We start from the raw sequence: 72,089 nt of genomic DNA on the forward strand, positions 1-72,089 counted from the left end.
CAGAATATTCTTAGACAACCCGTCGTTCAAAAAAGAATGGTCTCTAATCACGTGGCGATGTACATGCGATTGGTTAATTCTTATAATAAATACTGCCAAACGTCTGTCTGAAGCAATTCTGGTAAAATTAAAACAAGCGAAGATGCTTTAATGGCTGAAATTAAGATCACCCTATATAAAAAGAAATTAGAGGAGGTCAATAAAGAAATTGCAGAGCATAAAGATTTCTTGATGCAAAGTAAGGTGAACAAACTACAGAAAGACCTTAAAAAATATGCCCATGAAAAGGTATATCCGTATATACGAGATGATTATAAAGGTCAGGAAAATACTGAATCCGGCTCCTCCTATCAAGGAGACTCAAGCAATTCTGAGTCTGAGCCTGAAGATTGGTCTAGTGATGGTTCCGCTAAAAGTTGGAAGGGAAAACAGAGAAGACCGAGAAGAGGCAATTTTAATCAAGGGTTTCAACCACCTCCAATGTACCCTTGGCCAAGTCCATTTGGCCCAGTACAGTTTCACGGACCTCCTCCATTTCATGGGCCCCCTCCCTATCATTCTGCGCCCTTTTTTCAACCAAATTACAATCCAACCCGTTTTTTAGGGCAGGGCGGAAGAAGAGGGAGGCGAGGCAGGAGAACCAATATAAACAAACAGGTCCAATGGGAAGACAACAATACTCCAATGAACACGCGGAGCATGACAAAGGGACCACAAGGAGGAATGAACAACAGCAAGGACTCATGGTAAACCTTTCAGATTACACTTTAAATTCAGAAGAAATAGCAGTCCTAAATAAAGGCCTGGGCTTCATTCCCACAACATATTTGGACAAATTGCAATTACGTTGCGAACTAAGCGAATTCTTCAGAAAAATACGTGTTAAAACCTTTTTTTATGGGAAAAGAAACACCAGCGATGGACAATTCTCATACAACACTGCGTCCAAAATCTAACTTTTTCCCTCCAACATCACTCATGCCTCCAGAAGTGATTGCCTTTGAAGAAAGTGTCACGAAAGACATTGATGAACTATACGATACCTACGACAACCTCAGTACAAGAGAAAGAAATGCAGTGAAAACCTTAAGTATGAATAACAATAGCATCATAAAACCCGCGGATAAAGGCGGAGCAACCGTGATCCAGAACGTCACTGCGTACAGAACATCATGTCTTAATCTTCTGACAGATACAAAATTCTACAGGAAGATTAACAAAGATCCCACAGCACGTTTGCAAAAAACAATCAGTACAATCACTGCAGAGGCTTTGAATCGGGGTTGGATTAACAAAAAGGAACATGAGTTTCTAAACCCTGACGACCCACGAATTCCGGTATTTTATACAATACCAAAGATACATAAAAACAAAGTACCACCACCCGGAATACCTATCGTATCTGGCGTAGGGTCCCAGTTGGAGCCCCTCTCCCAGTATACGGATTGGTTTCTCCGCCCACTGGTAAAATGTATCAAGTCATATGTCCAAGACACCAAGCATCTACTAAAATTAATATCGGAAATCACATACGACCCTACGAATAATATATTGTATGCTTGGATGTAGAGGCACTATATACAAGCATTCCACAAAAGGAAACCATTGAGATGATTGAAAACCGGCTTAAGCAAGATGAATGGACCTGGGATGCCCCAATCAATTGGATTGTCACATTGATGCGCCTAGCACTAATGGAAAACTTTTTTCGCTTTGAAGATCAGCTCTATCTTCAAGTCCATGGCACTTCGATGGGCAGCACCTTTGCTCCTAGCATAGCGTGTCTGTATGTTGACCAGATAAAAGAACAACACATCTGGTCAACCAACCCCTATTCCAATAAGATCTTTAAATGGTGGCGTTACATCGATGATGTCCTGCTGATATGGAAGGGAGATATTGAGACACTCACTAATTTCTACGTGTGGGTCAATCAACTTGATCCCCATGTAAAATTTACTATGACATACCATCATAATGAAGTCTCCTTCCTTGATGTCAAAATCAGAGCAAACGATGAAGGCCTTTCAAGCTCTTTATACACAAAACCTACGGATAAAAACAGTCTACTACATTTCGAAAGTGCACATCCACGTTCCCTACAGGAAAACCTTCCTGTAGGTCAGTTTATATGCATTCGTAGAAACTGTGAAAATCTGGATGACTAGAAAGGTCGAAGCTGAGGCACTGGTAAAAAAACTGCAAGAAAGAGCCTATCTCAAGCGCATCATTGACAGAGCCAAGAAAAGGTCTCGCAATTCACCCAGAGCTGCCCTTCTGGAAACAAATGAAAAATAATCTAAAGACACTATCATCTGTGTCACTACATACAATGCATCATCTAATACTGTCAAAAAGATCATTAAGAAGAAATGGCAGATTCTCACATCAAATAAATTACATTTTGATAAACCGATGTTCTCATTCAAGAGGAAAAAAAGTCTAAGAGACAGTTTGATACATACAGACGTGAGGATGAGTACTTCCAAACAACTCACACTGTGGCAACAACCATCGGTCAGCGGTCACTATCCATGAGGAACATGTGTGGTATGTCCCTTTACCAAACACACAAAAGAGATTGAGTTGGGCATGCACCATGCATGGGAGCAAAGAACCCATACAAATTGCAACAGCGACAAAGTCATCTATATGATCAAATGCCCATGCCAACTAATGTACATCGGCATGACGGGAAGAAAAGTGAAGGTTCGCATCAGCGAACATAGAAGCAGCATCAGGAGAGCCATAATGGCCACCAGATTAACATCTCACTACGTCGAAATGCAGCACACAGACCGTTATTGAGAAAATCAGAGGAGAAGGAGATCTGACAAAGAAACTACTTGAAAGAGAACAACGGTGCGTGTATCGTCTAAAAACACATATCCATGGACTCAACGATTCCATTCCTTGGAATCATATAAATAAAAAGAGCTAAAGTATCAACATATTACGATATACGTTGTTTCATAACATTCGACCAAAAGAGAATGTATACATATTTTTTTTACCCCTCAAAAACATTGTGGTATCAAAGTAGATGCACCCACATTGAATGACTCTGCACATAAAATCATCCAGTTCCATGACAAAAATTCCCCAAAACACTCCTCCCTCCCCCCCACTTTCTTCACACTGTATACATTATATACAATGCATGTCCATAATTGAAGAAACCTACACCTGTAGTTCTGTTTACATCATACCTCGTTGTATGATAGGTAAAGTTTACCATGCACTTCTGAGTACTGAGGTTAAAAATAATATGTTTCCACAATTGCAAGTGGTACATATGAGACAATTTCTCTCTATTGCTTTTAGTGGAATGGACTACATGTCCCACAATCCCTTTTAAATGGAAGCCATGCGTATTCCACTTCTACTTCTAACGATAGCGGTGGGGCGACATTCTAGACATCTTAAAACATCACGGAACCTCTCCGTACAGCTCCACCATTATATTATAAGGAACCAAAATAAATCCCTCAGATATACATTCACTTTTGGCAGTGCGTGGGAGTCTCATCGCCCAAGCCGATGGACTCCGCGCCACATAGGTCTTTGGAGGGGTGAGACCGGTAAAACCGTGAGACCCCTTAAAAAGCCTTGACGCAAACGTTACGATCACTGCATACTTTAAATAGAAAGACAGCAGTTACAGTATGCAGCCTAAAACAGGTCTTCTGTGATTCTTTTGTTTGTTTTGTTTTCACGTTTGTCTACGTGTTTATAAACAACCCACAAAAAATGCTACAAATGTATTGCTGGACCTATATGCATTGTGGTTTGTAAATTATCGGAACCAGGGATACGCCTGTTAAGGCGAGAGTCCGCGCGGACCATTAGCATCCTTTGAACGAGGTAAGATCATTTCACCAGAGTTTTTTTACAAAAACTTTATTGTTCTAAAAAGCAATCTATACAAAGACGAGTGAGTGTGTCATGTACGATCTTAGCACTTGTTGTTGTTTTCGTCACTGGGGCTGTGGGCACACTGTATTATGGCAAGTTTCAAAAGATGAAAGAAAGTCAATGCTCTTGATAAAACTCAATTTTTAATTGACATAATATTCACAAGAGCATAGCCTGAGACAACATGAGGGAATCTCTTAAACTATGGTGTTGTTCATTGTTAAAAGACTATTGCTCGCCAATACATACCCCTTTTGTTCTTTTTCTCTTTTGTTATGTTTATTTCTCCTTTCAGATGGAGTAACGTAACTTCCAAAAATATTGATGCTACACAAAGGAGCAGCTATCTGCCCTTTATTTAAATAGGATAGGGTAATTCCCAGCTCCAGTTCATACCAGGGAACGACACAGCCCTGAAGAAAGTCCAAGCACCAAAATCTTTGGGCACACGAGGACTGGAACATGTTGGCTCTAGAGTCTTAAGACCATAATTCTCCATACGACCCTACCGTCTTTAATTTTAATATTCCTGTTGTACCCAAGAATAAAGGGAAACTGGGGTCCAACAGTGAATTTTTAATCTTATCCCCAGGCCTGTTATTTGATTTAAGTGCTCCCTGGAATATTGGTTGAGCCCACCGCGACTTATTGGGGTCGCGGTGTCCCGATGATGAAGCATGACACCACTAGGATGTGTGAGGGAAAATAAATAAAAACAAGGTTTTTCCCCATTCCACTTCACTAGTGATAGCTTCACATAGGGATTTTCCAAAATACCTGTCCCTTATTCCCTCTCTTTCTTATAATAAATATCATGATAAGAATAATAGTGGAGTACTGCAAAGTGTAAAAGGGGTGAGTATATGCCTTGTCGCACAGCTTTATTAGACATGCATGTTACAGTACCTTAGCCTGCTGCCCCTTTTACTGGTTGTAAGTCAGCCAAACCCATGGATCCGTTTTGTAAGATGCATATGCACAGGGGTCTATTGATGCCTGATTATGCCCCTTTCATCTGGGAGATGTGAATCAGTTATGTTCTGGCAAGTGACCGTAGTGCCATGCTCATGTGATCACCAGAAATCACAGAAACATGTGCATGGAGGTAACCTTCTGAAGTAATGTAAATACCCAACATACACCTGCACATTGACCAATGTATGACCTGTTCTCAGTGTGGTTTCCACAAATGTGTGAGGCATGTTGTTATTGGAGCAAACAAGTGTGAAAAGGCCATGCTATACATCCCTCCAGCAGCTAACATCAAGATTGAAGCCTTGGTGAGTTTTGCTTGCTCATTGTGCGAATGTTAGGTCCTAGCCATGCTGCTCAGTGTTATAAAATGTATCCCATGGGCCAATTACAAGTATGGTAACTTGGGTCATCTGTCACACTGGCCTGTAACATGATTGTGTGGAAGATTCCATTCTCTTCATTCAAAGGAGAGAGTCATGAAAAGCATGAAGATTTTAAAACTTGGATCACGTTGGAAAAAGAATAAAATAAACATGGGAGAGAAAAAACTTTGTGGCATTTGTCATATGCAACTTAAAGTATGCTGTGCATATGGATTGGTATGGCGATCCACTCCAGGTTTTTTGGGACTTTTAGAATGTCGGCATTTTCACGTCTTAGCCACCTGGTGCCTGAAGCATGTTTCTGGGTCACATTACAGGGTATTGTTGACAGTTAGGCTTTGTGTATTACTCCTAGAGAAGCACCCACAATTAGAGCATAGGTGTGACTGGATGGCCCAACTCTGGCAAGATGGGAGGGATGAACTGGCCCACTCCTACTCACACTTGATTAGGCCGTGTCCTGTCTCCACACAGAGGGCTGCATACCCCTTTAGTTAGTCTGGAGCCAGGGCCAATAAGGCAGGGTATGCCTCTGGAAGCGTCCCACCACTTCAAATGCACAACTGGTTATTCATACTGGACCTCAGACATCAATTCTTCAGTACCCTTCTGGACCTGTGAATATTCTGCCAGGAAGAAGGGCTGCTGCGCTGCTGAAAGGACTGCCATTCTGCTGGACTGGTGCTGTGATGGGCTGCTACCCAGGTGTTCCGACCTGCTGCCTGCTGCCCTCTTGCCTGGGTGAGAAGGACTTGACCTGCATCTCTTGAATCCAGAAACCAGAGTGATTCCAAAGGCTATTTGGCAGGGTCCCTGATCCAAAGTTTCAGGGACCCAACAGGCTTCCAATAACCTTGCACCTGCACCTGGACTCTGTCATCTGTGAGTCTCCCCTTCCAAGTTGTGCCACCCCAGTTCTGGACCCTTGGAATTGGCCTTAAGGTGCTCTGCCAGTCCCTATGGATATAACAAAACTGATGAATCTCCTTTGTTGCACAATGCAAACCCGAGCATCCTCAATGCTGAGTGGATTCAACATGTCGCAAAAACCTGAATCACCTTTGCAGTCACCTCAGAATCTCGGCTGCGAGATGCATTCTTTTTTTTTTTTTTTTTTTTTTTTTTTGGGAAACCTTTATTACAAGGTTCAAGAGATATACAAGTATGGGCCTACAACCTTCAGGCCGGCCGCTAGTAGACAGTGAGACCATGAAACACATTCATAAACACAAGCAGCAAGCAGTAAAAAGTCCCACAGATCAAAAATATCATTTGCGGCCACATTGCCCAAACATCCCAAATGGCGGTTTCATTTTAAATGAAAAACGAAAAACAAACCCACAAGGCGGCAAAAGTCTAGGCAACAGTATGTGCTCCCCTCGGGAGGGCTCTACCAACCTACAAGAATAGGAGGGGGGGGAAGGGCAGGGGCAGAAACAAAGTGGTCACGATAACACAGAATCAAGAGAATGTGCAGACTAGGGAGACAGGGCCGCCGCCAAGTCGGGCGTCAGTGGCGGGGTACAGATCCCGCCGTGATAGGAGTTCCAGGGGCCCCACACCTTTACCCATTTCCCAGGCTTACCTCTCGCCACATACACAACCTTTTCTCGGAACATACACCAATCCATATTTTCCTTCCATACCGAAATCGTGGGTGACCTCTGGGAGCCCCACAATTGTGCTATGTCACGCTTGGCCACCATATATCCCAATGTCACCCACCACGTTTGCGTCACCGTGTAATCAGTCGGCTCCCACACATTCAACAGACACCTCCTAGCCTCGGGGAACAGCGCAACATGCGTGACCGCTTGCAACACCGCATGCACACCACGCCAGAATTGAGTCACCTCCGGACATTCCCACAAAATGTGGAGGAAGGTCCCTAACATGCCACACCCACGCTTACACATCCCATCCACCGCATATCCCATACGCATCAGGCCCGGTCCCGTAACGTAAACCCTGTGGAGTATTTTGAGCTGGACGAAACGAAGGCGGGCCGGTATGGCCACCTCTTTCGGGGAGGCCACCGCAGATACCCAATCCTCGTTGTCCAGCTCCAATCCATCAGTGACCCATGCCACACGGAGGGCGGCCAGCAGTCCCGAGCGATCGTTGATGAGCTTTTTATAGATCAATGAGATAGTGCCATCCGGTACATGCCCGTCTAGCACTCTATCATCCAAAGGGGAGCACTCCGGGATGGACGCGACCTCCAGGAACACGGAAGACAACGCGTGGCGAACCTGTACATACCGGAAGTACTCCCTGTCATGCAACTGGTATTCCGCTTTCAGCACATCAAACGTTTTAAATCCCCCCTTCGTCCAAAGATCGCCCACCCTGCTAATGCCAATCATGTCCCACTTCTCGAAGCCTTTCGTCGTCCACAAACAACCCAGTCGCTCAGAGGCATACAGTGGCGTCGCCCGGGTCAACCGATCTTTCCACCCCATCGCCGAGTTTGCCGCATGCCACACCCGTACCGCGACCCGTGTCGGACCCGTCAAACGTGCGTCGAGCGATCTAGAGTAGAGCGCACGATTGTAGTCGCCACCCGGCAACAACAATTTGTCCATTGCAAAAGCCGGATTAAGGGCGGGCCCATAAAGCCCGTGGTTTATCGCAGCCAGCTGGGAGGCCCAGTAATAACGTTTGATGTCGGGGAGGGCGACTCCCCCATCGTACCACGGGAGCGTCAGCTTCGCGAGGGCGATCCGCGGCCTCCCATCCCAAAACAGTTGGCGTTGCAGACCCTCCACCTCCCGAAAGTAACTAGCCGGAACGACATCCATCGTGTTTTGTAAGGCATATAAAAACCGTGGCAACGACATCATCTTAAACAGCGCCGCCCGGCCGAGCGGCGAGAGCGGCAAGCGCCTCCAACGCGCCACATCCGCCTTCAAACGTTGGAGGGGGGGAGTAGGTTCTGCGTGTATCGGGCCGCAGAGTCCAGGGTAATAAAAATACCCAGATACTTAAATCCCTGTTGAGCAACCTGGATAGGACAACCCCGCGGGAGGATAGGAGCCTCCCCTGAGAGGACATATACACAGGACTTAGCCCAGTTGATGACTAGGCCTGAGTTCCGGCCAAAGGAATACAGCACATCCACTAACACAATCAACGATTCACGCGGGGAAGCAAGATACAAAAGAATATCGTCCGCGTAGAGAGAGACTCGATCCTCATACTCAGGAGTCCATCGGAGACCACGAATCGAAGGGTGCCACCGCAGCCACTCCGCCAGGGGCTCCAAGGCGAGCGCAAAGAGGAGAGGCGACAGCGGGCAACCCTGTCGAGTGCCCCTACCCAATTCAAAAGGAGCCGACACTCTACCATTCACCACCACCTGGGCTAGCGGTCCGGAATACAACAATTTCACCCAGCCAATGAATCCCGGGCCAAACCCAAACTTCTCCAGCGTCGCCCAGATATATGGCCACTCAAGCGTGTCGAATGCCATAGTGGCGTCCAGGGACGCCAAAATGGCTGGCTCACGTATGAACGGAACCCTCGAGAGCACCCCATGCAGACGCCGCAGGTTAAGCGCGGTGTTGCGATGAGGGATAAAAACCGGACTGGTCCTGATGGATCAGATCGCACACCACGCTGACCAGCCGATTAGCCAGCACCTTGGCCAGAATTTTCGGTTCCGCATTCAAAAGCGAAATGGGCCTGTAAGAAGTGACCCGATCACGCGGCCTCCCCTCCTTGTGAATAACCACAATAGTGGCTAGACGCTGGTCCAGCGGGAGGGAACCCGCCGCCCGGGCCGCGAGGAACATATCACGAAGATGCGGCGCCAATGTATCCGGCCGCAATTTGTACAATTCAATGGGAAGGCCATTAGGACCCATGGCCTTGCCAGAGGCGACTGAACGTATGGCCAGGGCGATCTCCTCAGACGTCGGAGTCGCGTCCATCAACGATTTATCCTCCTCCGAAAGGGAAGGCAACGCAATATCTTTAAGCAGGTCGCGGGAATCCTCTTCCGAGCGAGAAGATACCGGGGAATACACCCCGCGAAAATACTCTGCGAAGCAATCAACAATTTCACCCGGATCAGTAACATACACACCCTCCACTCTCTCAACCAGCGGAACAACTCGACTCACTCTCTCCTTTTTATCCAGCCACGCGATCAGTTTTCCAGCTTTATCACCCATATCATACAGTCGCCCCTGCTGCTCCCTACTCAGGCCCCTGGCCGCTTCGGTGACTAGGGCCTTGTAGTCCGCTTGTTTGATCCTGAGAGCATGCAGTTTGTCGTCCGTGACACCACAATCCAGGTCACCCTCCAACTCAGTTATCTCAGACTCGATACGGGTCACCTCCTCCCGCTCACACCTCTTGGAATGGGAAATGAGGGACAGGGCTTCCCCCCGGAGTACCGTTTTGAACGCCTCCCACAGAGAAACAGCAGACGACACTGATCCCACATTATCTCCAAAATATTGCTCAAGGGATTTAATCAAATCTGCGCGAATTGCGGGATTACGCAGGTACCAGGGGTTGATCGGGACCACCCTCCCCTCCATCCCCGGGACAATATCAAAGTGCAACAAGAGCGGGGAGTGGTCTGAAATACCCCGAGCAAGATGCCGCACCTCCCCGACCCTCCCCGCCTGTGCCGCTGGCATCAGAACATAATCAAGTCTCGAAAGACTACCATGAGCCCCGGAATGAAAGGTGTATTGTACCTGCGCAGGATGTTTTAGCCGCCAACAATCCACCAGACCCAGGGTATCTAAGAGGCCAGACAACCAAGTTTGGGCCCGGGGGAGATCCCTGGGTGGGTGACGATCCTCAGTTCCGGAGACCACAGCATTAAAATCCCCACCAACCACTAGGATCCCCTCCGGCAGCCCAAGAAGAAGGCGCCCCAAATCAGCAAAAGTAGTCGTCTGCAACCCCGGCGGGACATAAACAGAAACCAAAACAACTACTTTACCCTCCCATCTACCCACCAGAGCCGTATATCGCCCCCTGTCATCATGGAGCACCTCGTCAACCTCCAACGGGAGCGAGGTTTTAACCATAATGCCCACACCCCTCGAACCAGAGGTGAAGCCCGAATGGGCCACAAGGCGATAGCCCCGCCTATTCATAGCACAGAAGGAATTACCTTGCAAGAACACAATATCAGGTGAAATCCGTTTTAAAAACTGCAGGACCACCCCCCGTTTTATCCTGTCCCCCAGTCCGTTAACATTCCAGGAAAGAAGTCTCAGTCCCCTACCCCCCATCACAGCCAATACCAATCAGTCCCCTCCCAGAGAGCACCTTGAATAGAACACAACAATATGTCTGCCTTGTGGTACAAACAAACAATACCCAACCCCAACCCAACATTCCAAACAAAACTCCCCCCCCTCCCTGCACCCCTGCATGAGCCCAAACAGCCCCCCCAACTTGCAGTGTGCCTGTCGCCCCTGCATGAACTAAACTACAAAGACCCCCTAGAGGAGGAAAGAGAACCCCCTCGAGACACACCACAACCTCCACGGGAGGGGGAGCAAAGCACGACAGTCAAGAAACCCTGAGCACAGCCAAAAAGTGGCATCATCAGGAATTAGCCCCAGTGTCAATACCGCTGGCCCGGTCCAGTGGGCACTCTCCTCCCGCGGCCCCCACACCCTCTCGATCATGTCCCCTAGGCAAAGTGTCCAACCAGTCCCCGGCCGTCTCCGGACGGTCAAAGAAATGAGAGCGACCCTCGGACTCCACACGCAGCCTGGCCGGGAAAAGCATGGCGTATTTTAAGTTCATATCTCGGAGCCGCCGCTTGACGCCCATGAAACCCAGCCTCTGCTTCTGGACCGCTTGCGTAAAGTCAGGATAGAAGTTCACCTCCACGTTCTCCAGCTTAAGCGGCCCCTGCACTCTAGAAGCTTGTAAAATCGCATCCCTGTCCCGAAAGTTGAAGATACGGGCAATAAGAGGCCGCGGGGGAGCTCCGACCTTCGGCTTGCCACCAGGAACTCTATGGGCCCTCTCCACCGCAAAGAATTTACTCAAACCTCGAGGCTGCAGACGATTAGAAATCAGATCCTCCACAAAGAGATCCACCGCCGAATCCTCCAGTCCCTCTGGCACCCCGATAATGCGAACGTTGTTCCTCCGGGCCCGACTCTCGGAATCCTCCAGTCGCCGATCCGTGAGCGCACTGGTCTGCCGGAGCCGACGTACCTCCGTCTGGAGGGCCGCCACCTCAGTCGTGAGGCCCGACGCGGTGTGGGCCAAAGAATCCACCCTGTCATTTGTCTTGGAAAGATCTGCCCTAACAAGGTTAACATCGATGAGAACCGCGTCGAGTTTGTGCGCCAGGGTATCAAATTGTTGACCCACCGAGGTCTTCATCTCCGCGATGGCGCCCATGACGTCCTGCAAAGTCAGATCCGTCGGCAAATCCGGGGCATCCGCGGGGCACTCAGGAGACTTATGCGACCCGCCGGGAGAACTCTTCGGTAGGGTGTAGCGATCCATAATGTTGGCTTCAGTTGCAGCGCCACGCCGGGTCGATTTGGCCTTCGGCCTCTCTCCATCCTGCTTCGTCGCCATCGTCCTGTATCCCGTACACCCACGAGTCCTACCGCGGAGAGCGAACAATCGAGGCCAAGGACCCCAGAGGTCGCCTCAGAAAGGCGGAGCAGGTCCCCGCAGGGCAGGCAGGGTCCCCCAGCGAGGCAACCACCACACACAGAAGGGCCGTGATCCCACTCGCGACAATGGCAAGAGGGCTCAAAAGCGAAAGTGAAAGTGTGGGGTATGCGTCTCGCCAGGCTCGTCCCGCCGTTGTTATTCACTTCTCCACTGGATCACCCCCCAACTCAAGTCCGGGGTCAGGAGAGGAGCAGGCCGCAAACTTCAATCGATGCCCATCACGGCACACGGGGTCCGATTGAAATACGGAAAACGGGTACCACCTCGGCTCAGGTTCACCAACACAGTCCCTTCAACCGAATCAGGATGAAGACAGGATAAATGTAGGAGGTCGCGGAGGTCCTCGGGAGCCTCGCACCTACGCGGCCATCTTGGTTACGCGCTAGGCTCCTCCCCCGAGATGCATTCTTGGTTCAGTCCTTTGCATCTCTAATCTACGCCAGCCTCGACGATGATGGACTCCACATGGTAGCCTCACAGCTCCTCAGAACTGATGATTTGCCCTGACTGTGTGCCGTATCATTGACGCTGAACTTTGCATTGGAAGCCCCATTGGCGGGATCCTCAATGATGACGCAGCCCCTCGAATTGCAGCCTTTCTGTATCGCGGAACGGGTGCATCGCTTCAGCTGCACGACGAATTTGTGATGCGGATCCTTGCAGCACTACACAAACCAGGATTTACAGAACTCTGCTCAGCAGACCTAACTGGGTCCGGGGAGGCCAGCCCATGCACCATCATGGTCCACCTGATCTTTTGACTTTGTTCCGGTCTGTCGTGACCAGATGTTTACAGTTTGCGCTTTATGCCTTTTGGTGTTATTATCTCTAAAATCTTTACAATTTCATATCTCCGGTTCTACTGGTTGAGTTTTTGTCATTTGGTATCATTTTATTTATTAAAAGAAAATTCAATTTTTCAAACTTTATGTGGAATCTTCTTTGTGTGATGTTTTCACTTTATTACTGTTTGAAGTATTGTGCAAATACTATAGACATTGCCTCTAAGTTAGATCTTACTGCTCCGTGCCAATTTATCAGAGGGTTAAGTACAGGTTAATGGCATAGATTGTGATTTAATAAATAGTTTGAGACCAAAAGGCCAAAAATGTAATCAGTAGAACTGAAGATGTTGAATTTCAAAGGCATAGCTAAAAATAGCTCCAAAAAGCCCAAAGCACCCATAGAGCGTGTCTGGTTGTGCTGGACCAGAACAAAGTCGAAAGTTCAGGCCGATGGAAGTAAAATGACACAAGTGGTCCAAACAGAAAAGAACAATTCCCCAGCAGAAACTACTGAACGACTTTGTTAAGACTTTTTTAAAACCAAGCAAAAAAACAGAATTAAATTTCAATTTTATTCCTTTTATATTTGAACAATTTGGTATTCAGTTGATACATTAATTACGTGTTAACAGTGAATATAATTAAAGAAGAATTTGAGCAGTTGCTCCAAGGTTGGTGCAAGAGTAAAGGTGGTGGATGAAGTGCTTGTGAATTAGATAAAGAAGAATGAGCGGAACAATTAGAAACATTTAGAAACAATTCTCTAGATTTATCTAAATCTAGAACTGTCTGAGAATTATAAACACAATTCATATAATCCAAATTAGGTTATAGACTTCACATTGTTGTCTACACATGGGATATGTTTCCAGTACAGATGAGTATGGTAGATGTGTCGACATTTCGACCCCGAGTGTAGTGTAAAGGCCAAATCCTCCTTAGAAAAGGGTCTTCTTCAGGATGGAAATGGGAGCAACCTAGGAGACAATTAAAGAGAACAATGAAGTGTCTACTAGTTAGTGTGAAAAGCTTGGTGTGAAAGAGATACACACAAAGATTTATTTTACTCAAATGTTTGTCCTCATATGAGAACAACAGGTAAAATATATATGGGCCAATAAAAGAAAATAAAGACTTACATGCGGTGAATCTGTTAAGAGTATCACAATCCTATAAAAGGGAAATTTCAGTAGAGTAACATTAATATTACTATTTGAAAGGCATACAGAGTTAGCAATCCGAAGTAGAAATTTAATAAAAAACTAATCTTTTCATACACTATACGAAAATACTGAATGAGTAGGTGTGGTACTATATTAATGTGAGGTGACTCTGATATTCACTGCTGTTGCTTTTCTCATGATGCCCCTTCACCTATCTAGTCCAATAACAACATAAAACCTTAGTGAACCCAATAAGTAGCCAAATTATATTGAATACTGGTTCCCCACTTGAACAGCTAACCAATTACATAGGCAGATTCTTAAGGCCAAAAGCAGGCATTCTAGTTTGCATGTGAAAGACACAATCAAATGTGCTTGATGTGATGTTGTGCTCACTTAGTAGTAAATCTGACCCATGATCTATTATTTTGTAATGTGCAATATCGTAGCACTGGACTGTGTTAACATTTTGTTACATTGTATTGTAAAAAGGTTGCATTTAAATGGACCACACCTTTTAGAAGATTGGTATCTAGTTGCCAGAGGTGTGGACCCTGTGCAAGTAAGGACCACAATCCTAGTCAGGGTAAGTCAGATACAGAACCTAAATTAATCTGTGCTTGCCACAGAGCGGTCAGGCTTAACTTAAGAGGCAATATGTAAAGTTTTGTCCTCACTTTAAATACAGTTGCAAAAACAACAGTTGATGGACAGAATGCAGAACAATGTCATACATTCACCCCAGTACAGAGATCTGGGCCTAAATCCATAGTTTATTTGCTCACCATGCCATTCCAGTTTGAACCCAGCCATATGCAAATCAGTCTTGACTCTGTGCCTCATGGGTACAGTCCAGCCCGAACTGCCAAGCCAGGTCCTCCCTGGACTGGAAACAAGCATCCTAGGACCGATTTCGGGGTTTCACCCCTCTTCAGCCAGGATAGCTTGATTCCAGCAGCGTGGACAGCACGGAACCCACGTCTGGACATACCCTTCCCACTCAGGGTGACAAATGCAAAAAACAACAGTTGATGGACAGAATGCAGAACAATGTCATACATTCACCCCAGTACAGAGATCTGGGCCTAAATCCATCGATTTTTTGCTCACCATGCCGTTCCAGTTTGAACCCAGCCATATGCAAATCAGTCTTGACCCTGTGCATCATGGGTACAGTCCAGCCCGAACTGCCAAGCCAGGTCCTCCCAGGACTGGAAACAAGCATCCTAGGACCGGTTTCGACGTTTCACCCCTCTTCAGCCAGGATAGCTTAATTCCAGTGGCATGGAGAGCACGGGACCCACGTCTGGGCATTCCCTTCCCACTCGGGTTGAGAAATGCAAAAACAACAGTTGATAAACAGAATGCATAACAATGTCATACATTCACCCCAGTACAGAGATCTGGGCCTAAATCAATCGTTTTTTTGCTCACCATGCTGTTCCAGTTTGAACCCAGCCATATGCAAATCAGTCTTGACCCTGTGCATCATGGGTACAGTCCAGCCCGAACTGCGAAGCCAGGTCCTCCCTGGACTGTAAACAAGCATCCTAGGACCAGTTTCGGGGTTTCACCCCTCTTCAACCAGGATAGCTTGATTCCAGTGGCATGGAGAGCACGGGACCCACGTAGGGGCATACCTTCCCACTTGGGGTGACAAATGCAAAACCAACAGTTGATGGACAGAATGCAGAACAATGTGATACATTCACCCCAGTACAGAGATCTGGGCCTAAATCCATCATTTTTTTGCTCACTATACCGTTCCAGTTTGAACACAGCCATATGCAAATCAGTCTTGACCCTGTGCCTCATGGGTACAGTCCAGCCCGAACTGCCAAGCCAGGTTCTCCCTGGACTGGAAACAAGCATCCTAGGACAGGTTTCGGGGTTCCACCCCTCTTCAGCCAGGATAGCTTGATTCCAGTGGCATAGAGAGCACGGGACCAACATCTGGGCACACCCTTCCCACTCGGAGTGACAAATGCAAAAACAACTGTTGATGGACAGAATGCAGAACAATGTCATGCATTCACCCCAGTACAGAGATCTGGGCCTAAATCCATCGTTGTTTTGCTCACCATGCCGTTCCAGTTTGAACCCAGCCATATACTGATTTGCATATGGCCAGGTCTAAACTGGGGTGGCACGGTGAGCAAAAGAATGATGGATTTAACCCAGATCTCTTGATTGGGGGTGAATGTTTAGATTTTTTCTGCATTCCGTCCATCAATTGTATGTCTTTTGCTTTCTCGCCCTAAGTGTGCCAGGTATGCCCAGACGTGGGTCCTGAGTTCACTGTGCCACTGGAATCAAGCTATCCTGGCTGAAGACAGGTGAAACCCCGAAACTGGTCCTAGGATGCTTGTTTCCGGTCCAGGGAGGATCTGGCTTGGCAGTTTGGGCTGGACTGTTCCCATTAGGCACAGGGTCAAGACTGATTTGCATATGGCCAGGTCTAAACTGGGGTGGCATGGTGAGCAAAAGTATGATGGATTTAACCCAGATCTCTTGACTGGGGGTGAATGTTTTGATTTGTTCTGCATTCCGTCCATCAATTGTGTGTCTTTTGCTTTCTCACTTTAATTACAGTAACACAGTGAAAACACCACAAAAAGATTCCACACCAGTTTAGAACAATAGAGAATATTTATCTGAGTGAAAAAAGACCGGACCCCAGACTTACTACAGGGGAGGTATGCAACCCTTTGTGTGGGGACAGGCACAGCCCTATTAAGGTAAGGGTGTCAGCTCCTCCCACCCACCCTGCCTCAGGATGACCCATCAACATGGAGATGGCTGCTCGTTCACACCTTTGTGTGCAGCTGTCTATAGGGAAAGCGGAAAGTCACCTGTCAGCCACCCCAGAAGTGTATTCCAGGGATAGGCAGAAGGCGCCAAATGGTTTAAGTAAGTAAGTGTCAGCTTTCTAAAAGTGACATTTTCAGAACTGCAATTTAAAAGACCAACTTCACAATAAGTTATGTTTGTAAATTGTGAGCCCAGAGACACCAAATTTGATTTTCCTCTCTTGTCCCAATGAGAAACCACACTTATAAAATGTTATAAGGCGGTCCCAATGTTAACCTATGGGAGAGCTGCACCCTGCAGTGGTGAAAAACGAATTTAAGAGTATTTCACTACCAGGACATGTAAAAATTGAAAGTACATGTCTAACTTCTTAAATACACTGTACCCTGCCCTTGGGGCAACCTATGGCCTACCTTATGGGGTGACATATGTATTAAAAAGAAGGGTTTTGGCCTGGCAAGAGGGTTAACTTTTTGGGTCGAAATGGCAGTTTAAACTATACAAACAAGCTCTGCAGTGGCAGTCCTGAGCCATGCTTAAAGGATACTGAATATAGTGTCACAATCAATGCTGCAGGCCCACTAGTAGAATTTCATTTATAGGCCCTGGGCACATAAAGTGCTTTTAGGGACTTATATGTAAATTAAATAAGCTAATTGCGGATAAGCAAATGTTACCGTGCTCAGAATACAAAGTTGGTTAGCAGCAGTGGCAAAGTGCCCAGAATCCTAAAGCTAGCAAAAATGAAGTTAGCAACACAGAGGAAACTACACCAAGGATGCCAGGTCTAACAGGCTATATTGGTTAAAGTGAGCCAGTGATTGTATATTGTCACCTTGACAAATCCTACGGAGGTGGCATGTGAGTGATTGCTATGACTCACTTTTATATTTTTGCACATGAATACTTGCACTTTCTGAGATGACCTTTCAAAAAATAAATGCGTTTTCTAGTTTTGATTCCTATCTGCAACAACCTGTGATTTTGATAGACAATTATTTCTTTAAATGTGTTCGCTTTCCTTGGCTAAATGTCTTTCCTTCACATCAAATGTACTTTGATTGAGGCCAGGCCAGCTACCTACTTATACAGGTCAGTGCAATTAGTATAGATTAACAACTTGATAGGCAGACTTATACTTGCATTGATTAGAACAGAACATTTCTCCTTCACAAAGATTTGAGATGTTAATTAACATGCTTTGATGGCAGAAATATCTTCATAAGTTATTCTGAAGATTAAATAGTAATAATGAAGAGTGTGTAAAATAGGTCTAGGAAATGAAAAAAAGTATACCAATGTCGCCCACGTGACATCAGTATTAAAAATGTTAACTACATGGGTGCATGTATCACAATTGAAGGTAATAGGTTTGCAATAGCAATATATCTAATAAAAAGCTCCTGTCAACAAAATGTACTAGATAACATGATAAGCCACTTGCGGAGTTTTAAAGTAAATATATCAGAAGGGTGGGATAGAAGGAAGTGAAATGGTTCTTAAGAAGTTAATTATAAAATAAGAAAACGAAATGTCGCTAGTAGATTGGGGGCGTTAGATTGAGAACACAATGGAAAAAGTTGAAGCAAGGGATCATAAGATAAACAGAGAAAGTCCAACATTTCCAAACTGGTTAATTCATCACATAAAATAACTTTCATGCAAGCCAACTGAATAAAGTTCAGGCAACATTACACATTATATTGAGATGAGTGAGATAAAGAATGAAATAGGATTATAGCTAATTGAGCTATAATAAGATGCGCTCATTTGAAATGAGCAGACATTAAAGTGACAATTAGAGGTTTCTGCGCTGTGCAATGTCAGTAAGTAAGGTCTGTAAGGAAAATATAATTAAATTATTTTCAGAAAAAACAAAAGACTATTTCTTTGTAGAAATTACATCTTAGGTCCATATACTCTGAATAAACAGGGACTTGAAGGGCAGTAAAATAAACTATTGGGGAGAAATGTAGATGGCTATGCACTTTGAGAACAAGGATATATCATTGTTGGTGCCATCATACAAAGAAAACGTCCAAGCGTGTGGAACAGAGAAGAGAACCAGAGAAAATTGAAGATTAAACAAATACTGAAATCAGAATCATAAGCATTTGGGTTTTTACCCAGGAATTGCGATTCCATTTCTTAAGCAAACAATTCACTTACATTCCAGGAACCTAAACAGAGTTTCAAAATAAGGGAATGCAACCATAATAAAAAGCAAAGGAAAGCAAGCTGAAGCAGATAACAACGGGAAAAGCCTATGTGACATACCTACTCACATATGAAATAAAATAGGAACATTCAAACTGTAGAATGTAAACAAAAATATAAACTGGGTAGAAATGAGAAAATACAATATGTGTAATGGGCAAAGCCTTGATATGGTTATCTTAATGCAAAATGCTTTTAAAAAGAAAACATCTACGGACATTATGTGTACCTGTAAACAAATGTACCTGTGAAAAACAAAAGGAACAATGTATTAAATATACATGCAAAGAAATGATCGCAATGGAGAATAAATCATAATATTTCTCTCTAGATGTTAAGACACAAATGGAAATTCATTAAGAAAACATTGTGGGAGTTTAATAAAATATATAAATATATATTATTTATCTTATAAACAAAACTGTGATTTCTAGTGTTGTTTTGGGTGGTACTCTCAGCAGATCTTGGGAGCAGGGAGGACGGAGGGATGTAGTCTACAGAGAAGTAACCAACAGAAGGTGTGAAGTCCGTGGAGAACAGATTGGTCAACCAATAAATGCTATGAGAAAGTGCATGAGATCCTACAGGTAGTCTGGACACCACCTGACAGGAGGTGAGAGTCCATCAGCCCACCCTTACTGGCGGAGCATCGTCATTTGGAACTCTAAGGAATCACGGTCTGAGCCCACAATCGCGGATCGCCAGGGGCTCTGCTAGGTGCACAGGCCAGTGATTCCTGAAAGAGAACACTCCTGCCAGGGTTTATACCTCAGACCCGGGGACTCAAGGAATGTGCAGTGCTCATGTGTGATGTGAGGTTAAAAATGAATACTTGGTCAAAAAATTTGTTTATTAGGAATTAACCAAGTTTCATATCTAAAAGAGCCTATAGTCTTTTCAAAAAAATATATAGACTAATCTCTGGCTCAGTTATGGTGTGGTCGACATGTTTCAGCCGAAATGGTCGAATCGACCCGGCTTTCTTCAGGACCAAAAAATATATTCTAAGATGCTACCGCTCCAAAAACACGTGATTTGTGAAAAGCAAAAAACATGCATTCAAAATGTGAACATTGGATAAGATAGTGGCAATAGCCACCCTACCAACGAGCCGTCTGGGAGGTTTGACCTCCCAGACGGCTCGTTGGCAAGCCTGAGGTATCGACGGACAGAGCGGTGCCTCCTTCTCTGAGCAGTCAGCCGGGTGAGGTGAGGCAGTTCTCCCACATAAGGCTGGGAAAGGAGACATTGTTCTTGTGCTCAAACACGAGACTGTATGTCTGGTAGGGTGGCTATTGCCACTATCTTATCCAATGTTCACATTTTGATTGCATGTTTTTTGCTTTTCACAAATCACGTGTTTTTGGAGCGGTAGCATCTTAGAATATATTTTCTGGTCCTGAAGAAAGCCGGGTCGATTCGACCATTTCGGCTGAAACATGTCGACCACACCATAACTGAGCCAGAGATTAGTCTATATATTTTTTTGAAAAGACTATAGGCTCTTTTAGATATGAAACTTGGTTAATTCCTAATAAACACATTTTTTGACCAAGTATTAATTTTTAACCTCACATCACACATGAGCACTGCACATTCCTTGAGTCCCCGGGTCTGAGGTACAAACCCTGGCAGGAGTGTTCTCTTTCAGGAATCACTGGCCTGTGCACCTAGCAGAGCCCCTGGCGATCCGCGATTGTGGGCTCAGACCGTGATTCATTAGAGTTCCAAATGACGATGCTCCGCCAGTAAGGGTGGGCTGATGGACTCTCACCTCCTGTCAGGTGGTGTCCCGACTACCTGTAGGATCTCATGCACTTTCTCATAGCATTTATTGGTTGACCATTCTGTTCTCCACGGACTTCACACCTTCTGTTGGTTATTTGTAGTATTCTGATGGGATTGGAGGTGTTTTAGTCCTTAAACTAAGTATCCCTGTTTCGACCCCTTTATAAAGTGAGTTTTTTTGTCTACAGAGAAGTGCCTACGTTATTTTCTGAAATTCATTAGAAGAAAAGCAAATCTTATAGAGGGGCGAAGGGCCCCTAGCTGGAGACTCTCGTAGGAAAAATAATGTTTTCAATCATTGTTTTGTACAGCAGACCGTACAGCCTCATGTAAATTGGCTTTCAGTGGAGACAGGTCGCCCTACCTAAAGTTGTTAATTGTGTCTCCAAGGTAGGTAGGGATTTTTGGTGGCGAGGGCATTGAAAATAATGCAGTGTTCCCAGTAGGCTGGTTTGCAGTGTCAGCCACTGGAGTGGACCACATTGGGAGTGATGTACTTAAAGGTGCTTGTAAAGAGTCAGACTTCCTTGTTGAGGCGAAACAGTGAGTTTACTAAATGCTAATGGCAAGCATCACTGCCATAGGTCTAATAGGTGATGAGGGCCTGTACTGTGTGCTGAATGTTTGAAGTTGTAAGGAGGGTTTGTTCTCCAGAGCATTGGTCTTTGGACCCAGGATGCCTGCACAGTGCTTTAAAGAGGTATTGTAGCCTTTTCTATGTGAGCTTTGCCATGTTTCACAAGAGCATGAAGAATAGTCATATCAATCATTGTGTCTGGCACACATTGTTGATCTTTTATAGTATTAACTAACACTGTGGCACCGAATTAACTACAGGTAGATACAGGGTGTTAAACTGGCCAGCCTTAGGGTGGTCTTTCCCCATATGTTTTGCCTTTACCCCTCCTATTTTTGCTGATCTCATTTTTGTTGGCCTTTGGACTCTGTGCACATTGCCACTGATAACCAGTGATAAAGTGCTTGTGCTCACTCTTCCAAACATGGTTAAATTGGCTTTCACCCAATTAACATATTGAATTTACTTGTAATTCCCTAGTAAAGTGATACTGTATGTGCCCAGGGCTTGTAAATTAAATGCTACTAGTGGGACTGCAGCACGTATTGTGTCACCCACTTAAGTAACCCTTTTAAACATGTCTCAGGTTTGGCATTGCAGCCTGTGTGTGGGCAGTTTTAAACTGCCATTTCAGCCTGGAAAAATAAACATTTTGTGATGCTTAAACCTTCTTTTTAAATACATGTAGGCCACCCCTGGGATAGGCCCTGAACAGACCATAGGGCAGTGACCAGTGGTTTTTTAAAAGTTGGACATGTTCGTTTACATTTTAAATGTCCTGTTAGTGAAAAACTCCCAAATGTGTTTTTCACTAATGTAAAGCCTACCCCCCTTATAGGATAACATTGGGTTACCTTATTACATTTAATCAACAAATTGAGTTTGTTGATAAAAGAATTGTAATTGAAAGCTCATTTTACTGGTAATTTCGAATTTTTAGTCATGATTCTCAAAATGCCACTTTTAGAAAATTGACATTTTCTTGTCTCAACCATTTGGTGCCTTTAGACTGTTTCCTGGGTTACATGATTAGGTGTAGCTGGCAGTTAGTGTTTGTGTATTGTTCCCAGGCAGTGAGAGAAAAGGAAGCTAGGTGTTGGCAAGATGGGCCCCTCTGATTTAACGAGGGGAATGTGCTGCCACCTGCCACACTTACGCATCACAAAGGCCCTGCCTGACCACTCTCAAAAAGTGTTTGACACTGGTCTTTTGTGGCCTTAGACAAGCTGGGGCCAGGACAGGGAGGCAGGAAATTCCAATCACCCTTGAGGGTTGGAATGCCTCTAGGAGCATCTTCTACTTCAAAGTGGACACCAGGTATAAATATTGGACATTATACCCCTGTTCATCGGTACTTTGGATCTCTGGAAGAATCAGAAGGGCTGCTGTGCTGCTCTGCTGCAGGAAGTACCACCACTCAGCTACCTTCTGTGCTGTCCTGCTGCCCTCCTGCCTAAGTGAGAAGGACTGGGCCTGCATCTTGAACGCAGGAACACCAGAGTGACTCCAAGGGCTAGTTGGCTGGTCTACTAATCAGAAGCCTCAGGGGCAGAACAGGCTTCCTCCATCTTAAACCCAGCACCAGCTGTGAATCCTGCCCTCCCAAGTGGCACCACCCCAGTCCTGGACCCTTGGAATTGGGCCTGAAGGAGCTCTGCTATCCTTACTGGAGACCCAGCAGAACCGACACATTGATAGACATCGCCTCCCAAAAACTCTGCACCGAAGCCGCTGCACGATGTATTACCTTGCCAAACTGTGAATCAGGGCAGCGGCATAACACACATTCCCAGCACAGAAGTTCACTTTGCTGCCCGCAGCCTCCCAGGAACTGCTGCTGCACAAGGCATTCGTGACACGGGTCTTTGTATCGCAAGTCCCCTCACCAATGGCATCCTAGATGCTGATGCAAACAGTCGGTGTGTGAGGCATCTTTGACGCAGGATTTCGCATCTCAAGCCCCTTGTTGACAGCATCCTCGACATCCCAAGACCTCATATTGCAACCTAGCAGCTTCTAGGAACCGCCGCTGTGCAACGCATCCTTAACATGAGACTACTCATCGCTTCCCAACCAGGATTTAAGGTCCTCTCATTCAGCAGGCCTAACTCAGTCCCTGTAGCCTGCCCACGTGGAGAAGTGTGGCTCAATGATTAGAGCGGCAGACCCTGATGCAGAGGTCTAGCCCAGGACCAGGGTTCAATTCCCCGCCTCGGTGGGTCTTGGGCTCAAAAATTCCACGGACCTGATAATTCTCGCCTTGGTGCCTATTCCAATCATGGAGTCCCACTCTGCAACTCTGGGCAATAGCTTGCTTAATCTCCACAACGGCCCCCACAACGCTAAAGGATGCCTGGCCTCCACCTTGGGGGTGCCCAGGAGTGGACGCCTCACAGGGAAAGCCAGGATGGGTTCCACAGCGGTATTCGTACAAGCGCCTTGAGACCCTTGCGGGTGAGTAGTGCGCTATACAAGTATCAAATTTACATTTACATTTACAATTTACACTCCATCATGGTTGGCCTAAACTTGTTACTTCATCCCAGTCTAGTGCAACCAGATAACCACAGTTGGCACTTTGTGCTTTTCGGCACTATTTTTACTTATATCTTTAATATATTATACTCCAGTTCTGGTGATTGGATTTTTGTCCTTTTGGTATCAAATTATTTATTATATGTTACTCTATTTTCTTAAATTGGTGTGGGTTTTTTCTTAAGCTGTGTTTTCAATTTATTTCTATTTGAAGTGCTGCACATATACTTTACAAATTTCCTCGAAGTTAAGCCTGACTGCTTTTGTGCCAAGCTACCAGAGAGTTAAGCACAAGTTAATTTGGAGTTTGCTTGTGTTCACCCTGACAGATATTGCGGTTGCTGCTTGAGTAGGGTTTCACCCTGCTCAACCAGTAACCCAATTTATTACACAGGATCAAATGATTGACAGATTTAGGACGATTAAAAAAAATACCTTAGGTTGCACACAGATGCTCACTCTCTGAGCACTGTTAAATAGTTCATGGGTAGACCCTCCAGGAGACCCCTGTCCCAATGCCGTGGGTGCAGGAGCCCTTGCAGAGGCCAATGCTCCGGACACCAACCCTGCCAAGACAGACCTATCAACAAGGGGCATCAGCATCACTGAGGTCTGCACCAAGAGTGGCCCAGCTGACCTGTTTGCACCCCATCATCAGGTCAACCCCAGGAAGTAAGATCCTCCAACGCAAGCGACCCGCTGGATAAACACCTTTGCACCGAAGCCCCACAGCCCGAGTCCAAGCCAACCGATGCTGTCTTATTACTCCAGAAACCCTCAAGAGCCAAGCCCCATTTTGGGTTCTGCCGGACTTGTACCCAAGTCCCCACTTTCAGCCTTTTTCTTTTTATGGGTATCTTAATCAACTTTACTGTGTGCTGCATGAGCCTACCACTGCGACTAGCACCTCTGCACCTGTACGCACCAGGGCAGGTAAAACCAAACTGCCGATGGTTCTATGGACCTTGGCCCCTTAGCACCTCAAGTCCAAGTGATCAACCCTAACAACCATTTGCAAGTGTATGCTTCTCTCATAGGATAACATTACATCGTTCAAGATTCATGCCTTAAATAAGACAGCTTTTGCTATTCTACTGCTTTTCTGTTAGAACAATAACTCCAAAAGTACTCATCTGATTCCAATGATCTTTGTATCTAAATTAATATTAAAATCTATGTTATTTTTCCAAATTGGTTTTGAATTTCTTCTTGAAAGTGTGTCTCATTTACTGACTCTGTGGGTACAACAAATGCTCAACTCTCCCCTCTGATAGCCCAGATTTGCCAACCACACAACCACAAAATAGAGCGCTTTGGGATTGTTAAAGAAAGCCCCTGTAAACCAATAAGGGACACCTGGACTTTCTGAACAGTGTACCTCATTTTAGTACACTATATAGAAAGTCAACTTCCTGCATGTGGGTGCTGAGATAGCCCTGTTAGACATACAGACAAGAATCAAAATACTGACAAGATACTGTTGCAAAGACATACAGTGTGGTTTTGGTGTGGGAGAGGACTCAGACGTGGTTTGCCTTCTTTCTGTCTGGCCGACATACTCAAGTAAAAAGCGACAATGTAAGATCATCATCATAGCCAACAGTGTATGGGGTCCCTGACGATCCTATGTCCCTCCATGTTATTTAATGTTTATTGTCAATGTCTAAAGGCATTTGCTCCATGAGCTGGGTGTCACTCTGCACCTCTATGGATGGCACGCAGATCATCTCTCCATTTCGACCTGGGCAAAATCAATAAAGTGTAGCACACTGCCCTACGGTGTATGGTTGAGAATTTACGCAGACAAGACGGACTTTTTCTAGTTATGTTCTGACCATGTGCTGCAGAGGGCCTGGCAAGTTTATAAGACCATTAAATTGTTGATATACCTGCCCCAATAAACAATACATTTAAGACCTTGTAAATAGTTGTTGATGAATTGACGCCTATGGATAGCCAGGCCGTCTCAGTAGTCGCTACTTCAGCCTGAAACTGTTGCGGCGTGTCTGACGACTACTAGACAATGAGAGCTGTGGGAAAACTGCGAGAGCAAATATTGGGCTAAAACTAGTTTATTCTAATGTTCTCCTGATTAATACTTCAGGGAGAACCCATTGCTATTAAAAACTTACACTAGAACCGGTGACCTAGATTGCCCTAAGAGAGCATATATCTCATGCCGTGAGTGCCATGAGTTTGCTAGCAGCCATACAGGGTGAACTTTGTAAACCAACAAGGCTGTATATGGTCAGACTCCCAACTATCTGAGATGATCCAGCACTATACAGCCATGTCAAGGAATTTAGATCACATGATGGACAACTTGGAGCCCCACTAAAGGTGAGCTGTGCAAGGTCAAAAGGAAGATCATTTCCTACATAAGCAATGGAATTAGTTGCCAAAGCTGTTGCGATTGTTGGTGGATCCTCTAGCTTCTGGAAGATATTACTATCATATATTTAAATTTCCTGCTCTTGCTCCTGTACTAAGCGCTTTGTTGCCTGGGGATTGGAGCACTATTAGAAAAGCCCTTGAGGCCGATGTAATGAAAGGCAGATTGCTGAAAGACAACTTGACCCAGTGCAATCAGAATTAAGAAATGTTTGGACCCAGCTGCGATGCATTATGTCAACAGCAAATGTACACAAATAAGGGAGACCGTGGCGGCTTTATGTCTGACTGCATTTATTAAACTTGTGCTACAGAGAAAGTTTAGTAGCCTCTCAGTTGTAATAAGGAAATGTCAATTTGATTCCAAATATTTACTTATTTTTATTTGTTTCTTTTCGTACTGATAAAGTCATCGGTGGCCATAGATTCAAACCGCTAACATGGCTAATTTGAACCAATCTTTTGTGATTTTAATATATGACGTGCCTCGAACGCTACCCGCAGAATACTTGGTTTGTCGGTGGAGTTGCTGTGCGTGACAGGCCGATGATACAAAGTGAAAGGTTCACCTTAACACCGCCGAGACAGGCTGCCCCAGGGCAACCCACACACACGACGGAGTATCTATCTATCGGCTCACGTTCCTGAAGGCCTACTTCGTGACATACCTGAGGATGAACACAGGAAGGGTTCCTTGAGCTCTTCGCTTTTGGATATTGTTGGAAACGGCCCTTTTTGCAGGGTTATCCCCAAACTTTTTGCTTCTTCCTCCTTTATTTTTTCTGACCCGTGGTTGTTGGCAATAGGACTCTGAGCACTTTACCACTGCTGATCAGTGCTAAAGTGCATATGCTCTCTGTATAAATTGGTATATTGATTGGTTATCCATGATTGGCATATTTGTTTCACCTGTTAGCCCCTAGTAAAGTGCACTGGGTGTGCCAGGGCTGGTGATTCAAATGCTACTAGTGGGCTGCAGCACTGGTTGTGCCACCCACAGGAGTAGCCCTAAAATGATGTCTTAGGCCTGCTTGCAGTGCCTATGTGCAGTCCAGGACTGCCATGTCGACCTGGCCAGTGCACCCACTGACCAGGCCTTATCCTTCCCTTTCTGTACATGTCAGGCATCCCTATGGTGGCCCTAGGTACCCCCCTGGGCTGGGTGCAGTGTATCTGAAAGGTAGGGCATGTACTGAGGTGTGTAACATGCCCTGGTAGTGAATTACAGCCATTTTCGTTTTTCACTGATGAGAGGCTATCTTGCCCATAGGATAGAATGGGGAAGGCTGTTTACATGCCTATCTTCCCATAAGGGCAAGATAGAAAATCCAAGTTTGGTATCTCTGTGTTCACATTTTAATTATACATCTTTTTAGCAAGATGGTTTTTAAATTCACTGTGTGAGAATAGCACTTTTTAGAAAGTAGCTATTCTCCTGTTTAACCTTCCTGTGTGCCTGTGTGCTGGTTGGCTGACTGGTGTCATGTGATGGGCTAGGTGGCTCCAGGAGCCTGGATGAGTCAGCAGCAGGGTGAATAGGGAGATCTGCTTGAGATGGGTGGGAGGAGTAGTCCCTGGGTTTGAATAGGGCTGCCCCTGACAAACACAATGCTGGCTCCACCCCCTGCTGGCCAGGCTGAGGACTCTGCCTCTGCTGGAACAAAGAAGGCTCCACCTCCTGCTGAGCGTCTAACGACCCTGTCCCTCACTCTGAAAGGAACCAGGTGCTCCAGGGCAGAGCACACCCAGGAACCGGTTTGAGCAGGGGAATCCCCCCACTGAAACACAGAGAGACAAAGGCTTGGAGGGGTATAAGAAGAGGACCCCAGACACCTAAACTTTAGATCACTTTGGAACTAAGAAGAAACCTCTGCCAAGGAGAAAGCTGAAAAGGACTGAAGAGGAGAAGACTGCCTGCTTGCTGTTTTGCTTTGCTGCCAAGGAGAGGGGAAGGACTTTGCTGTGTCCCCTTCTTTTGATTCTGATCTCCAAGGGCCTGAGAAGAGCTGGCTCCCTGTTAAGAAGTCCCAGGAACAAAAGGACTTCACCACCAGCTCCCCTGGAACTCTGCTGAGAGAGTTCTGACCTGCCTTGGAGTTCTTGCCCAGTCTTGGGGCCTCAGGAGGTCGTTTTGCTGTGTTTTGGAAGCTGGGAAGCAGAAGCGTGAACAAGAGTGACTGGTACCCAACGCATCATCCGATTGCGTGTCGCAAGACGAGAGTGCGAGGAAAATTTCATCGCGGCACCATCGCAACACGCAGGGTCCCCGCATCGCCGAGTGCGTCGAGTATCGTCCCGGTGCGAGAAGATTCCTGACGCTGCGAGGGTCGTCGCAGAACCAGTTTGCGAGCCGCACCACTGCCGGTGCGGGAAAGTCTCCAGTCGCTGCGTGCGTCGACGCAGAGTCCCGTTCCGTGGCGCATCGAGAGTTGCGGCGCCGGAAGGCAACGCTGCGCCACGGATCGCACCACATCGAAGAGTGTCGCATCGAACCTGTGCGTGAAGCTTCCCCCTAAGAAACCTACGCAACGAAGGCCAAAGTCAGCGCATCCTCCCCTTACAGATCGGAGCCGGCGCATCCACCTCTGCTGCGTGAAGCAGGGCTTCTGCAAAGCCTCCCCAGGATCTCAGGAGTATCGCATCGCCTTTGCAAGCTTCCTTGTTAGAGCTTTTGGGAACCTTATCGCAACTACAGGTACTGTTGGGCACGAAAGTGTCGCATTTTGTGCATTGAGAGTCGCACTGTGCAGGACACTGACTTTTACATCCTGGAGTACTTTCTGCAAACTCTGAACTATCTTTAAAGTAACCTTTTTGAATTATATGTTGGTTTGTCTGTAGTATTTGGTCTTGTGAAGTTTTTAGTAAAGATACCTTATTTTTCTAAAACTGGTGTGGAGTAAATCTGTGGTGTTTTCACTGTGTTACTGTGAGTGTTGGTACACATACTTTACACATTGCCTTTGATAGCCTAGACTGCTCAGGCCAAGCTACCTAGAGGGTGAGCAGGGGTTATCTTAACAGTGTATCCCCCTTTCCCTGACTAGAAGCAAGGGTCCCTACTTGGACAGAGGTACCTACCCTGCCAACTAGAGACCCCCAGATCTAACCTTGGTGGTCAGCGGTGAGGATTGAACTTGTATTTGTACTTGACCCACAGTAATTGGTGTACATCACTAGGAGTGCAGACCAATACAACCACATACTGTATTTTTTTCATTTTTCTATTTTTGAGTAACTCTTCAAGAGCATCATGTCTCAGGTGACAACAAGTGAGAGGGCAGAATTGGAGTTTTCCATTGCGGATTTGTATTTATACAGAGTTGAGGAGCTCAAGCAATTCTGCAAAGACCTTGGTTGCCCTGTGAAAAGCGGAGCTAGAAAGGATGTTCTACAAAGAATCTTGAAGGCCTGGTGGGAGGCCCAAGAGGAAGGTGGTGCAAATGAAGAGGATGGTTTTGTTCCCCAAGATCTGCCCGTGGGCAGAGCAGTCTCAAGGGCTGGCAGCTCCCATTCTAGTAGAGGGCTCACTCCAGAGGAGTTGGAGGAGAATCAAAGGGTGAGAAGCCATGAATTGGAAATAATGAAAATGAAGCAATTGGAAGTAGAAAAGGCGGCGGAGGAGAGCAAGAATGCCCGTGCCTTGGAAGAATTGAAATTGACCTTGGCACATGAATTAAGAATGAGGGAGCTTGATTTGGAGCTCGAGAGGCTTGAGGCCATGACTGTCTCAGCTGAAGAAGAGTGATTAGCTCAAGAAGTGAGCTTTGCTGAGTTGGAGGTGGAGTCCAGCTCAGATGGTGGCAGCAAGATTGTAATATCCAGTGCTGAGGGAGAGTTACAAACACCCAGAGATGTGGCGCCTAACTTGAGGGAGGGGGTTGACATACACCAGGGGGTTCAGGTTTATGATGTAGTTCCAGTGGAGTGCAGTGTCCCTGAAGTGGATTGGGGAACTGGCACAGGGGACCATATTCCTAGTGGTGGGAGGGACACTCTACTGACCCTAGATGAGAGGTACAGGGAGAGGGGTTCCCAATGGTAGAAACCTTGGTGTGTGAGTGTGGAGACCGCCCAGAAGAGTGTGAGTTGTATGACAGAGACAGTCAGATACTGTCTTGCCAATCTCAGGAGAGTGGTGTGGGGTACTTGTGTGAGGCACTGGAGGATGAGGCAAACGGTAGCTTGGTTAACAACTGGGGGGGTGCTGTGTGATTCATTTGTTGGAGAGCATATTTTAAGTCCCTGTTTTCCAGAGCTATGCCAACACCCGGTGGAGTGTGAGTTCTCTGGTTCCAGAGAGCTTGCGTTGGAGGCAGACCTTTGGTTGGATGCCAAAAGGTCAGGAGAGGCATTGGGCAGTGATCCCAAAAGGAGTGGCCCAGATATCTTCCAGACCTGTGAGGTGGAAGGGGTTCAGTGTAGCCCGGTTAGGTCCCAGTGTAGTGGGAAGGGTGTAGGGGCTCACGTCCTGTCTCAGTGGAGAAGGGGTGAGTGTGGGACTGTGGGTCCCAAGGTGCCCGAAACCCCGTCTCAGGGCCTGGAGGGTTCCTTAAGGGAACACCAGGTTGGGGGCCTAGACAGTGCTAGTAGGCCATTTGAGGAGGATCTCCTAGTGTCAGGAGAACCTGGAGCCTCTGTAAACAGAGCTCCAGTGGTTCTGGTGTCTGGCGGTACCGCTCCAGTTGGGAGGGTGCAGAAGTCCAGACTGAGGGGTGAGAGGGGGATGTGTTCCCCAGTGGGAGAACCAGTGGGTCAGGGACCAGCCAGAAGGGCTGAGTCCCCTAGGAGTGACCATGGTGACACCGCTTCTGTCCTGGGGGATCTTTGCGCACTGTCAGGTGGACAGGGGCCGGGAGATCTGTGCCAGGCAGACTGTCACGAGACACATGAGTCATGTGTCACCCTCGGGGAGATACTGTGTGAGTCCCCAGAAGTCCTGGCATGCCAGGCAGGTGTGCAACCGCAGGGTTTAGTCCCTGGGTTGGGAGGCCAGGTTCAGGATCTGCCTGACCTGGGGGGAAGGACATCTGTAAGCTGTGTCCTGACCGGTTTGGCTTCCAGGGGTACCACTCCAGTGGGGAGTGTGCAGCTCTCTGGAAGGGGGTGCAGAGGGAGAGAGACCTCGCCTCTGACCCCGGTGCAACCTGAGGGTTTAGACCCTAGGTTGGGAGACCAGTTGCTGGAAAGAGGTCCTGAACTGGAGGGAGGGACATCTGTAAGCAGTGTCTCTACCAGTTTGTCTTTGAGGTGTACCGCTCCGAGTAGGAGGGTGCAGAGTTCTGGAAGGGGGTGCAGAGGGAGGGAGTCCTCGCCTCTGACCCCGGTTCACCTGGAGGGTTTAGACCCTAGGTTGGAGGGCCAGGTCCGGGGTGTCCCCCCTGACCTGGAATCCCAGTTGCAGGATAGAACCCCTGAACTGGTGGGCGAATGGTGCAGGACACTTGCCACAGGTGCCCTGACTATTCTAGAAGGGGGTACCGCTCCAGGTGGGAGGGTACAGAGCCTCAAGGAAGAGGAGGACCGGGTATGGAAAAGCCTACCCCAGCCTCCTGTCCAGCCACCGGACACAGGCCCGGGGCTGGTGGGTCAGTGCCAGGTTGTCAGACCCGACCTGACAGGGAAGGGAGTGGACAAAGGGTGCCAAGCACCTGGGGCTACTGCCCCCCACCTTCTGTCGCCACAGGGGTTTGAGGGCCCTGAGAGGCATAAGGCCTGGGTCTCATCCCTGACCACTGTTAGTGGTCACTGCGGCTTGCTGTCTGTCTGTTGGGACACACCTGTGAGCAAGTTAAGGCTAGGTGCTGCACAGGTGGTGTCCACAGGTGAAGAGAAGGGTTCCACATGGGTTGGCTTGGTGGACCCTGAGAGTATGGATGGAGAGATCCAACCGGGTTCAGGAAGGCATAGAACAGGAATAGTGCCCTGCTGGTTGGGCCAGTTTCGGTGTTCTATCGCCCTAAGCAGGGAATCCCATCGTGGTATCGTTTGGTCTACCCTGGCTTTAGGCTGGAAGGGGGTTGTGTTGGAAACGGCCCTTTTTGCAGGGTTATCCCCAAACTTTTTGCTTCTTCCTCCTTTATTTTTTCTGACCCGTGGTTGTTGGCAATAGGACTCTGAGCACTTTACCACTGCTGATCAGTGCTAAAGTGCATATGCTCTCTGTATAAATTGTTATATTGATTGGTTATCCATGATTGGCTTATTTGTTTCACCTGTTAGCCCCTAGTAAAGTGCACTGGGTGTGCCAGGGCTGGTGATTCAAATGCTACTAGTGGGCTGCAGCACTGGTTGTGCCACCCACAGGAGTAGCCCTAAAATGATGTTTTAGGCCTGCTTGCAGTGCCTATGTGCAGTCCAGGACTGCCATGTCGACCTGGCCAGTGCACCCACTGACCAGGCCTTATCCTTCCCTTTCTGTACATGTCAGGCATCCCTATGGTGGCCCTAGGTACCCCCCTGGGCTGGGTGCAGTGTATCTGAAAGGTAGGGCATGTACTGAGGTGTGTAGCATGCCCTGGTAGTGAATTACAGCCATTTTCGTTTTTCACTGCTGAGAGGCTATCTTGCCCATAGGATAGAATGGGGAAGGCTGTTTACATGCCTATCTTCCCATAAGGGCAAGATAGAAAATCCAAGTTTGGTATCTCTGTGTTCAGAATTTAATTATACATCTTTTTAGCAAGATGGTTTTTAAATTCACTGTGTGTGAATAGCACTTTTTAGAAAGTAGCTATTCTCCTGTTTAACCTTCCTGTGTGCCTGTGTGCTGGTTGGCTGACTGGTGTCATGTGATGGGCTAGGTGGCTCCAGGAGCCTGGATGAGTCAGCAGCAGGGTGAATAGGGAGATCTGCTTTAGATGGGTGGGAGGAGTAGTCCCTGGGTTTGAATAGGGTTGCCCCTGACAAACACAATGCTGGCTCCACCCCCTGCTGGCCAGGCTGAGGACTCTGCCTCTGCTGGCACAAAGAAGGCTCCACCTCCTGCTGAGCGTCTAACGACCCTGCCCCTCACTCTGAAAGGAACCAGGTGCTCCAGGGCAGAGCACACCCAGGAACCGGTTTGAGCAGGGGAATCCCCCCACTGAAACACAGAGAGACAAAGGCTTGGAGGGGTATAAGAAGAGGACCCCAGACACCTAAACTTTAGATCACTTTGGAACTAAGAAGAAACCTCTGCCAAGGAGAAAGCTGAAAAGGACTGAAGAGGAGAAGACTGCCTGCTTGCTGTTTTGCTTTGCTGCCAAGGAGAGGGGAAGGACTTTGCTGTGTCCCCTTCTTTTGATTCTGATCTCCAAGGGCCTGAGAAGAGCTGGCTCCCTGTTAAGAAGTCCCAGGAACAAAAGGACTTCACCACCAGCTCCCCTGGAACTCTGCTGAGAGAGTTCTGACCTGCCTTGGAGTGCTTGCCCAGTCTTGGGGCCTCAGGAGGTCGTTTTGCTGTGTTTTGGGAGCTGGGAAGCAGAAGCGTGAACAAGAGTGACTGGTACCCAACGCATCATCCGATTGCGTGTCGCAAGACGAGAGTGCGAGGAAAATTTCATCGCGGCACCATCGCAACACGCAGGGTCCCCGCATCGCCGAGTGCGTCGAGCATCGTCCCGGTGCGAGAAGATTCCTGATGCTGCGAGGGTCGTCGCAGAACCAGTTTGCGAGCCGCACCACTGCCGGTGCGAGAAAGTCTCCAGATGCTGCGTGCATCGACGCAGAGTCCCGTTCCGTGGCGCATCGAGAGTTGCGGCGCCGGAAGGCAACGCTGCACCACGCATCGCACTACATCGAAGAGTGTCGCATCGAACCTGTGCGTGAAGCTTCCCCCTAAGTAACCTACACAACGAAGGCCAAAGTCATCGCATCCTCCCCTTACAGATCGGAGCCGGCGCATCCACCTCTGCTGCGTGAAGCAGGGCTGCTGCAAAGCCTCCCCAGGATCTCAGGAGTATCGCATCGCCTTTGCAAGCTTCCTTGTTAGAGCTTTTGGGAACCTTATCGCAACTACAGGTACTGTTGGGCACGAAAGTGTCGCATTTTGTGCATTGAGAGTCGCACTGTGCAGGACACTGACTTTTACATCCTGGAGTACTTTCTGCAAACTCTGAACTATCTTTAAAGTAACCTTTTTGAATTATATGTTGGTTTGTCTGTAGTATTTGGTCTTGTGAAGTTTTTAGTAAAGATACCTTATTTTTCTAAAACTGGTGTGGAGTAAATCTGTGGTGTTTTCACTGTGTTACTGTGAGTGTTGGTACAAATACTTTACACATTGCCTTTGATAGCCTAGACTGCTCAGGCCAAGCTACCTAGAGGGTGAGCAGGGGTTATCTTAACAGTGTATCCCCCTTTCCCTGACTAGAAGCAAGGGTCCCTACTTGGACAGAGGTACCTACCCTGGCAACTAGAGACCCCCAGATCTAACAGATATACTGTGGTAGGAGACAGGCATGCAACACGAAGGAGGGAGTGAATATGGTGGCAGACATAAAGATTAGGGTGCATAGGCGATTATGATGAATGGTTTAAACGTATTCGCCTTCTGATGTGGGGATCAAATTACAATTGTTTAAATGTGTGTTGTAACTGAGCACATTTAAAGGGATAGAAGTCCTAGTCCAACTCCACCACACTCCAAATTAAAGCAGGCATCCTAACAAAAGTGTGTTATCCTACACACTGCTTTCTGACTACTTTATTTCCCATACATTGAGAAATGTTTATATTAATTTCATGTCTAAATATCACACTATGGTTTGTAAATCAACTTGCTTGTTTTTCAGCAGTGGCTGGATTCCGACTGTGAGCTATGCGGATGGCCACAAGAATCAATAGTACATATTGTATGCGTGTGTCCTAAATTGATTAACATTCATCGAACCTTCTTGAAATCCCTATTTTTGAAGACAGGGGGATCAGCTCACCAGGTACTTATTAGGTCCTTATCTGGTGAATTGATTCCTTTGTTATGCCAATTGATAAAAAATGTACATGCAGCAGAAAAATGTTTGGTATCATCAGTTTGAGATGTATTATATTTATGTGCCTTGAACTTAAGAGCCTTTTGCACAGTTTTATATTTTGTGGAACTTAGTATTCATCCTGCTATGGTAATAATTAGAAATGTAACAAATGAAGCTACTCTGTTATAGTAATTAGTGATGCACTTTATTATTGTCTTTGTTCAATGGAATTACTAATTATTGCACATCAGCACTTTAATATGCCATATGTGCAATATCCTGTTATACTAATGATGCATTTTTAATATGCATTTTTATTTACTGCATGATTTCGCCCATGGTTGATAGATTTTAGAATCTCTTTTTTGTATGCACAATGTATGGTGAAGTGGTCTGGATTTATGACATAATTATGAATGTATTGGTAAATTGTTAATAATATTTGTGGTACAGTTTTTAAGTATTGTGTGATTGTGAAGATGTTTTGATTGCAATTATTTTTATTATTATTATTAACTAGCTTGGTCATACTAATTTGCTATTCGTGCTTTAGAAGTGACGAATCCTGGAGGGTGTCATTTATTCAGGGATGCAGGAATAGTGCAGTATTCCCAGTTGTTCCTGAGTGTGCCCTAAAAGATGGCATATTTGGCCTGGAATTGGGATTACCACACCTGAATGTGGCATGAATTCCCAATGTTCTGCCATTTTTTCACCTTTGGATGTCACCAAGTTTTAAATGGCGAAATGTCTAGGAGGGTAATTTGCATAAGTGTGGATTTGCCAGCTCACCAGCTTGTTTTGGAATAGATGCCCTGTGACAGTAAACCAAATACAATTTAACTTGGATTCAACGAGATTTAGTAGGATTCAATTCAGATGCATTCAGCCTCATTGCACTTTTCCTGAACCTCAAAACAAATGTAGGGGTGGTCCTCCTTTTCTTATGCCGACATTATGAACGGGCTCTGCATGGATGTGGGTGGAGTTACCACCCACATCAGCATTATGAGACCTAAGCTAGTACCATATGTGGTATTTTCATATGTAGGAATACTGCAGGTGACTCTTGGTGCAGAAATTGTGGCCCAACGGTTAGGGCGATCGACCTTGAAGCTGGGGAACCTATTCGATTCTCAGCAGGGACGTTCAACATTCTGTGATTCTGGGCAAATCACTTAGGGGCATATTATCAAGAACGGCGTTAAAATTATCATTGCTTTAGTGGCAGGAAACTGCCGCTAAAGCGGCGATAATGGGCTTGATAACATGCCCTTGAGAATTCCAATAGAAGCCCATGTTCACACGAGAACATGGGCTGCTATTGGAATTCTCAAGGACATATTACCAAGCCCATTATCGCCGCTTTAGCGGCAGTTTTCTGCTGCTAAAGCGGCGATAATTTTAACGCCGTTTCTTGATAATATGCCCCTTAATCTTCCCAAGCGTAACAAAAAAATTTAAAAATGAATTTGTCCATCTGTAACTAGGGTGACCAGCCAACCGTAAATTTCACGGACCGCCTGTTATTTGGGCCTCATGTCCTTTCTCCGTAAGGATTTCTTTCACGGATGCCTTTTGTCAGAAATTTCAGAAATTGGAGCGAGCTGTCCCCTTGCAAGCAGCCTGAGGGTTCCTAACTCTCACTGCAGGGGCCAGCTCGCGCCCCTGCTGTGATCAGTGGCTTGCAGCAGCCCCTACCCGACCTAGCACAGGTTGCTATCGGCCCATTATCATTCTGTATTTCGGCCTAATTATTGCATACAGAATGATAATGGACCTCTCTGTGCAGTCACAGGCTGACCTTTTTTCACTAGTAAGTTCACTCCACATGATTCCCTGTGCAGACTCCAGCATGCCGCCAGCATTTGGTACATTATTTTCTCCCCACAACAATCACATTCTTTTAGAGGAGTCAATCTCTGACTGTGAGCCTGAGAGTGACCTCTCAAAACAATATTTAATAATCACAGACAGTATTTGCCCTGCTTGACTCTCATCTGTGAGATGGGACAACCCAGTGCAGTAACCATATAAATAAATTATGATGATATGAAATACCACAAAAATACCTGCACAGTTGCTCAATGCTGCATGCATACCAAAAAAACTCAAAGTCCACGATTGTCACAATTATAAACGTATTGTGACTTGCACGTATGCACTATTTACGTACTCTTATACTATTGCGTGACCTCCTTTGATGTGTCTGTAAAACGTACCTTTTGTTCCGAATTTTTGCCCTGAATTTTGACCTTCTGTCCTGAATTTTTGTCCTGAATTTTTACCCTTTGTCCTACATTTTCACACTCGCCATCCTGAATTTGCACCCAAGCCAGTTGGTCACCCTATCTGTAAAGCGCTCTGTTACCTTTGGGTCAAGTTCGCACTATATAAAGCGCCCCCCAACCCACATGGCTTTCTCCTCTCCAAAAAGGTGCAGGAATAAGGGCTTCATGCAGGAATTGATGAAGGACAGTAATTCCCCTAGCTACTCACCGTTCAACAGGGGGCTTATAGGGGATAATACATACTACCCAGGCTGCTGCGACAATATCGAGTACCAAAAGTGAAACTATCGGGTCAGTTGTTTTGATTGTAAACATTAGGTTAAGAAAGTTTGCATAAACAACTTCAGAATCGTTCCATCTCTTTGGATGCTATTGGTGGTTTCCTGGCAGAGCATTGGTATGAAGCAGGTTGCCATTTCAGCTAAAATAACCTTATAAAAGCAAAGAGGAACCTTTAGGAGGGCGGCTTTACAATCCTGCAAAGGAAAAATAGAGAACAAGCATTTGCTGCGGTCAGGATGAAAAGGGCAAGATAAATTCTCCTGACCGCTGAGATGCCTTATTTTGCCATTTCATTATTGGCTGTAATAAAAAAGGAGTTTAAACATGATTAGAGAAAATGAAATCATACAAAAAGGAAAGCGTTTTCTTGATGTATTCTGAAGTTCAGCTGGAAAGTTGTTGTCTTCGAGACGAGATCAATTTGCGAATTTACTTTCCTTAATGAAAATGCTCGTGCGGCCTTATTGAGTTGTGCTTGGCTGAGCAGCCTGACTGCATATGACGAAAATGTCTCTCTGGGTAGATTAGCATGCATGCATACATGGGGGTTCAAAGACGAACTGGTATAAAAACTAATTTATTTATTATTAACAATTCTGTATATCATGTAAAGTTATAAACCATTTACAGAATAAAAAAATGACTTCATTTCCATGATAATATTTATTACTTAAATGCGTGCAGCAGATTGAAAACAAAGGTCTATAAAAGTAAGTATGGGCGTGGTCTCAAACCAGGGGGTGTTTCCGCATGGAGTGGCTTGCAGCCCCAGCTTCCATTTGCTAATGTACTAATCAGTTTCAAAGCAAAATGAATATTTTTAGGGAGTCGCAAAAAGCACTACCTCATTTTTTTTTTTTTAAGAATTCCTTTTGCAAAACCCTGCATGCAGGGACGGAGGCCTGTGAAGAACAGCAGACCTTCATCCCTGTTTTTTCAGAGTTATTAAATATGGTCTTTTTTTGGAGGAAGCAGTCCCTGCTTCCTAAAAGGGCATGTAGGCCTTCAAACGAAAACATCAGCATAATAGTGAACGCCATTGGGGGAGCGCCTGTTGACCCTTTAACTTCAGGCTCCTCTCTAGGTGCCTGCATATAGCATTTACCAGGTGGACATGGTCCCTCTGGAACAGCTTCACTTTGCAAATGTGTCGCCTCCAGCTTTCAAGTCTGAGGAACAAATAAATGGCTTGTGGTAGAAACTGCAGTTGCAATTTTTTTTTGATGCATTGCATTCCAACTCATAAATGATGCTCATAACAGGCCCCATTTCCTTCCTGAGTCAATTATGGTTGAAAAAGACAAGACGCTTTGTGAGGTGAAAAGAAATTTCTGACTTGCAATGTGTCTTTAGAATATTGCGGTCCGATAACCTTTGATTTTGCGAATCCTAGGCCCACGTCTGTGCATACCCATCCCACTTAGGGCGAAGGTGCTGTGGCAACAAATGAGGGAGGGTGTTCTGCTTGGGTTTTCGGATCAGATAGAACCCGCTCATCAGAGCCTCACTAACCCAGCCAGAACGTTACCCCCTCCCTAGGGCCTGTTTACAATAGTGCAACCACATATATCTACCACCTAAGGACAGGGAATTCCTACTATACATACCAAGACCTCTTATAATCGGCGGGCTCGCGATCCCATACGGATCCAGACCTCTCTGCCCATACGACAGTATCACAAGTGGCGGCCTCGCGATCCCATACGAATCCAGACCTCTCTGCCCATACGACAGTATCACAAGTGGCGGCCTCGCGATCCCATACGAATCCAGACCTCTCTACCTAGACGGCAGTCTCAGCACAATCGGCGGCCTCGCGATCCCATACGAATCCAGACCTCTCTGCCCATACGACAGTATCACAAGTGGCGGCCTCGCGATCCCATACGAATCCAGACCTCTCTACCCAGACGGCAGTCTCAGCACAATCGGCGGCCTCGCGATCCCATACGAATCCAGACCTCTCTGCCCACACGACAGTATCACAAGTGGCGGCCTCGCGATCCCATACGAATCCAGACCTCTCTACCCAGACGGCAGTCTCAGCACAAGTGGCGGCCTCGCGATCCCATACGAATCCAGACCTCTCTACCCAGACGGCAGTCTCAGCACAATCGGCGGCCTCGCGATCCCCTACGAATCCAGACCTATCTGCCCATACGACAGTATCACAAGTGGCGGCCTCGCGATCCTATACGAATCCAGACCTCTCTACCCAGACGGCAGTCTCAGCACAATCAGCGGCCTCGCGATCCCCTACGAATCCAGACCTCTCTGCCCATACGACAGTATCACAAGTGGCGGCCTCGCGATCCTATACGAATCCAGACCTCTCTACCCAGACGGCAGTCTCAGTACAAGTGGCGGCCTCGCGATCCCGTACGAATCCAGACCTCTCTACCCAGACGGCAGTCTCAGCACAATCGGCGGCCTCGCGATCCCCTACGAATCCAGACCTCTCTGCCCATGCGACAGTATCACAAGTGGCGGCCTCGCGATCCTATACGAATCCAGACCTCTCTACCTAGACGGCAGTCTCATACGACAGTTCATCCTATGATCACCATAACATACAAAAAGGGAATCAGTCTCACTATTCATCAGATCACACAAGGATTGCCAGTTCGAGCATAGCTTGTTCTCAGGTTCGAGGGGCTCCTCTTTCCCTTATTCAGTTACCACTTACCTGATCAGGGTTAACATCTGTTCATGTAGCCGCAGCTGACTAGAAGAATAGGCTACCCTCTCATACAAGAACACGCAGCACATGTTGGTTCACTACAAACTGGGTACTTTATTACTCATTACATACACAATCACATAACATTACGATATAACACATAACCTGCAAAGAAAAGTGAAAGATTAAGTTGTACACTCTAATAAGAAAGGGTCGACATCACCTTAGTAGTATGTAGTCTGCACTCAGTGGTCATCTAGGTTCCCTTCTCGTCTGTGCCTCGGCTCGCCTGGAAGTCACACCTCCGCAGTCACGGATACATGTCTGCACCATTATGCGCTGTTCTCTTCACCCTTCTCCGAGTCACTGGGACCTCTTCCTTATCGGCTACTCTCTCCTCTCTGGCTATTCTGCTAGGAGAGCATCTGTCTCTCGGTTCTTCTCCGCCTTCAAGATGGCGTCTGTCTTCCCTGGAATAAGTAGTAGCTTTACTGCTAACGGCTAGATGCCGCCTACGGACTGAACATGTAACTGCCTCAGACTTTCACTAATATAGAGGTGCGTTTCCTCATGGAAAATTCCGGCCTATAACCTGCCGCCCACCAAATTCTTGCACCTCCCCGTACCAAGGACACGTTCCCAGCCGGCCGGCCTGATGTAGTGTCTTCGGCATGAATAAAAATACAATCCTTCGATAAGGGCCGGCCTGAACCGGTTCTCTCCAAGCGAATAACACCTCATAACTAAAACATTACATTTGACCTAGAAGCATCCCAAGCTGCCGGAGCAGAAAGAAAGATGGAGTCTCTCCCGTTTGAGGCCTACCAGGCCTGAATTCAGCACAGCTCCATGAAATACCCTCACTACAGGACAGGTTATCCCTAATACTAACGAATCTATCCCCTAGGCTATGTGTGCAAGCCCTGATCTATGGGGAAGAGCACAGGATCATGTCGAAGTGCCTAGTAAATAGGCTCCATTCACTATTCTAACCCTTAGACTTGAATGGTAAGAGACTGAAGTCACATTTAATCATCTTTTCCTCACAAGAAGGAAATCGAGCAGAACATTTCACCCTTGACTTCAGTCTATTATACATTCATTAAACAGAACTAATATCTGTGGAAGAATAATATGAAACAAGACTAACTGATCTATGTCTAGTACCAGGTGTGCAGAATTGAAGTAGTGAAGGAATACACTGAATAAAGCAACAGATAGAAATCAAAATGCCGATAGTAATCAGAATACCTCCTAATATTTGACGTAACATATGCAAATCAGGTAACCAATTAAAGAGCCAGTCAAACCAGCCCTGGTCAATGTGTTTTCTAACTTCTTCTGTCAAGTCATGTAGTTTATCAATGTGAGCTTGAATGGATTTTGTATGATCCGACAAGTTAAAACAACAAAGACCCTCAAAATCAGAACAATCGTGTCCATGTTTAAGCAAAAGATAATCAATGGCCGCTCGATTTTGCAAGATAGCCCTACGTTCACCCTGGGCGTCTAATAGCATGTCAGACAGGACTGTAGAAGTATGATTGATGGATTTTACCATCCAGCAGGCCATTTTCCCAATAGATTTGGCATTATAAACTGCCAAAGCAGGAACACCAACAATTGAAATAGCCAGGCTAAGGTATTCAGACTTGGAATATAAATGCAAAGATGAGTCACAATCCTCCTGTAACCTCACTGTATCTCGAATCACACGAGAGTTGGCATTCGGATGTGATGAGAACATTAACAAGCTCAGTCTAGTAATGGCACAAGGGCCTCCAGAAATATTTGCGGGAATATATGGCCAGGAAGTATTACCACATGAGAAAAGCCATCCGGCAGGTAGTAACATCGTGCGATAATGACTGGGGGTAACTACCAAACTCTTGCAAGTCATGTTATTCTGAACAGAAGTACATGTTTTCGGTGTCCTTTGAAGGAGTCAAAGTCTCCAATGAAGCAGGGACAGCAACTAAACAAGTCGCTAGAATGTCCGTCACCGATCTCATCGGTGTCAAGCAGAAATGAGGGGCTTTAGTCACTTGTTTGGCTAATGTAATCCAAAAGTTCGACGACGAATCCCACGCAGCGAAGGAACGCGACACTCGGGTTCTCAACTCAGCCCGGGTTGATGGGATCCCTCCTCTCTCGTCGCACCAGCCCAAAAGGAGTCCAACGCCGACACATCCTGCAGCAACAGTCCAAAGAATGATCTGAAAGAGAATCAAATACAAGCATTATTCATTCTCGCAAGTAACATTTGTCAGCCGGGACTGCTTCCCAGCTATCTTTCCCTGGTCTCATAACTAAAATGGTGTTGTCTTGACCGGTTGCAATGACTTCTGCTTGCTCAGGGGGATTCTTAGGCGACTGCACCCAAACTCTGGCCCCAGGATTATCTGTGGAGCCAAAACCTTTCTGGCCTCGTACAGTTAGCAACGTTGGGGCAGTGCCTTTTGTGATCTCACCACTGAAAACAGGCATTATTAGCAATTGAGCCACTCGGTCAGTTTGATGTATCAGTAAGTCAACCTCACTGCTATCCAGCAGGAGCACCTTAATCTCTCCCTGATAATCACTATCAATGATTCCTCCAAGCACCTGAATGCCTTTTACAGCCAGCCCCGATCTAGGGGCGATTAATCCGAAATTCCCAGTTGGTATATGAACACCAACACCAGTTTCAATGATGACTCGATCCTTACTTTTTTTATAATGGTGTCATCAATGGCATGCAAGTCTAAACCTGCCGACCCTGGGGTCGCTCTACATGGAGCCAAAGCTCCGGGAGTAATTTCCCAGTACATCACAGTCTCTCTGATTTCATTGGGCTTAGCATCAACATTCGGAGGAAACAAACGCATAAGTGGGGATTCAGCATTTAGAAAAGGACGGTTATTCAAAATCAATAGCGCTTGAGGCAAAAAGTCTCGCCAATTTTCATACTTGTCATCTGTTAATTTACGTATTGTTTTCCACACAGAATTCCTGTACCAATCTTCCACGAAAATGGGATGCATTATCAGATTGAATTTGGAATGGCACACCATAATACATCATAATCAATTCCACTGTTTTAATAGTATTCAATTGGGTAGCTTGCTTACAGGGAAGGGCCACCAACAGGCCACTGTATGTATCAACAATAGTGCAAGCATATTGACAATTCCTACTCATAGGAAGTGGACCGATGTAATCAATCTGCCAAATTTGAGCGGGCAATTTCCCGCGATGTAAATGACCTTTAACAGTTTGGGGCACTTTGCGCTGCCTGATATGCTGACAAATGGGACAATGTAGAATAACATTTTTATTAAATCTAGGGGAATATAAATTCCTCGATCAGCAGCCCACCTGCTAGTGGCTTTCTCTCCAAAGTGTCCTGCTTTCTGGTGGGCCCATTTCGCCAATCCCGCAATATCAGAATCTTGCCTGTCCACCACTGCCTCAGCAATTTTAGATTTCTCATCTGCAATGTTATGAAAGAATTTGTCAAGAGAGTCTATCGGGGTATGAGCATCCACATGGAAGAGTGTAACAGTACTCTGTGGGAGCATTTCCCAAATCTCCTGCCATAATTCTTTTCCCCACAGTTCTTTTGAATGGATTCTCCAACTATGGGAATGCCAAGTCGGTAACCAAACTGCCAGCCCATTGGCAGTAGACCAAGAATCGGTGAAAATATGACATGTGCCAGGTAACTCTTGTTTCAGAACTTGATAAACAGCATAGAGTTCAGCAAATTGACTGCTCTTACCCTCACCAGTTGTACTCAGCAATTTTTGTGTGATCGGATTATAGGACACTGCCTTCCAATGCCGTTTCGTCCCTATGAACCTTGCTGAACCATCCGTAAACCAGACATGGTTTCTGTCCTCCGCCGACAAATTATCAAAAGGTCTACCCCACTTAACAGGAGACTCCTGTACTAAAGGTACGGAACATTCACTCTCAGTCTCAGTCGATGGCGCCCGTGCCACCTGCTCATGCAAAGATGCAACTCCTTTTTGTCCCACACGTGCCCTGTCTTGTATATACCATTTCCATTTAATCACACTCGCCTCTTGAGCGTGTCCAATTCGGTGAGTTTTCGGCGAACTCATAACCCTTCTCAACTCAGGGGATTGATCCCTATCATCTCTACGTCTGCTGTTAACATAATCATCTCTCCCCCTCTCTCTTTCCCCCTCTCTCTCCCTGTCTCTCTCACGACGGGGGGACAAATCACGTACATAACGTCGATCAACACGACGATCAGAGCGCCCACGGCGGTCGTCATCACCGCCACCGTCAGAAAAACCACGATCACACTCAGTCGTCCGAACACGCCGGGCACCCTCCTTTCGATCCAAGCCACGTTTGCGAAACATTTCCCACAAACGAGAAGTAGTCTCACCGTCAATGTCCTCCTTCCGCACACCATTGGCCATAAGACCAAAAAACATATCACGTCTAGTAAGTTTATTGTCACCAGGAGTACGAGTGTCAGGCCGGGATTGCCGTTCAGGTTTAAACCACTCACCCAACTCACCGAGTTGGCGTACCGATTCCAGCACCATAGACAATACGTCACCAGTCTGATTAATCAATAAAGTCATCATGACCTGCATATAAGCAACAGGGGAAGAACGAATAATACGATTCCGCACAGAAGATGTCAACAAACCATCAAGCAACCTGTCAGCAGTATTCAAAAAAATTGCCGTTTTCATCACCTCCTCTTTGAGACGTTGTGCAGCATCGCGCAAAGTATACCACGGTTTGTCATTCACAGGCCAATCAGATTCAGTAGGATATTTTTGATTACAACCCTCAGTCGCCAATTGAAGCAAAGAAATTTGACCACCAACATTAAAGTTACGAAAATGATCCTGGACAGTAGAATCCGAACTCAAGGAACAAAACTTCAAACAATCGCCAGCATCCAACATAATGCCAGCAGCGCCCAGTTCATAAAGGCGCACCATCCATGTGAGTAAGGTCTCACCAGCTCGCTGCCGAAATCGCTGCAAAATATCACTAATTTCTTGTTGAGTAAAATCCTCCAAAGAGTCTAAAGCAATACCATTCGGAGCACCGGGAGCCTGCTGCAACTTCCGCCGAAAAACTGGATGCACCGAGACCGCGGGACGAGCATCACAAGGAGCTCGACCAGTACACATAGAGGAACAATCAGTGTAAGAAGCATCGACCCCACTCGAAGGACGAGCGCAATCATGGGGTGCACCATCAGAGGCGCAAGAAGCAGACTTACAATCACGGCCGGAGCGAGAGGACTCACGCTTGGCAGACTCCTCACCCGAGGAAGGAGAATCACTCGAGTTTCAGATATTACCATCCCATTCATCAGGATTCCAATCCAGTCCGGCTTTCGCCACGACCAGACGCACCTTTCGCTTCGAAACCCGACCACGCCGATTCTTGTATCTATAACGAGCAATTTGCACAGCCGCCCTCTCGGCAATAGTTTGGTACGTATCAAGTTTGTCAGCAAGCAACGTATTTTGACACCGCAACAAAGTATGAGCATTCTGAATCTCAACAAAGTACGCTTCCACATCCTTATGCACATTCTGTAACTTCAACAACCTCTCATGCAGGATCCTGTACGCAGACAGAACAATCCAACCTCTGCACCCCAAAACGGGAAGCTCATCACCCTTAGATACCGGCGCCTTCTGTAAACAAGTAATCACATTAGCCGGCTCCGCCAGCTCCAAAAAAGAATTCCAATTCTCACTCAAACCAGTAGAATCAGCCCACTCACGGGCGAAGGCTTCATAAGGCGTTGAATCCCAACCGGGAATATCAACGGGCAACTTAAAAGTAGATTTCGACTTTCTAGGAAACATCTCGGAAAAGAAAGAAAAAGAAGAAAAAGGAAAAAAAACTACACTCACAAATATATAGACGAAACTACACACGCGCCGGAAGCAAACACGATACAACCACAACGCACACAGGTTTCGTAAACGGTTCCTGACGCCAAATGTTCTGCTTGGGTTTTCGGATCAGATAGAACCCGCTCATCAGAGCCTCACTAACCCAGCCAGAACGTTACCCCCTCCCTAGGGCCTGTTTACAATAGTGCAACCACATATATCTACCACCTAAGGACAGGGAATTCCTACTATACATACCAAGACCTCTTATAATCGGCGGCCTCGCGATCCCATACGGATCCAGACCTCTCTGCCCATACGACAGTATCACAAGTGGCGGCCTCGCGATCCCATACGAATCCAGACCTCTCTGCCCACACGACAGTATCACAAGTGGCGGCCTCGCGATCCCATACGAATCCAGACCTCTCTACCTAGACGGCAGTCTCAGCACAATCGGCGGCCTCGCGATCCCATACGAATCCAGACCTCTCTGCCCATACGACAGTATCACAAGTGGCGGCCTCGCGATCCCATACGAATCCAGACCTCTCTACCCAGACGGCAGTCTCAGCACAATCGGCGGCCTCGCGATCCCATACGAATCCAGACCTCTCTGCCCACACGACAGTATCACAAGTGGCGGCCTCGCGATCCCATACGAATCCAGACCTCTCTACCCAGACGGCAGTCTCAGCACAAGTGGCGGCCTCGCGATCCCATACGAATCCAGACCTCTCTACCCAGACGGCAGTCTCAGCACAATCGGCGGCCTCGCGATCCCCTACGAATCCAGACCTATCTGCCCATACGACAGTATCACAAGTGCGGCCTCGCGATCCTATACGAATCCAGACCTCTCTACCCAGACGGCAGTCTCAGCACAATCGGCGGCCTCGCGATCCCCTACGAATCCAGACCTCTCTGCCCATACGACAGTATCACAAGTGGCGGCCTCGCGATCCTATACGAATCCAGACCTCTCTACCCAGACGGCAGTCTCAGCACAAGTGGCGGCCTCGCGATCCCGTACGAATCCAGACCTCTCTACCCAGACGGCAGTCTCAGCACAATCGGCGGCCTCGCGATCCCCTACGAATCCAGACCTCTCTGCCCATGCGACAGTATCACAAGTGGCGGCCTCGCGATCCTATACGAATCCAGACCTCTCTACCTAGACGGCAGTCTCATACGACAGTTCATCCTATGATCACCATAACATACAAAAAGGGAATCAGTCTCACTATTCATCAGATCACACAAGGATTGCCAGTTTGAGCATAGCTTGTTCTCAGGTTCGAGGGGCTCCTCTTTCCCTTATTCAGTTACCACTTACCTGATCAGGGTTAACATCTGTTCATGTAGCCGCAGCTGACTAGAAGAATAGGCTACCCTCTCATACAAGAACACGCAGCACATGTTGGTTCACTACAAACTGGGTACTTTATTACTCATTACATACACAATCACATAACATTACGATATAACACATAACCTGCAAAGAAAAGTGAAAGATTAAGTTGTACACTCTAATAAGAAAGGGTCGACATCACCTTAGTAGTATGTAGCCTGCACTCAGTGGTCATCTAGGTTCCCTTCTCGTCTGTGCCTCGGCTCGCCTGGAAGTCACACCTCCGCAGTCACGGATACATGTCTGCACCATTATGCGCTGTTCTCTTCACCCTTCTCCGAGTCACTGGGACCTCTTCCTTATCGGCTACTCTCTCCTCTCTGGCTATTCTGCTAGGAGAGCATCTGTCTCTCGGTTCTTCTCCGCCTTCAAGATGGCGTCTGTCTTCCCTGGAATAAGTAGTAGCTTTACTGCTAACGGCTAGATGCCGCCTACGGACTGAACATGTAACTGCCTCAGACTTTCACTAATATAGAGGTGCGTTTCCTCATGGAAAATTCCGGCCTGTAACCTGCCGCCCACCAAATTCTTGTACCTCCCCGTACCAAGGACACGTTCCCAGCCGGCCGGCCTGATGTAGTGTCTTCGGCATGAATAAAAATACAATCCTTCGATAAGGGCCGGCCTGAACCGGTTCTCTCCAAGCGAATAACACCTCATAACTAAAACATTACATTTGACCTAGAAGCATCCCAAGCTGCCGGAGCAGAAAGAAAGATGGAGTCTCTCCCGTTTGAGGCCTACCAGGCCTGAATTCAGCACAGCTCCATGAAATACCCTCACTACAGGACAGGTTATCCCTAATACTAACGAATCTATCCCCTAGGCTATGTGTGCAAGCCCTGATCTATGGGGAAGAGCACAGGATCATGTCGAAGTGCCTAGTAAATAGGCTCCATTCACTATTCTAACCCTTAGACTTGAATGGTAAGAGACTGAAGTCCCATTTAATCATCTTTTCCTCACAAGAAGGAAATCGAGCAGAACAGAGGGAAACAGAATGCTCAATGAATTCAACATTTACCTAGTGAGATGGTTATACGCAGACATGGATCCTGTGGTTGCTGTGCCACTGGATTGAAGCTAGCCTGGCTGATAAGGGGTGAGGTTGTGGCCTAACGGCTAGAGCGGTCGACTTCGAATCTGTGGAACCGGGTACGAGTCTCGGCAACGACACTCAACATCCTGTGTTTCTGGGCAAATCACTTAATCTGTAATGTAACTGGTGCTCATGCAAAGTCCTCTGGTACCCAATACCTTCTGGTCTAGTTCGCGCTATATAAAACTCTTTTAAAAAATCAGTCCCAGGATGCTAGTTTGCAGTCCAGCGAGGACCTGTTTTGCCAGTTCGGGCTGGACTGTTCCTATGAGGAGCAGGGTCAAGACTGATTTTCATATGGTTGGGTCCAACCTAGGTTGGCGTAGAGAGCAAAAGAATGATGGATTTAACCTAGATCTTTTGAATGGGGATGAATGCTTGATTAACTCAGCATTCCGTCCATCATTTGTTGCTGTAGCACTTTTCGCCCTAAGTGGGATGGGTATGCCCGGACGTGGATCCCTTGCTCGCTGTGCCACTGGATTCAAGCTAGCCTGGCTGATGAGGGGTGATACCCCGAAACCGGTCACAGGATGATTATTTCTGGTCCAGTGAGGACCCGGCTTGGCAGTTCAGGCTGGACTGTTCCCATGAGGAGAAGGGGCAACCCTCATTTGCATATGGCTGGGTCCAAATTGGATTGGCATAGAGAGCAAAAAAACGATGTATTTAGGCCCAGATCTCTTGACTGAGGGTGAATGTTTGATTTACTCTGCAGTCTGTCCATTATTTGTTGCTGTAGCACTGTGAGAAAGCTGGCATTTACTTGGTCCAACCATTTGGTGTGTGCGACCAATGGGAAATAAAAAGATCTTAAGAACTCTGACTTGGAGCGAGGCCTGGGAAGTAAGGAATCTTAAGATGGCCGATGCTCTGGCAGAGGTGACGTTCTAGTCTTTATTGTTGTTCCAGAACTCTATGTGAAGCGCTCAACTTAGAACGTTGGCGCACTTCACCTGAATCCGAGACCCTAGCGGTAACGTTTTTTCCTGTGTCCGAGTTAGCTTAGTGAGGGTTTCTCCCTTCTGGTTACCTGTTAAGAAAATCTTCTGAAGCTTAATTTCACAACCGCCGCAGAGTCCTGCTGCGTGTCTGTGTGCTTTTCTCTGGCGCTACCGTTTCCTGAAGTAGCGTTTGTCTGGAGCTCATGCGCAAGTCAAGGAAAAGAACAAGATTGATGCGCGGCTACAAAAGTCTGTATAACCCGCTCACCATTTGAAGGAGGAAGACTTGAGTCAGAGAGTTACGCGACTATAGTCGCGTTGCTCCAATCGTCGGGGCAGCGTTGACGGAAGATACGAGTGAAGAGTATTTTGAAGCATTTCGTGAAGCAGCCGGAGCTAAGTCTAGAACTATTATTAGTACTGCAGTATAAGGTTATAATGTTATTAAGGAAATAGGAGTTGATAATACTTACCAAGTTCCATCTCTTAACGAACTGTTCCCTGCAATAAGAAAAAGCAAGTATAAAAATATTTCTAAAGAGTATTTACAGGCTAAGACAGGTATGATAAAAGTCTTGGAAATTAAATAGAATGTAATGAGGTTATGATAAAAGACGAACTAACATATTGTGTTAACATTTTGACAGATAGAAAAGAATCAGCAGAGCAAGATAAATTCGCTGTCACAAATATAGAAGAGAAGCAACACTGAGACTAAACCTGGTATGTAAATAAGGTTAATACGAAAGTCTTTAAAAAGGGGTGAGAGTGAAAATCAAGTAGAATTAATGAGTTTAATATTTATTTAGCCTCCTGAACAATCCAACCAGAAGCAAGCACAGCTGAAAGAAGATAGAATCAGGAAGCAGACAACCAGTGGCAGTCTCTTCTCTTTTGTTATTTTATCCAATCCCCCTACCCCCTCTTGAGAAGGCATTAGCGCATCTTTTCTCTGGGTTCGAAAAAGAGATGAGTGGAAGACGGCGTTCCGAACAAAACTAGGTTTGTACGAGTACCAAGTCATGCCTTATGGATTATGTAATGCACCAGCAGCATTCCAACATTTTATTAATAGTGTCTTGAGTGAGTATATCGATCAATGCGTCATAGTATATATTGATGATATATTGATTTACTCCAGAACATTCAGGCCAGGTGAAGAAAATTTTACAAAGATTAAAGGAAAATAACTTGTATGTTAAATTAGAAAAGTGTGCGTTTAGTGTAAGAGAGGTGGAATTCCTTGGATTCGTGCTCACACCATTTGGAATCACGATGGATGGTAAGAAGGTTAAGGCAGTTCTGGAATGGAAATCTCCAAGTAGTGTGAAAGAATTGCAAAGCTTCATTGGCTTTGCCAATTTTTACCGGAGGTTTGTGAATGAATTTTCGCACAAATTGGTTCCCCTTTCTCGTTTGCTCAAGAAATGAGTTCAATTCGAGTGGTCCGAAGAAGCTGAAGAAGCCTTCAGTTCTTTAAAAAAGGAGTTCACCTCCGCTCCAATTTTATTGCACCCAGACCCCATTGAACCCTTCTATTTGGAGACTGATGCTTCAGATCTAGCAATTGGAGGGGTCCTCTCACAAAGACACAAGAAGACAGGACAACTCCATCCAGTGGCTTACAGATCAAGGAAATTAACACCAGCAGAAATTAACTACACCATTACGGAAAAAGAGCTACTGGCGATTAAAGACGCATTCAACGAGTGGAGACACTATTTGTTGGGAGTGAGACATACGGTGACAGTGTTCACAGACCATAGAAACTTGAAATTCCTGAAATCTGCCAAAACCCTTACTCTGAGACAGCTTCGATGGTCGTTATATTTCGCGGATTTTGACTTTGTGATCACTTTCCGACCAGGAACTAGGAATGGAAAGGCTGATGCTCTGTCGAGAATAAACATGGAAAAGCTTGAAGACGATCAAGATACAAAGACAATCATTCCAGAACACAAAATCGTAGGGGCAGTGAGTCAAGGAACCTTCGAGGAAAAGGTAGCAAGAGCTATGTCACAGAAAGAAATGTATGATTGGGCAGAACAAGAACCATTCCGAAAAATTCAACATGGATTACCATGGCATGAAAAAAAATTATATTTGCCTACCCAAGAGCTTCAACGATTAGTTTTAGAGAACAATCATGACAGTAAATTAGCCGGACATAAGGGCATACAAAAGACTGAAGATCTGATTAAAAGAAACTATTGGTGGCCATAAATGACAAAAGACATTCACTCCTATGTGAGAGCCTGCGGGGTCTGTGCGCGAGGAAAGTCGGAGAGACAGTCACCTAGAGGGTATCTCCAACCTATGCCCACCCCCCCACATCCCTGGCATACAGTTATGGTAGATTTGATAGTGGACCTGCCTTCCAGTCAGGGATTTAACACCATATTGGTATTTGTGGATGCATTTACCAAGATGGTGCATTTTGTTGCATTAAAGGGAATTCCAACAGCTAAGGAACTGGCTCATCATTTTGGTGTACATATAGTACGAGCACATGGTGTTCCTCGAGTGATCATCTCAGATCGGGGATCCCCGTTCTTTTCTCGCTTTTGGAAGGCCTTCATGGACAGTTTGGAAATAGAAACCAAATATTCCACTAGCTATCACCCGGAGACAGATGGGCAAACAGAAAGAGTCAACCAGGAACTAGAACAGTATTTAAGGTTGTTCTTGTTAGATCAAGAAGGGGATTGGCCAGAGTATTTGTGGGCTGCAGAGTTTGCACACAATAATGCTAAGAATGTTTCTACAGGTTTCTCCCCTTTCTATCTAAATTATGGTAGGCATCCAAACGCTTCTGTAGTTGGTAAAGAAATCTCAGTCCCAGCAGTGCAGGAAATAGTACAAAATCTAGCTCAAACCGCCACTAAAAACCTAATACAAGCCAAGAAGACGTATAAAAAATATGCTGATAGGAAAAGAAAGGAAGGTCCTAAGTTGCAAGTTGGAGATAGGGTTTGGCTGAACGGTAAGAATCTCAGACTCAAAGGAGATCGAAAATTTCAACCAAGATTTGTAGGTCCATACCCAATTGAGAAAGTAGTTAATCCAGTGACTTATCGCTTGACCTTGCCACCAGAAATGAAGATTCATCCAGTTTTCCATGTCTCCCTATTAAAAAAAATGTCTTCAGATGTAAGAGTAAACCTCCCTCCAAAATCTGTGCAATTAGAGTCAGGAGTAGAATTTGAGGTTAAAAGAATATTAGACTCTAAGAGATCTAAAGGAACAGTTTACGATTTGGTGGACTGGAAGGGCTATGGTCCAGAAGAGCGATCTTGGGAAAAATGTTCTGATGTCCATGCCCCCCGTTTGGTACGATCCTTTCATAAAAAATTTCCTAAGAAGCCAAGATTGGAGGGACGTCCTTTGCGAGAGGGTACTGTCAGAATCATTACGGACAAGGAGCCTTCTCTTTGCGCTATAAGTGCCAATCAACCAATGGGAAATAAAAAGATCTTATGAACTCTGACTTGGAGCGAGGCCTGGGAAGTAAGGAATCTTAAGATGGCCGACGCTCCGGCAGAGGTGACGTTCTAGTCTTTATTGTTGTTCCAGAACTCTATGTGAAGCGCTCAACTTAGAACGTTGGCGCACTTCACCTGAATCCGAGACCCTAGCGGTAACGGTTTTTCCTGTGTCCGAGTTAGCTTAGTGAGGGTTTCTCCCTTCTGGTTACCTGTTAAGAAAAACTTCTGAAGTTTAATTTCACAACCTCCGCAGAGTCCTGCTGCGTGTCTGTGTGCTTTTCTCTGGCGCTACCGTTTCCTGAAGTAGCGTTTGTCTGGAGCTCATGCGCAAATCAAGGAAAAGAACAAGATTGATGCGCGGCTACAAAAGTCTGTATAACCCACTCACCGTTTGAAGGAGGAAGACTTGAGTCAGAGAGTTACGTGACTATAGTCGCGTTGCTCCAATCGTCGAGGCAGCGTTGACGGAAGATACGAGTGAAGAGTATTTTGAAGCATTTCGTGAAGCAGCCGGAGCTAAGTCTAGAACTATTGTTAGTACTGCAGTTTAAGGTTATAATGTTATTAAGGAAATAAGAGTTGATAATACTTACCAAGTTCCATCTCTTAACGAACTGTTCCCTGCAATAAGAAAAAGTAAGTATACAAATATTTCTAAAGAGTATTTACAGGCTAAGACAGGTATGATAAAAGTCTTGGAAATTAAATAGAATGTAATGAGGTTATGATAAAAGACGAACTAACATATTGTGTTAACATTTTGAAAGATAGAAAAGAATCAGCAGAGCAAGATAAATTTGCTGTTCCAAATATAGAAGAGAAGCAACACTGAGACTAAACCTGGTATGTAAATAAGGTTAATATGAAAGACTTTAAAAAGGGATGAGAGTGAAAATCAAGTAGAATTAATGAGTATAATATTTATTTAGCCTCCTGAACGATCCGACCAGAAGCAAGCACAGCTGAAAGAAGATAGAATCATGAAGCAGACAACCAGTGGCAGTCTCTTCTCTTTTGTTATTTTATCCAATCCTCCTACCCCGTCTTGAAAAGACATTAGCGCATCTTTTCTCTGTGCTGCGCTGGTGGTTCTTGGAGGTGGTATCGGGAAAAGGCATCTCTGTTCCTGCGCATGAAGGGGGCTCTGACAGCCTCCAAGAATCTCAGTCCACCTACCTCATTCAGAGACAAGTGGACGGTAAACTTTCCATAAAAGGAACTTCTATTGGTTCAGCAGATGGAAAGCTTCCTTCAATCACCCTACAGAGTAGGTGTTGTCGGAGGAAGTGCATTGCACTTCCCACACTTTAGGGTGAATGGTGCAATGTTCTTTTTTTTGTCTATCATCTCCAGGTAAAACCTGACAATGAGGGACAGAAACAACAAATAATGTCCCCCAAACTCTGTGAGTAAACTCTCAGGGTGAGGGGGGTCACTTGTCTTTTTCTTTTTCAGAAACAAATTCCCTTTTTTCAGAAACAAGCTCCCTTTGTGGGAGTTTGTTTCTGTTAGAGTTGGCATCCTTGGTGTGGTTTCCCCTGACTTTTTGCCTCTACCTCGTGCATTTTTGGTGCTGTGCTGGATTTTGTTTTTGCTGACTTAGATGCTTTGGGTACTTTGCCACTGCTGGTCAGTGTCAAAGTGCAAGTGCTCCCTGTGTAAATTGTTATCATGATTAGTTATCCATGATGGGCATATTGAATTTTCTGGAAAGCCCCTAGAAAATTGCACTGATTGTGCCCAGGGCTTGCAAATCTAATTCTACTAGTGGGCCTGCAGCATTGATTGTGCCACCCACACAAGTAGCCTTCTAAAAGTAACTCAGACATGCCTCTGCAGTGTCTGCGCACAGTTTGTACTGCCATGTGGACCTGGTAAGTGCCCACACTTGCCCGGCCCTAACTTTCCCTTTCCTTACATGTAAGGCACCCCTCAGGGAGGCCCAAGATAACCCCTTGGGCAGGGTGCAGTGTATGTGAAAGGTAGTTCAAGGTCTGTGAAAGGTAGTTCAAGGTATGTTGTATCATATATAAGGCCCTGGCCAACTCTGGTCCTACTTACCTTGCGGACAAATTCATTCCTTACATACCTCGGAGGTCTCACCTACTTGAGGTACCTGGAATTAAAAGGGCCAGACTGGGCAGCAAGTCCCTATCTTATCTGAGCCCCCGCTATTGGAATAAGCTTCCTTTGCAACTGAGACAGTGCATGGACTATCTCCACTTTAGGAAACAGCTCAAGACTTCCCTTCGGGGGTCGATTCTGGCGCTTTGTAAATAGATAAATAAATAAATAAATAAATAAATAGGACATGTACTGGTGTGTGTGACATGTCCTGATAGTGAAATACTGTGTATTTTGTTTTTCTCTATTGAAAGGCTATCTGTCCCATAGGCTAACATGGGACTCACTTTGTAGCATCTCACAAGTATAACTTTGCATTGGGACCAGATAGAGAAATGGAGTTTAGGCTCTCTGAACTCAGAAGTTAATAACACATCTTTTTAGAGCGATAGTTCTTAAATTGTGTGTTTGAAAATTCCACTTTTACAAAATAGGCATTTCCTTAGTTAACTATTCTGTGTGCCTCTGCTGTTTGTGTATTGACTGTCTGGTTTTGGAGTGGCAGGGGCTAGGGCTGTGCGTTCACTGTAGACAGCCACCAAGGGGGGGGGGTTGAGGTGTGTCCTGACTTTCCTGGGTAACTCATAGCTGAGCTGAATAGACTTTGGCTGCATTTAGAGTGGTGGGAGGAGTTTCACTTGCACCTGAATAGGCTGTGTCTCCTTTGCACAATGCTGTCTCCACCTCCTGTGGTCATGCTGCACCAGAGAGGACAGAACTGGTTTGGGCTGGGCTCAGAGACCCTTTCCACAAAGAGAACAAAGACAAAATGGGGTATAAGCAGTGGACCTTAAACCCCAGAGAATTAGATCACTTCTGGACTCAAGAGGAATCTTTTCCAAGGAGAAGAGCTGGAGAGCTGTAGGGAGAAGTACTGACCCTGCTGTGTGATTTGCTGGGTAGGCCTGAGGTGGCTGCTTCTTCCAAGGAAGAGGACAAAGACTGGGACTTTGCTGTGAACCTGCTTGAAGAAGAATATTCAAGGGCTTGTGTCTTCTGGTCTCCTGTTCTGAAGTCTCAGGAACACAAATACTTCACCTCTAGATCCCATTGAACTCCACTTCTGGGAGTTCTGACCTGCCAGTAGGTGCCTATTGCAGTTTTGGGCCTCTGGAGGTTGTTCCTGCTGTTGAGAGCTGGAAGAATCCTAAAAGAAAGCAAGAAAAACAACTTTGATGCCGTCAGCGACGCCGCAACCTGAACCGAGGACAGTGGCACCACTCGTGAAGTGCACAACACACCGCCCCATCTGCACTGCAGCTCCAACACTCTTCCATGCCTGTGTCAAATTCTGTTGAAAGGTTGAAGAGAATCAATATTTATGTTTGTGTCCCTGATCAACAGATAGTGCAAGTTCATCTCTAAAGCTCACCAGAGCAATCTTTGTATTTCACCTGGTACCAAAACCAAATTGAAAGTCAATCAAAATGTAGTTTTGTTCCATTGGGCAATGCATAAGGTGTTCACCAATGGCTTGAGAACCTTCGCTAAGTATAATAAGGTTGATATTGATAACAAATAATCATGTTGGGTTTTCTACCATTTTATGGGCAAATTACTCTTTTATATTTACACTACTATTTATTCAGTGAATTAGGATTTTGAATTTTAGATAACAAGTGTTTGATTTTGCGAACCTAACTTACTCAAGTTAGTTGATGAAATAAGGAACAACAATTTGATACAAATATAAGTCGCGCGAAAGATATATTTGTGAATTCCAACCATTGTAAGAGGGGTTTGTGCAATGTGTATATTGAGTGTCAATAGAAATATGTCTTGAAATGATAAAAAAATAAAACTTACAGTACTCCCACTGGTATGCAAAATGTCTGAACTCAATAAGTTATAACTTTTAAGTTATATCTTTGCGATCTCACTATATGAATAACTGGTCATGAATGGTTTTCTGTAAATGGAAATTTCATCCAAAGGATGAAGCTAAAAAAAGCAGCTTCGATCTCCAGAGCCTGGTGTGTTATATCATTTATTAATGTATGTATGTATTTATGTACGCACTGGTACCTAATTAGAGCAAAGTTAGCAGGAAGTAATAGAACACTGAGATACAGGCAACAGCCCAGTGACATAATTCAAGATAATAAGATAGTTTCCAATGAGGCAGGTTAGATAGCATTATTCTTCCACTGTTGAATACTGGTGAGAAGGACATCCACCAATTTACTCTTTCCATGTATGTTTAAATGTTTCTAAACATTTTAATGCAATCAAGGTTCCAAACCATTACATGGGGTATAGGAGGGTTTGTCATCTAATGTTTTCTACTATGGCTCCAAATAGGAGGTGAGGCTCCACTGCTAGCCTCTCCCAGAGACAACATGGAGGCGCTCTGAAGCAATGTGGTCCCTGATGATTCTCCCCTTTCATAATTGATCTACGAGTATCCTTCACCCATCACACTCTTCCATGCCTGCTGTCACCTGCAGTTATCAGCCTACCCGACGCCAGCGCTCATGCCAACGCCGTCACCGCCAGCGCCTGCATCCCGTTATCGTGGAGCTGATAACTGACGAGGGTGACTTCATGAACTCTTCGACTTCTGATCACCTCATCAGAACCGACACCTCACTGCCAATGCAGCCTAACTTCCCTCGTCCTGGACTCAACACATTGCCTCCTCGCGGACACAATGCCTCTCCTCAGCTGTGGCAACCAGGGATCCAGCCTTGACCTTGGCAATGACACTGTGCATCTTCCATAGACTTCATTTTCTAAGTTGTTGTTGTTTGGGGATCCATGTGACTCCATGCCTGATGCTGCGCACCCTGTGGTTGGCTACGTACTTTGGATTTATGTCTGTCATGACATCATAATAGCCCATGGTGGAACTATTTGTTTCTACAAGTGCTATTCTGCAAGTAACTGTTTTGAGGTGCTATTTTGATATATGTATGTTGGATTTTGTCATTTTGGTCTTATTTGCTTTAGATAAAGATACTTTATTTTTCTAAGCTGGCGTGGTGCCCATTTGTGGTGTTTTGACTCTGTGGCTGTATGTTTTGAGTACAAATACTTTACACATTGCCTTTGGGATAAGACTGTCTGTTTGTGCCAAGCTACGAAGGGGGTGAGCAGGGGTTATCTAAAGTGTATATCCCCCTTACCCGGACTAGAAGCAAGGGTCCCTACTTGGACAAAGGTGCACACCTCTGCCAATTAGAGACCTCCATTTCTGACAGTTTCCAATAAAAAAAATTAAGTTTGGTGGATGGCCACATTAAAAACAATGGCTGCCATACACCAAACATGTTTGTACCTTGAAGGGGACTGCCATGATGGCTGTTTTCTTCAAGGTACAGAGATGACAGCTGGGCCGCTGGTCATCTCAAAATTTGATAGACAGTGTACCGTTAGGATGGAAGAGGTAATGTTCTCTGTCGTCCCAACAGATGTGACTCTGTCTGTCAAAGTCTAAATCAGCCCCTTACCTTTTTAGGTATTTTAGCGAAACTTGTTTTAAGACATCAAGCTTTTGGCAGTCCCTATATTTTCGGAGCACCCCTGGTTTGCCGGATATTTTGATGCGAGTCTGGGTATCGTAAACATACATATCTTAGCCTAAACTGAAGCGAACATGTGAGCCACAGTTATCATCTTGGCATTTTTTGAGAGACAGTGCTGATCTGTGATGTTGCGTTTGATCAGTAGGAACACCTGGTGATGCTGATTTGACAGAAGACAATAAACTGAGGTACATCACACAGTGCTGATGACGGAAATCCAAATACAGTATTTTGTGAGTGACTGTGTCAAATTCTGTTGAAAGGTTGAAGAGGATCAATATTTATGTCTGTGTCCCTGATCAACAGATAGTGCAAGTTCATCTCTAAAGCTCACCAGGGCAATCTTTGTATTTCACCTGGTACCAAAACCAAATTGAAAGTCAATCAAAAGCTAGTTTTGTTCCACTGGGCAATGCATAAGGTGTTCACCAATGGCTTGAGAACCTTCGCTAAGTATAATAAGGTTGATATTGATAAAAAATAATCATGTTGGGTTTTCTACCATTTTATGGGCAAATTACTCTTTTATATTTACACTACTATTTATTCAGTGAATTAGGATTTTGAATTTTAGATAACAATTGTTTGATTTTGTGAACCTAACTTACTCATGTTAGTTGATGAAATAAGGAACAACAATTGGATACAAATATAAGTAGCGCGAAAGATATATTTGTGAATTCCAACCATTGCAAGAGGGTTTTGTGCAATGTGTATATTGAGTGTCAATAGAAATATGTCTTGAAATGATAAAAAAATAAAACTTACAGTACTTCCACTGGTGTGCAAAATGTCTGAACTCAATAAGTTATAACTTTTAAGTGATATCTTTGCGATCTCACTATATGAATAACAGGTCATGAATGGTTTTCTGTAAATGGAAATTTCATCCAAAGGATGAAGCTAAAAAAAACAGCTTCGATCTCCAGAGCCTGGTGTGTTATATCATTTATTAATGTATGTATGTATTTATGTACGCACTGGTACCTAATTAGAGCAAAGTTAGAAGGAAGTAATAGAACACTGAGATACAGGCAACAGCCCAGTGACATAATTCAAGATAATAAGATCGATTACAATGAGGCAGGTTAGATAACATTATTCTTCCACTGTTGAATACTGGTGAGAAGGACATCCACCAATTTACTCTTTCCATGTATGTTTAAATGTTTCTAAACATTTTAATGCAATCAAGGTTCCAAACCATTACATGGGGTATAGGAGGGTTTGTGATCTAATGCTTTCTACTATGGCTCCAAATAGGAGGTGAGGCTCCACTGCTAGCCTCTCCCAGAGACAACAATGGAGGCGCTCTGAAGCAATGTGATCCCTGATGATTCTCCCCTTTCATAATTGTTCTACGAGTATCCCTCACCCATCACCACCAGCATCATCATGACTGTGCCCTGTGAACCACCAGGCACCCAAATCCTAAACACAAGGGAACTGTTAGGAATCAGCAGGGGATCCAAGGTGCTAGAAAGATTAGCAGAACAGCAGTTAGACATTCTGAATTAAGGCGGTTAAATACCAGGCAATATCGACTGGGGCACTTTAAGTAGCTGATAGACTGGGTTAAGGGTGGGACTTCTGGGTCATAACAGGCAATGGCAGCATTTATACTTCAGGCAGACACAAGGAAGATGCCTGACATCTTCGACTTGTATTGGTTCTTCGCTGTTGCTAGAAGTTACGCCACTGTTCCGGTCCCTCATCTTTGTTTTTTCCTCCCTTTCTGGTTCTTTAGTACCCAGACTTCCTTGCCTGATTATCCTGACCTTGATATTTGTATTCTCGTTGGCATACTATTTGGCTTTTCTAATTATGTCTCTTTGATCCTTTGCCTGATTACTCTGATCTTGATCCTTGCATTCTGTTCTGGCTTTGTTATTTCACAGGGGCATCAACTCTCTCTTACCCTGTTTTCCCTGTTATGCTAGCCTTGTTCTTTGGACTCTCTTTTGGCCTTGTTGTCAGGCTGTATTCCTCCTGTTCCTTTCCCTGTTCAGACTAAGACTATCCTGTATCTGTGAATGAATTTGGGGCTTACTAGCTTCACTTCCTCCTGACTTAGATTCACTGCACCTCATATTTCAGAAGCCCATTTCCCCAACATTGCCTTCTTTCTTTTGACTAGGTAGACTGTAAAATATTCCACTATTGCCTGCAGAGAATAGGGTCAGATTGTGCCCAATGATCATATTTCTACTCTGGTCGAAGACAAGATGCCACTAATGTGCTTCAAGTGTCCTACACTTTTCTACTTCACATCCGCATTGGGTTAGCTAGTAGGGTTAGCTAGTAGCATTGCTGATCCTAAATATGCACTCAAAGAATAAAACCTGCATGCACTTCACACAATGACAATAGATTTTAAAAATGAAGCTGTCCAAAATAACGCTGCACTTTAATTGATCAAGCACACAATCTGAATGACTGAAACTTCGATTGTAGACGGGGCCGCCCCGTGTGGAGCATGCTGAGCAGCCTGTGCTTGGACTCCACCTGAGTTAGACAGAGATGGCGGTGAAATGAGGGATGCTGTGAAGGGCAATCCCTATGCCCTGACTTACCGGCTGCCTGACTGGGGTGGGACTCGGTCACCCAGTGTTCTCCTTGTTTCTTTCTGATACTGGAGGCAGAGCCAACCCTCCCGGCGTCACTGAAAGGGCAGCACTCTTCTCCTGCAGTGCGGGATGCTGGGAAGGGTAATCCCTATGCCCTGACTTACTGGCTGCCTGACTGGGGTGGGACTCGGTCCCCCAGTGTTCTCCTTGTTTCCTTCCGGTGCGGGAGGCAGAGCCATCCCTCCCGGTGCCACTGAAAGGGCAGCACTCTTCTCCCGCAGCACGGGACGCTGCGAAGGGCAATCCCTAAGCCCTGATTTACCGGCTGCCTGACTGGGGTGGGACTTGGTACCCCAGTGTTCTCCTTGTTTCCTTCCGGTGTGGGAGGCGGAGTCAGCCCTCCCAGTGCCACTGAAAGTGCAGCACTCTTCTAGAGCAGCGCGGGACGTTGCAAAGGGAAATCCCTTTGCCCTGACTTACTGGCTGCCTGACTGGGGTGGCACTCGGTCCACTAGTGTTCTCCTTGTTTGCTTCCAGTGTGGGAGGGGGAGCCAGCCCTCCCGGTGCCACTGAAAGGGCAGCACTCTTCTCCGGCAGCGTGGGACGCTGCAAAGGGCAATCCCTACGCCCTGACTTACCGGCTGCCTTACAGAGGTGGGACTCGGTCCCCCAGTGTTCTCCTTGTTTCCTTCCGGCATGGGAGGCAGAGCCAGCCATCCCGGCAGCACTGAAAGGGCAGCACTCTTCTATCACAGCACGGGATGCGCGTGGGCTCACCCAGGCCAAGGGCAGGCCCACCTGCGTCCATTCGCGCCGGACAAGGCTGGGTTGGGCCACCCTTCTTTGATCCATAAAAGAGAACAACAGTACGAAAAGCAGCCTTTTTACTATCCAAACTAACAGAGATATCATACTGGGAGCACACCCATAGAAATGGGTAAACGGAAGCTTACGCTTACGTCCACTGGTAGTGGAAAGCCCGTAAGTAACTGTGTCCCAATAGCTAAATATTTGAAAGCGCCATGGGTTTAATAAATAATGAAATTCTTCATGCGGAGGAGCGTCTTGACGCTACTAAAACAGCATTAAATGCAGCTTTACAAGAAACCTGGGCTGATATAGTGGCAATTGAGACTGGCCTGAGCATACCGTATACCGACAAGAACAGGGGGAATAGCGCACTGAGTCTTGAACCCATAAAAGAAGGTCCATGTGACTCACCTCTACCACTGGAGATATCTGTTTTGTCAAAAGGTACTGATTTTGTTTCTCCCCTGCCAAAAAGTGCAATCAACAGCCTACAATATCAGTAACTATACTTTCAACCCAGTTAACAAAAACTGAACAAAAAAAAAGGGAAAAAGCCTACTGCTGGGGCGGGGGGGGGGGGGGGCAGGGGAGGCACCAACAATTAACTATACTCAAGACCTTGAAACTCTTTTTAAACAACGACACGGGAAAATTGATAATATCAAAAGGAGATTAATGACTGACATCAAATCAGTTAAAAAAGATGTAACTCAATTAACAAAATTGATCACAGATTTATTGCATTCTCAAAAACCCCTTTGTGCAACGTCTAGCAGAGCCCCGGATATTAAAACCATCAAAGGGCATTGTTTACTCGCGACAACTAACAAAATCCATTCAACGACTCCACCTCAAATAATAGAGGTTTCTGCCACACAACCCAGCCATCACAGTTTACCTAATAGATGTAACTCAATTAACAAAATTGATCACAGATTTATTGCATTCTCAAAAACCCCTTTGTGCAACGTCTGGCAGAGCCCCGGATATTAAGACCATCGAAGGGCATTGTTTACTCGCGACAACTAACAAAATCCATTCAACGACTCCACCTCAAATAAAAGAGGTTTCTGCCACACAACCCAGCCATCACAATTTACCTAATATGCATGTAGCAGGAACGATACCTGATGGCAATATTTGTGGGACTGAATTCACCATGAACTGTAGGCCATCAAAGACCTGCAAGGACTATTTACATCTACCATTTTTGGCTACCCCTTATATAATTGTCCTAAAAATGTCCCGAAGTTGGTAAATAAGACTACAGAGTCCTGGGGGACCCTGAAGAACAAGGTCGTACATTAGCTCACTAAAAATACTGATTGTGGTACAAATTTAATTTTTTCTGAATATAATCATGATGAGGTGAGTAAATTGGGTTGGTAATATGAGGAAGTGGTGTCAAGGGGACTGCATTGTTGTAACTTTCCATTGCCCCGGGGTTGAAGGGCACTAATTGACTAACATTCTGGTAAATATGTAAGATCACTGAATCATGTTAATGATAACATTACTGCTGTCCCACTAGGATATTTTTATAAACCCGCAAATGAGCAACTAGCTCATAATAGTAAAAAAACCCGCTTGTATAGACCTTAATACAACACTACCTTTGTCTGATAGAATTTAACCCCTAAGAGATTGTAGCAAGCTCGATTGACTGCCAGAGGATGTAGAGTGGTCGGCAGGTACCAATCACACAACTTTATCTTCTAGTAATCTTACTACCAATAATAATAATCCAAGCCAACAGCTACCACACGGAATCTTGACCATTACATCATGGAATGTAACTGGGGTGAGAAACAAGCTAAATGATAAAAAATGGTTTAAGGTGATCAAAAATTGTTCATTAATTCTTCTACAAGAAACCTGGCACACTGAACCTTTTTATATCTATGGTTTTAAAACGGTTTTTACTCCAGCTATCCCCTCAAAGACAGGGAGAGCCAAAGGAGGCCTGGCAGCACTGGCCTCGGTAACATCACCACTGATCCTATAGAAAGCTTACACTAATTTGCAGTTTTTCCAATTTTTTGCTTTTGTACCACAGGAAAACAGTGTACACTAACGATTAACTTTTATAATAATATATTTGACAGCACTAGACACAAGGGAATCATGTCTTTAGAGGAGGAATTAGATACTTTCTTAAAAGACATAAGGGGAGACTATCTGCTCATTTGGGCAGGTGATTTTAATAGTGAGAAATGTAAAGTCTTTAATGGGGAACACTGTGGTCATAGAGATGAACATGGTGATTCTTGTTCCCACTTCCCCCATAATTCATATGGCGATGCAATTAACAGCGTAATGTATAAACATAACCTTGAACTTATGGAGCAAGTTGGGAAAAAGGGTCAAGCTATTATTCAAAACTATGAAGGAGCTAGATACTCATCGAACATTGACCAAGTTTTAATATCTTGAAATGGCAGAGGCCTAGTTGAAAATTTTTAAGTAACGATAAGCCCGTTGAGTGACCACCACCCACTATTCCTGGTGCTGAGGTTAAGTTCGATGCACCAGGAAAAGGTGTGCTTAGCCGCTGATATTATAACCCAAGGAGAAAATGGCATTTCCATAAAATGATCATGTGTTAACCCCTCAACATTCATGGATAATATAATCCAAAGAAAAGATAAAAATATTTGCTTGCCTTCAAACTCACATATCATAACAGCACTTTGTAATATTGCGGCTGCAATTGCAGTAGCCTTAAAATTAAAAAATAAGAAACATGCTCATCGACAACCCAGATGGTTTGATCAACAGTGTTCTAAATTAAATAAGAGCTAAAAGAAGCATTAAAAGCTATAGCCAGGGATAGGGAACAGGTGCATACTCTACGAAAATCCTATAAGCAAACATTAAATATAAGGAAAGTAGAGAATCAGGAATTAGCATGGGAAAAGTTGGTGCAGGCGGCAGAGACATGGGATACAACCCTATTTTGGAAGACATTAAATCATCCCTTCTTCAAAGAACTGTCAGCCACCAAGATTGAGACCTTAGTACCACCCTCAGATTGGTTAATACATTTTGAACATAGATTTAATCCCAATAAAGAGGATCCCTAATCCCTGATAACAGTAATTTCATAACTGTTGATTCCCCCCAATTTGGTTCCTATCCCCTTAGACAAAATCAAAACCGCCTTAGATAAAAGTGCAAATAGTAAGGCGCCTGGCCCCAATGGGGTACCCATTGAAATCTTTAAGACCAACATAGACTTATGGTCCCCAATTTTATTAAGAGTCTGTAAAGCTACTGCTGGAGGTATACTGCATACAACCTGGGTGGAAAGCTTGATAGTCTCAATCTTCAAGAAGGGAGGTAGAGGGGACGCAAAATGCCCTATATCCCTACTTGACTCAACATCAAAATTGATGGGAAGAATACTTTTAGAGAGATGAGAAATTGGGTAAGAGAAAACAATGTTCTTACAGAGACCCAACCTGGATTTAGAAGGGGTATACGGAGTATTGAGCAGAGCTTCAACCTCAAATTGTTGTTTGGGAAATATACTCTTGCTAAAAAAGGCCAACTACACCTTTGTTTTGTAGATCTTACAAGTGAATTTGATTTAGTCAATCATGCAAAATTATGGCAGTCCTTAATAGGGATGGGTGCCCCAAATGATATTATAATTTACTTATCACAAATGTATGCCCTTCTAATCTCAAAAGTTCGATATGGTACTAAAGGAGAAGGTACCCTTCGTATTAGAGTTACTCGTGGCATAAGGCAAGGTTATGTTCTTGCACCACCTTTATTCTCTCTTTATTTTAATAATGTCAACATATCCTTTCAAAACTTGAGTACTGACGCCCCTAGAGTTGTCAATCATGTCACACCAGTCCTTATGTATGCGACGATGCAGTCCTGCTATCTAGGACAGCAAATGGGCTCCAATGTTCAATTGAAAATTTTGCACAAATCATGAATGAAAAAGATTTAATACTTAACCTTAAGAAAACTTTCACAATGACATGTGGAAAAGGGAAAATAAAAAGCAGAAATCACCATGTTGAAGGCGGGCATATTGAAAAAACATCCTCTTTTTCATACTTGGGATTTCTTTTTACATGGAAAGGACACTGGGGCGCACATATCGATCTTTGCAAATTGAAATTCATTCGATCATTTGTAGCAATCTTCTAATTTAAAAAAAAATGGGGAACAAACCAATCAGGGAAATCCTGACCCTATAAAGGAGCAAGTGCATTACAGCAACCTGTTATGGTGTGGCACTTTGGGGGATGATAAATCATACTTTACTACATACTCAGGAAAATGTATTCTTAAGGAGGTGTTTAGCAGTCCCCAATTCAACCTCCTCATATATAGCCCACAAGGAATTGTCAGTATATTAGTGACTACATTAGTACAGCAGCCCTTGCGCTTTGGTATGGGATTTGAACGAAGGAGGGGACTAAATTTACGCAGGATATATAATGGATTGCCTTGCTCTTGACCATTGCAAAAATATCCCTTGGCTGCAGTACATTTATAAACATTTAACTGAGTGTAAGGTGGATGTCGATTTTAAAGACCCCAAACGTATCCAGAAGTATAGTAAAAAGGACCTAAAAATGATGCTTGCAGGAAGCAAAGAATTTTTAAGAGATATAGTAACAAGCTCTAAACAGACGATTAAAACATATGGCGAAGGTCCACTTTCACTGGGTATCCAACAATACCTACTGTTGACAAGTAATTTACAACACAGGTTTTACCTAGAAGGTTACAGTTGGGTACCCTTCATTATCCGATTGCATTTCCTACTATGGGCAAGTGGAACCAAAACCTCACAAATTGCCCTTGTGATGGAAGTCACCACAGTCGACATTGCACTTTATACTTCTTTGTAACTTTTATAGAGATATTAGGAAGCATGTTTTACGATCTTTATTTATCGATAGTAAATTGTATTTTTATAAACCCTCTTTAAATTACATCTGTAGTCTAGAAAATGAAAAAGTTTGTAATGCAGTAAATGTCTTTATACAAATAGTGATTAAAAGAAGAAAAGATAACTCCCACCTGGAGGCCCTAACATATGAAAAAATATAGGTCTTTCAGTACAGATCGACGTATTGTTATTACATATTTTAAAAATTGGTTCTTTTTTAATATCTTCAAAACATCTGAATAATTTTTAATGATCTCCTTCAAGACTTGTATGTAATTATATATTGTATTTTACCTTGTGTACTGTATAAACAAATATTATGATATATATATATATATATATATATATATATATATATATATATATATATATATATAAATTCACTGAAAAAACCATAGGTTTCACACACGTTATAGTTAGCGGACATTTCACTCATAAAAAACCAATGAAATTCCCCCGTTATAGTTAGTGCAGGCAACTATAACTCACGCGACCGCAATCCTCTGCTGATGACATATGTGTCTTTATGAAAAAAAAATATTTGCAATATATGTATAGCTAAAATTTAATGGAAGAAGACATGGGCAAATAAGTGTCTAAATACAGTATTAGCATCAGCAGAGGATTGCGGTCGCGTGAGTTATAGTTGCCTGCACTAACTATAACGGGGGAATTTCATTGGTTTTTTATGAGTGAAATGTCCGCTAACTATAACGTGTGTGAAACCTATGGTTTTTTCAGTGAATTTGCAAGGTTTTTTAAATGCTAATTCCTAACTATAACGTGTGTGAAACCTATGGTTTTTTCAGTGAGTTTGTACGGTTTTTTAAATGCTAAGTTACTTTACGCCGTTCGTGGCGTGCGCGCCCACTTCACGCAGTTCGTTCCGTGCGCGCACGGTGCGCAAAGCGCACCGTGCGCGCACAGTGGGCCCACTTTACGCAGTTAGTGCCGTGCACGCACGGTGGGCACGCGGTTCGCTACGTGCACCGCGTGCCCACGTTACGCTGGATGGGCCATGTACGCACGATGCGCTTCGCGCACCGTCCGCACACGGAGGACATATTATGCGCTTCGTTGTGAAAGGTTATCGATTAAATGTTCAAAATATATTATGTGGCATGCACAAAAGGTGCCCTCCGCGCACCTTTTGCACACGGGGGGGGGGGAAATTGAGGATATTTTTTTTTTTTAATTCTTTTTTTCCGTACGCGTACGGTAAGCGCAATCGGCGTTTTTTTTTTTTTTAAAAATGAATTTTTGCCCTTGAGGGTTCGTTTGGGACACCCTAACCAAGGCTAGGTGGTTAGGAGCTGTCTAGCCTGCCCCTTTTCCTAATATACAACTTTGTTTTTCCTCCCCCACCTCAGAGTGCGAGAGAGAAAATGGCGGCCGCCATTTCCTGGTTTCGACCGATTCGAATGTTGACTAAGATCTAACAGCCAATCCGAATCGCGCTCGCGCACGGCACCATACGCGTACGGTAAGCTTACCGTAAGCGCACGGTAAGCGCACGGTAAGCTGCCACAGATATATATATTGATTTAAATGCTATTTTCTCAGGAACTACTGAACAGATTTACACCAGACCTACAAAAGGCACTTCCTTGACCTGTAGACTACCTCTCTGCCAAATTTCTAGTAACTCTGTTCAGCCGTTCGGGCTGTAGCTGTGTCTAAAGGTCCTATGGAAAAATGCACGGGGAAAACGTGTTTTGGGACCCCCCTTTTTTCTCAGCCCCCGCTTGACGAATCCCCCCGAGACTTTCAGGGTAGGAGCGGAGCGTAGCGCCCCGTTAGTTTTGAAAATTTCGCGAGGATTCGTCGACTGGCGCCAAAGTTATTCCAAATAGAATGTTGCGGATTTCCTATGGAAACAGGGTCCTAACTATAACTATCTACTGGTGACCGCCAGTAGATAATATATATATATATATATATATATATATATATATATATATGGCTCCAACTGCACCTGGGACCAGCGCACTCACGGACGGGTGCTTTGTAGCGCCGAGGTGCAACCGCGCTAAAATATTCGCTCACTCCTTTTTCACTATCCGGTTTAAGGAAAGCACTCGCAGGGGTTATCTTTCGTATTCTTTATTCAGACCGCTTTAAAACATGAAGCGTTTCGGCTTGCGCCTTAATCTGATGTTTTTAGATTTCGCGCCGAGAAACGAACGACATTTTAACAAAGCGTCAATGGTCACGTGATACATCAACGTATGGAGAGCAAAAAAGGACCACCATAAGTCCATAAACAAGCGCCATATTGGAGTGAATAAACCTCCATTGGAACATCATAAAGCAACAATCCAGCTGAATAATTAACAGCATACAGTATATATGTTTAACACAAATGTGTGAACCATATCATGCATAAAATAACATCAACTGTAGTTTGTTGCTAATAAACACAATCATGCCGTGTATCGGCTGTAAATCGTAGGTGGTATTCTTATTACGCCGTGTATCGGCTTTTATCAGAGTCTCTCCATATATAATTCTACACCAAACAACGTATAAAAAAAGGTTACCTTAAGGAGTACATAAAACTGAATTCAACATAATTTTACAGAAACACATTAGTACACAAAAGACTTTAAGAATGAGAAAGACTAATCTCCTAGATGCACTGCTAATTCTTCCCCTACATTCATCCCTTGGGGTATCTTCGTGCCTAGGTCTATAATATATCTCGATTCCAGTCTACGTAACTGTTTAATCCTGTCCCCTCCCCTGATGTTCAAGGGGATCTGATCTAGCCCATAGAAACGCAGCAGCTCCCTGTTGCTATCATGTTTGTCAGCAAAATGTCTTGCCACAGAATAGGTGGCATCATTTTTCGCTATCGCTCTCATGTGCTCCAAGATTCTTACTTTAACTGGATGGATAGTGCTGCCGATATAACGCAGACCACATGGGAATTCCAGGCAGTACACTACATAGGCGCTGCTGCATGTCAGAAACTTAGTTATGGCTTTAGGCTTCTTAAGGCCAATGACCATATACGTGAATGTTCTTCTACTGTTCACACAAGCCTTACATTTCCCACAAGGGAAGAAACCCCTAAGCTCCCTTAAGGTCCCCCCCTTGGGAAGTTTCGGACAAAATTGGCTTTGGACAAGACTGTCTTTTAAAGATCTAGCCTTTCTGAAGGTTAGTAAAGGGTTAGGTGGGATATCTAAACCAATGACACTATCTGTTTTCAAAATGTGCCAATTTTTTCTCATAATTGTTCTTAATTCGTTGGCATCACTCGAAAAAGTAGTGATCATTCTGAATTTATTCAATCCCATTCCTTCCTTGCTAGCTTTCTCCTTGGTAAAAAGGTCTTCTCTAGATACATGTCTAACCTTGTTAAGGGTTATATCCATAAGATCCCTATTGTAACCCCTAATCAGTAATCTGGAGACACTGGCTTGTGCGGCTTTTTCAAAGTCCACTTCCCTAGTGCTATTCCGTTTGAGTCTTAAAAATTCCCCATATGGGATACTCTTGACTAGTCCTGGTGGGTGGTTACTTGCCGCATGTAATAGGGAGTTCCCGGCCGTGGGTTTGCGATACAGTGACATATTTATGTTGTTATCGTCAATGCTTACTTTAAGATCCAAAAAATTTATGGTTTTAGAGCTGATTTCCCCACTAAACTCCAAATTCACTGTGTTCCTGTTTAAATCATCAATGAAATCTTTGGCTGATTGCTCTGATCCATTCCAGATTATACAAAGATCGTCTATATAACGATACCAGGAGATCACCCTTTCTATATTGGTACCGTTGGGTCCTTTGGGCACCTGCTCCTCCCACCAGCCCACGAATAAATTCGCGTAGCTGGGAGCGAAGCAGGTGCCCATCGCCGTACCTGAGATCTGACGGTAAAAGTCCTCACCAAAGACAAAGATATTATTTTTCAAACAGAACTCTGTGAATTGAAGAATCATTTCATTATGTGCTGTAAATTTTAATGGCTTCTTTTTCAAAAAGTGAGCTACTGCTTCAAGGCCATGTTCATGCTGGATCCGAGTATATAAACTTGTTATATCTAATACAATTAATTTGTATTGTGGGTTCCATTGTTGTTTTTCCAAAAACAAGGAGGGGCGGTTGGAGCAGGAGGCTCAAACGCTGCAACCAGATCAACCCGCAACAGGAAGGGGAAGAAGTGGATGTAGACAATTTAACGATCATTAATTTGACTCCTAAAACTCTAACGGACACAGAACAACAGGTATTAAAATTGGGTCTTACCTTTTGCCCCACCAGCAGATGGGAATATGCCCAAACCCGTCTAGACTTATTTAAATTAACTCGCAAGTTGAAACTTCACAAATACTTCAAATCCAAACCGAACTTTCTCAAACAAAGAAGACACCAAACCAAAATACGAACAACGGATGCATTAACTGGGGAGGATCTAGCGGCCCTAGAGGTTATGGAATCACTGAGAGAGGAAAATCAAGTCGACAATACTCTGGGAAAAGGTGATCAATTACAGAGAACATTACAACTAGGATTTGACCAAGAAAAAGACACAAGTGGTTTCAAACCGACCTCACAATTTTTACCACAACTACCCCCGGATGCAATTGATGTCTTCGCTGAGGCAGTTAAGAAAGACCTTATACGGTTACGCAACAAACAACCTGGTTTGAAAAACATTCAAAATGTAACCAAGGAACAACGAGAAGCTATTATGAGTCTGAGTGAGGATAGCACGATCATCTGCAAACCCTCGGACAAAGGGGGCAATATAGTCCTACAAACCAGAGAAAACTATCAAATCGAAGCAGTAAGGCGACTATCTGATTTAAGCTGCTATCAGAAAGTCTCCAAAGAAACATACTTGGACAGCATACAAAGATACCACGATATGATCAAGATGTGGTTGGACAAATCT

Source organism: Triturus cristatus, chromosome 6 (genome assembly GCF_964204655.1).
Source record: "Triturus cristatus chromosome 6, aTriCri1.1, whole genome shotgun sequence".
Lineage (NCBI taxonomy): Eukaryota > Metazoa > Chordata > Amphibia > Caudata > Salamandridae > Triturus > Triturus cristatus.